Source organism: Ambystoma mexicanum, chromosome 10 (assembly GCF_040938575.1).
Source record: "Ambystoma mexicanum isolate Mex_15411 chromosome 10, UKY_AmexF1_1, whole genome shotgun sequence".
NCBI lineage: Eukaryota > Metazoa > Chordata > Amphibia > Caudata > Ambystomatidae > Ambystoma > Ambystoma mexicanum.
In genome coordinates this window covers 825,946,191-826,018,279 of record NC_090932.1, presented here as the reverse complement: position 1 = coordinate 826,018,279, position 72,089 = coordinate 825,946,191, and positions in this window count along the sequence as shown.

Sequence of the window (72,089 nt, the reverse complement as noted above, 5' to 3'; positions counted from 1 at the left end):
ACTGCACTGTCTGTGGACGTCCGCAAATCCAAGATGGCGGGCGTTCCCGAAAATCTGACGCGCTTCATGCTTTTCACCGTCCAATCAGCGAACACGTTGTATGTCCGCGGACATGACGCAAGCCGGTTGGCAAATCATGACACTGTCCGCGGAGCGAACAAGGAAGTGTGTCCGTGGACCTAACATATATATCACTCATTTTTATGTGACCTACTTTTTGGTCATTAAATGTTCAATATGCGAACAAATGTCACTCTAATGCGATGTCTCCTTGAATATTTTAATTAAATAAAACATGTTTGCTGTTCGGTGAGTCAAATCAAATTTATTTGTAGTGTTGTTTTCACACTTATCATAAACTAAGTTCTTTAGAGTCAAATTGCGTTGATTTTCTCATAGTGTTAATTTCACACTAGTCATAAACAATTTTAAAGGTCAAATTGTGTTTATTTTTCCCAACACGTGTTTCCCCATTGCCAGTTGCAATGGTTCTTCAGGAGAAAAAAAGAGAAAGAAGATTGGTCTGTAGAATTAAAAAGGGAAAAAAGAAAGAAAAAGAAGAAAACTGATATAATATTAACATTTCCCTTTGTTTTGATGTTAACAAGAAAAAAGTAATGCTTAATATTGGTGTTTAAACAGATTATTATGCAATTTACTGACTCACCCTATAGGTGTGATTGTTTTTTTTGTTTAATTTCCTTGTTACAGTATCAATATCCAAATAAATTGAAAGTTAAGTATAATGTCTTCTGTTAGTATAAGCTTGAATAGATAACCAAATTAGTTTTCCTGTAGGGAAGAGAAAAGCCAAGAAAAAGAAAATGTATCTCTTTTTTGTGGTACTTGTAAAAAAGCCCCCCACTTTGGTTATAGAGAAAAATTAGTAAATGTAACTAAGGTTAAAGCTGCTAAGTTGTTGCCCAATTTAGTAAATATAACTAAAGTTAAAGCTGCAAAGTTGTTGCCCAATTTAGTCTTACCTTGATCAAATGCGCTTTCTATTCAATAAATCGAAGGAGGTTGACCATGGTAAACCGCTCCTGTGCTCGGCTGCTTTTGCAATGAAATAATGCCGAAATACGCTATTTATAGCGTGCTAGTCAGCGCGATGACATCATCACGTCGGCACGTTCCCTACTTTCCCGGCGGCCATCTTGGTGCATATATGGGATCCCTCAAATACGGCCTGAATCTTGTGTTGTCAAATGTTTACCTCAATGTTATGGTGGTTCTGTTAGGCAGATCTCTCAATTTTTTTCTATTCTATTTTGATTGTAAATAGCCCTAACTGGCTGGTATAAGTTAAGATAAATGAATCTTTGATTTTAATGATGGACTGATAGGGTACTAAATTTAATCAAGACTATAGATTGCGATATATAATGCTCTTATATTTGTAGTGTTGGTCCAACAAAAAAAGCCTTTTTTTAAAACAAAAATTGGCAGAAATGAGTATGTAAAGTTTTAAACAGAAAGGGCAGAAAAGAAAGCAAGGAGTTACCTTGTGAATATTAAATATTGCATATTGACTTGCATAATTCTCTGCATATTAATAATCATGCAAACAATATTTATAACCAATTATACATTTCTGAATCACAATTCAATCCAGAGGCACATGCGTCCATAATACAAATCCATTTGCTCTCATGTTTTCATAGTAGTTCCTCTTTGTTGCTTCCCCTCGGGGGGAAGGAATTTTTTCCAAACCAAAAATGTTAAGTGAAGATACTTCAAAGTGAGGATGCTCATTGATAATATGTACAGATAAGGGAGATCTAAGGTCCTTGTTTTTAATGGCTCTGATGTGTTAAAAGATTTGCACCTTCAATTTTCTTAATGTGCTCCCAATGTACAATTTTTTGCAAATGATTCGATTTGATTACAAATGTCGAATTGCAATTGATGGGAAACACTCATGCTGACAACTTTGCACTTCCTGAAACAGGAAAACATCCACTTTAACTTAAGAATTGATGTCGCCAAGGTTGAGCTTAGTTTGGCTACAAACCAAATTTTCTTCTTCCTTTTGGTAATTTTTTAAAAAAAAACTACTGGATGGTTTTTCACCAAATTTGCAAAAGCATGCTTTCGGGACTAAGCCACCGGGCCGTCCAGCGGCCCGGTGGCTTGGTCCATATGGTGCATATCCATATGCATGAACACAAACTACAGGTATGCATATTTTCTGTATAGTACATGTACAATTCTTATAGATTCATATAAATTGATTAACTGACTTTTTGATTGTATAATCTATAAAATAATGTTACTGTCATTTTTTCCATCTCCTAAAATCAACTGTCACTTCCAAACCTATCTGCTATTTAATTTATTATTACACACACATTTTCAAAGCATTTTGAACTAACATATTTAAAGTACAATATGAAGAGTTAACATGCTCAAACAAAATTGCATGCACACAGTATGTTCAAATATCAAACAACAATACTTTTACAAAAACAAAAACATTTATTTACTTATATTTATATACTGCGCAAGTAGCCCATGGCATTGAGGTGATGTTACTTACAAGAGCTTAGTTACAGAAATAGTGGTATTCAGTGGTACATTATGAATTCCACAAGGGCATACAAATGATATTTTGGTTGGTACATTTAGTCATTACAATACAGTTTATGCATTAAGAACATATGATATGTATTCAACTGGTGCGACGCATCTTATGTGAATAAAATAGTTTTCATGATTTTGAGGAAGGTAGTGAGGGTCAATGTCAATTAAAAAAATCAACGTCTAAATTAAAAACAGTGCTAGATACAAACAAAATTACTAATTTGTTTCCTTTACAATTGCAGTGAAGACCATTCTCCTGAAAAGAAGCAGCCAAATTTGAAGTACAAAGAACAACTAAGAAGAAACCTGCTCATTTCAGAAAAAAAGTAAGTTGAATACCAGCATATTATTTGTACTATTATTCAAACACACTGCAAGGTTAATTCATGCTATTTCTGTGCCTAAAAATAGAGATTGTGCACCATTCTGTCTACAAATCCCAATTTCTTAAACAGACATTTACAGGCAGAATGGCACACAATTTCATATTTTTCGACACACAAATGACCAAACTCAGCCCCTACAATTTTGACATTATAGAACAAACAACTGTTTTAATTGTATACCATTAGATTTACTATTTCTACTTCTCCACACCACAGCTTACTTTCTACTGTCATCTGAACCCCAGTTTAGTAGCAGATAAATTCAGGAATACCCATCCCAACTAGTTGTAGTTGCCCAATGCACAATCACACACCATTACATACATCTTACTCAGACACTCATGCACACAGCACACATACATTAAGAACCCCCAACCCATACATTCTTTATTTTTTTCAACAGACCCTAAAGAATGCCTACCAAAAATCAAGTCCGTAGAAAGCAACGCAGAAGCAGAGCAAATGATAATAGTAGTGTCCAAAACAAGCAACTATCTCTAGCAGAATTTGTAAAAAAAGTTAAAACAAAACAGCTAATACAGTCATTTAGCGAAACAAAACAAGCTTCAACTACAGAAACTTTACCTCCTCTATCAAAATGTAAAACGAAACACAAAACAATTAACAAAAAATCAGCTACCACTACAGATAAAACTGCTCCTATAAATCTAGATATAGTGCAAAGTAAGCACACCAAAAAAAGTATTTTAGCAAAAATGTTCCGTCACAGAGTGCTTCAAAATCTTATAAAAACATGAGAGAAATCAGGCTCAACCCTTAAAACCTATCGTAGGTTAGAAGCGTTGATCGACAGTGCAATCCTTCTCAAAAGAAAGTTATTTATTTTAGTGTTAAACAAAATGAAACCACTAACAAAACTAATGACTAAATTGCAAAAAAAGACTTCTCAATAAACAAAATGTCAACAGAAATAACTTCTTAAGTATATCTGGAGGTGAATGGAGTCATACTACGAGCACAGAACCATACTTTAATGAAGAAGCATACAAACAAAAGCAAACAAATACAATTGCCATACATAGCAGTGGACGAGTTTATGAAAAAGTTAATAATACCAAAATGGAACAAGAAATACTGCTTACAAAAATATCCCCAGAAAACTTAGAATGACCTCTTCATTCAACTGAATCAGAACGTCTAGTATACAAATACAATGTATAACATTCCCAAAATATCTTTCAAGTCTTTACGCCAATTCCTCAATCAATATGTGAAAGGCAAAGACAAAATCAAAATTAAACTACTGCAAAATATGGATACTTGTCCAGTGTGCAAGTACACAGGACTACAAGGACATTAATTGGCCTGCATTTCAGGACCTACTTGCAAAACCAACTTCCATTATATCAAAATGATATCAACACATCATTCAAGTATATGAAATCTAGTCTATAAACTGTACTATGCTAAAAGTCCTGCTTTAGCACTAGCCAATTTAAATAACATTCTTCTACATGGTACAGCAAAAGACCTACTTGAAGAAATCGACTATATCCAGAAAAAATATTTTGGAAGTGAAAGCCACTTACAGAATGAAATAGCTTTAAAGCAAATTAGCAACAATTCTATGCATGGCAACCTTCTACTACACACATACAAAAAAGAAATACTGAAATTTAAAAGTACATTTGCTGAAATACCAAACCATGTGTGTGTATGTTGCCATAGAACTTTTTATAAAAGTAATACAAAAAATGTAGACCTAACATACAAAATAGAAGACAAAGAAGATTCTAAATGGTTTGAATTATCTCTCTACCTTATAGCAGAAAACAAATAGGAAATAACTGACCCCTTAATACTTTGCAGTTACTGCACTACAAAACTTGACAGCATCCAAACTCCTTCACGTGCTATCACAAATAATTTGGAATTATTTCCACTACCAAAACCCCTGCAACAACTCAATTTAAATGAGAGCATCATAATTCAAACAGTGCACCCATTTCAAGCAATAATACGCCTTAAAAAAAAAACAGCAAAATTACCTCCCTCTGAATTAGTGAAAGGTATTTGGGGAAAAGTAGTGTATTTAACATTAGATCTAAAAGAAAATGTGCACACTCTAGGAGTGCAACATCCAAAGGAGCAATCTTTAATTATCTTAGTAAATGGTGTACCTACAAAAGACAAAACAATTTGGCAACAACTGGTAGATTTACATAAAGTTAGACAAGCCTTGCAATATCTAAAAGACAATAATGAATACTACAAAGAAATTAATATTGAAGAAAACTTGAAGGATACCACTGAAATAATTCAAGAGACACAAGAAGCTGGTCAATTTGAGCTCCTAGATCCTGATACAATATCCAATACTTTAGACCATTATACAATTCACCCATTGCACTCTAATGACACCATAGAAAATGCACTAGAAAAGTACCAAATGCGTCAAACAAAAGGATCACCAATCAGCATATGGGAAAAAGGTATAGAAGCACATGCTTTTCCTCTACTCTTTCCTAATGGCAAAGGAGGAAGGTACGATGATGGACCTAGTCAAATAACAGCATCAGAATACCGCTCATTTCAGATGTATTCTGAAGATCCCAGATTTAGACAAAATGGGGAATACATATTCCACCTACTCTTTGAAAGTGAACTAGCAACTTTAAGTTATGGAGTTGCACACACATTAAAATCAGGATCCCACTTTCAAAATATGTCAGCTACACAATTATTACAAAAAGTGCAACAAAAAGATGAGGTTTTACAATCAAATATTACAAATCTATTAGCAAATATGCGTGGTTCTAAAGAGTACTGGTTTCGACGTCATGGAGATGTATGTTGTATGATAAGAAACCTTGGCCCACCCACTTGGCTTGTTACATTAAGTTGTACAGAATATGCATGGGAAGATTTACATGATTTCCTATGCATATCAAACAAAAACAAAACAAACATAGATATACTAACACCTGGAGAACTTTGTTCTCTAGATCCTGTTAATGTTTCAAGATATTTTCACCATCGCTTCATTGCTATGCTACACTTTATTTGTAATAAAACTGTTCCTCCCTTCGGAGAAGTGCAACACTTCTTTTGGAGAAAAGAATACCAAGCCAGAGGAGCAGCACAAATCCACATGCTTTTTATGGATTAAAGATGCTCCTAAATTTGGTCAAGACAGTGATGCCACTGTTTTACAGTCTAATGAAAAATATGGCACTTGTGAAATTACATTGGAAGCAACAAATAGTGATCTTCATGCACACATTTTACAATTTCAAAGACAAAAATGTGGCAAATATTGTCGTCGCAAATACAAAAACAAAGGGAAATACTACACCAAATGCTGCTTTGGTTTCCCCAGACCAGTAACAAAAACAGGTCAAGTGAACAACTTCATGTCTTCAGTTAGACATAGTGTTAAAGGTAAATCAACTTACATAAAAAGAACAGAAGAAGAACAATATATCAATGATTACAATGCTATCATTGCCCACTTATGGAATGCAAACATAGATGTGCAGTACATTGCAGACAATTCCACTGCAGTTGCACAATATGTTACAGCATACTTAACAAAAGCAGAAAAAACAGAGCTCCAAAACCTCTGGAATGACCTGTCATCAGGCAAAACACTGTCTCAGAAATTATACAGCTTAGGCATAAAAATGCTCTCCCAACGAGAATTTAGCTCCTATGAAGCAGCAGATCGTTTTTGGTACTGCTTTGTATGGTAAATCTGAAAATATAATATGGCTATGTCTTGGTCCTGCTAAATCTAGAAAAAGAGTTCTAAAATCATATGAAGATATAGAAACAATAGCCAAACATGATCCCAACAGCCAAGACATTTTAAAAAAACAATTTACTGGACACATACTACCCAAACAGAAGTACCACTTTGGAAACCATGTGTCTATACCACATAAGCCAAAACTTCACATACAAAAATAATATTAAACCCGATGAAAAAAAAGGTAAATTCAGAGTGACAAATTGTGAAGGCAGCTTAGTAAAACTCACCAAACCAAATTTAATTAATCATATCAAATTGTCATAAAGAACTATATTACATGTCCCTGCTATAACTCTTTAAACCATGGAGAAAAGAAGAAGAAATACAAGATAACTATCACTCATATGAAGACGCTTTCAAAGCAAATGAAAGAAGTATAACTGATGTAAACTTTACACAGTACAAAACAATGTTGCACAATGAACAGCAACATGAAGAAGAACTCCAGGCCCATCTAGATAAGGACACTCCTGAAAGTAGTCAACCTTCTGTAACAGGAAGCCAAGATCCACTGGGAGAACCACTAGTAATAAATGAGCCAGAATTAGATATGACAGAAGTAGAAAATACCATGTGTCAGTACGAAGACAAAGAAGACTTAACTATACTACAATCAAAACTAAACAATGAGCAATGTAGCATTTTTAAAGAAGTAACAAAAGAAAATGAACATGGTGTACAACATGAAAACAAAGAATGCAGCTGTCATAATTACAAACCTATACTACTGTACGTCAGTGGTGAAGCTGGTTCTGGCAAAACATTCTTAATCAAAATCATCAGTAAGTTCCTTCAACAATTGGCAAACAAAAAACAGTCAGCTGTTGTCACTGCCCCCACAGGTATAGCTGCCTACAACATAGGCGGTGTCACTTTTCACTGATTACTACTTCTGCCAGTAGAACACCAAAACAAATTAGACTATTACAAACTTTCTACAGAAGCTACAATGAAACTGCGCAGAGTATTAAAACAAATGAAAATGCTACTAATAGATGAAGTGAGCATGGTCTCCAACCTAATGTTGGCTCTGATTCACCTCAGATTACAAGAAGTACTCAAAACAAACTACGAAGAGCTCTTTGCAGGAAAACACATTATTGTTTTCGGAGATCTTCTTCAATTGACACCAGTGAAAGGTGAGCATATTTTTAAAACCTTAGGACACAAACTCTGCCGTAAAACTGTTGGCAGCATAGGAAATGTCAACCTTTGGCAACATTTCCAATACAGAGAATTAACAGAAAACATGTGGCAATTTGCAGATTTCACTTATGCCAACATCTTAAAAAGTATTAGAGTTGGTATACTATCTCAAGAAGCACAATCAATATTGAAAACCCGGCACATTCATGCACTTTATGGCAATAATGCATGTGCTACAGATGTTATGGAACAATTAGCCCACAAAAATGTCAATTGTATGGCCTTAATGCCAACTTTTGCAAGCTGTTTCAAATTCAATGAAACAATGTTAAAAAAAAGAAATGCAACCAATATTGGAAATTAGCGCCACAGACAAACTAGACGTAGATGGTATGGAACTACCCATGTGTGAACAAGCCACAACAAGACTAAATAGTTTAGAAAATTCAATCTCCAACAAATCTGGATTGGAAAAAATATTAAAATTATCCTTAAATTGCAGAGTAATACTTAAACGTAACTTTAACGTGGACCAAGGACTAGTTAATTGAGCACTGGGTACAGTTGTTGGCTTTCAAACATACCCACGTGACAACAACATTCAGTTTGTCAATATTCTCTTTGACAAAGTTTGAGAAGTAAAAAGGATAGGACGCTCAACAGCTCGATTCCTTCTCTTCAAAGACATGTATGTACGTAGAGAACAATTTTCTCTAACTCTTGCATACACAGTCACCATTCATAAATCACAAGGTCTTACCCTAGACAAAGCATTAATAGACATAGGTAACATGTCTATTAAAGAAGGTATGAGCTACGTAGCACTATCACGCTTACGTACACTTGACGGTCTATTTCTAATCAACTTTGATGCAAGTAAAGTAAACACTGATATTCCTTGCATTTTAGAATACAATAGACTTCGTTCACCATACAGCCCCCATCTAAAAACATATCCTGTTCCACAAAAAGTAAAACGTTGTAAAAGAAAACTAAATCTCAAACAGAAATACAACAGGATAACACTGCAAATCCTCCAAAGAGAGTAAATGAAACTAATACTTCATCAAGTACCACAAGCAAAAAAGAACCAATTAGGGAAAGTAAACCAGGTACTTTGTCAAAGAAGGAAGACAAACTCAAAAAAAAATCAGTCAGATACAGAATTACCAGGTCCATTTAAACTCTCAACTATAATTGGTGTAAGTTGCTATGCAAATGTAGCAATGAATATTCTTTTTCAATTACCACCCATTGTTGACAACATATACTTACACAGTACAGACCAATTGTGTTTGCAAATGTTAGTACTTCATAGAAATGCAACAGACAATCCTAATAACACTTATAGGCCCTCATTACAAGTCAGGCGTTAAGGGGTTAACGGCCCCGTAAAGAGCGTCGGCGCCGTTAAACCCTTAACGCCTGATTCACACTTTGACGCCTGCTTTTTGCAGGCGTTAAAGTCCAAGGCGCTAAGCGACCTTGGTGCTATTTACGGCACCGTAATTTACGGTGCCGTAATTAGCGCCTTCCCCATCCCCATTATGCCCTATGGGGCAAAAATGGGAATGGGGAAGGGCAAATGGTGAATGGGGAATTACCGCCCCACTCACCTTGGAATGGGGCGGTAATTCCGCCATCCACCATGGCGGAATCCGGCATGGACCATGGTGCTAATAGCACCATGGTCCACCGCCTGACTTGTAATGAGGGCCATAGTGTTTATGGAATAAGACAACAATTGGACTACTGTGCTGGAGTGGTGAAATTCACTATAAACTCACAGGAAGATCCAAAGGAATTTCTAATGTACTTACTACAAATACTGGAAAACAAAAACATACCTATAAATGAAATCTTCCAGATTTCATACATGTGGAAATATACATGCACTCTCTGCAACAATGTGACACATGAACAAATCCACAATGAACGCTTCATATATATATATATATCAATACATAATTGTGAATCCATTCCATTTCAGCAACTTGTACAAAATGCAAACCATGGTAGATTATGTTCTACCTGCAATTCGGATAATCGCTCCACCTTACTAATACAAACACATGGTAAATACGTAATACTAATGCTTTTACGTTACAATGCAGATGGTACCAAAAACAACTGCAAGCTGACTGGATTCACACATGGTCAAGTATCAATTGGTAAGAAAACCTTCACAACACTAGGTATAATCTACCACGCAGGAGCCACAACCAATTCAGGTCACTACACTGCATATATAAAAAAGAATTGTGGATGGTCGAATGTAATGATAGTACCATTACTCTAAAGCAGAGATTACCTGCAAATCTTACAAACACTTATTTAATCTTCTTAAAACCAAAATTTATTAACTAAACTGTACTTAAACCTTAACTAAACTTCTATTAAAAAAACTATAAAATGTTAGAATATGCCAACAGGTATCTAACTGCCCCAAGATTCTACAACAACTAAACAGATAAATGAATACTACTAAATTATATCAAATAATTGATAGTTAGAATACGCCAAATGGTATCTAACTGCCCCAAGATTTTACAATAACCAAACAGATAAATCAATACCACTTCATTATAACAAAAAATATAAACAGTTACAATATGCCAAAAGGTATCTAACTGCCCCAAGATTATACAACAATTTAACAGATACATGAATACCACCAAATTATATAAAAAAATAGACAGTTAGAATACGCCAACTGGTATCTAACTGCCCCAAAATTTTACAATATCCAAACAGATAAATCAATACCACTTAATTATAACAAAAAATAGACAGTTGCAATATGTCAACAGGTATCTAACTGCTCCAAAAATCTGCAACAAGCTAATACTTAGAGCATTAGCCAGAAACAACAAGTTAACACTGAAAACAAACAAACAGACTGTAGCATAACAAAAAAAGTTTTTTTTTTAATGCAACATGGATTTTCTTTTCTCCCACAGACCCAATGATTTTAGCAACAAACACAGAAACTGAGCAAATTGCACAGTACACTGGTTTGTAATCTACTAAATATGCGGGTAAAAAAAAATGTTGATTATTCAATGTTATAAGTCATTACAAAATACCAATACTAACATGATCTTTTCTTTTATCACAGAAATGAACAAGAAATATATGTACTCCAGTTCCTAAACCAAACAGTAAGTATATTATAATAAGTACAACCATTGCAGCAAATCACACCCATATTGACTTATAACTTTGTTGCTTATAGATTTGGTCCATGCACCCAAGACTATAGGCCCTGCCCACAACCACCACAGCAGATCACACCCATGGTTGTGGCCAGGGCATAGTGTCTTTGGAACATGGCCATATGGCCATGCTCCCAAGACTTTGTGGCCAGGGCATAGAGTCTTGGAAGCATGGCCATATGGCATATGGCCATATGGCTATGCTGGCCATACACCCAAGACTCTATGCCTTGGCCACAAACACTGCAGCATATCACACCCATAGAGTCAAACATTTTGACTATGCCATATGGGCAGTTTTAATGTCCGCGGACATGATGAGTGTTCTTAGGACATATTCAACTTGCCAGCGAACAACACGGACAGCGTCCTCAGGACACTCCCATTTTGTTTATTTACGAACATTTCAGGACACCGCAAGTGTTCTTAGGACAGTTTGAGCTTGATTGCGAACAATATGGACAGATGCAGCATCCTCAGAACACTCCCATTTTGTTTATTGACGAACATACCAGGACACTTCATGTGTTCCTAGAACAATTTCAACTTGATTGTGAACAGTATGAACAGTCATACCGTCCTCAGGACACCCCCATTTTGTTTATTGACGAACATCCCAGGATATATGATGTATTCTTAGAAAAGTTTCAACTTGCCTGCGAACGAAACTAACAGACATACCGTCCTCAGGACACTCCCATTTTGTTTATGAACGAACATCCCGGTACACTTCATGTGTTCTTAGAACAGTTTCAACTTCCTTGCGAACAGTACGGACAGACATACCGTCCTCAATACACACCCATTTCGTTTATTTTCGAACATATCAGTACACCGCGTGTGTTCTTAGAACAGTTTCAACTTGCCTACGAACCATACGTACGGACGTACTGTCCTTAGAACAACCCCATTTCATTTACTTAGAACATTTCAGGACATCCGTGTTGTCCGCGGACAAATCGCACACAACAAGGAGATCTACCACCTAAATAAATACAACATTTAACAAATCTCTTACTCCGCCACCCTCCCCAAACAGTCTTACACACCAACACACCCTACTAAATAACATTTCTCCACCAAGTTTCACTGCGCTGTCCGCAGATGTCCACGAATTCAAGGTGTCGGGCGTTCCCAAAAATCTGACACGCTTCACGCTCTTCGCCATCCAATCAGCAAACACATTGCATGTCCGCGGACATGACGCTAGCCGGTTGGCCAATCATGACACTGTCCGCGGAGCGAACAAGGAAGTGTGTCCGCGGACCGAACATAGATATCACTAATTTTTATGTGACCTATTTTTTGCTCATTTTAAAAAAACTACTGGACAGATTTTCACCAAATTTGCAAAAGCATGCTTTCGAGACCAAGCCGCTACTCCTGGTCCAAATTTGGTGAAAATCCATCCAGCGGTTTGGGCTGTAGACGTGAGTAAACTTTTTTCCCCATTCAGTCTATGGGAAAAAAAAGAAATTTTGGGACCCCCCCTATAACTTTGCCCCCCTGGACCAAACCTCACCAAACTTTGCAAAAAAACATTCAGAGTGGGCCATATACTTTTTTTGCAAAGTTTGGTGAGGATTCGTCCAGGGAGAGCAAAGTTATTAGCCGCCCACCAAAAGTGCTCTTCCTATGGGATTAGCAACTTAACCATAAGTACACGGCCACTACCGTGGCCGTGTAATATATACTTATTTTTGATTCAATAACTATTAGGCAATCAAAAATGTTTGCACTTTCCCTCTGGCACACAGTCAACACTTCTCTAGTCAGTCTCACATTCTGGCAACACAGGTATATACTCCAGTGGGCCTCATTGTGTAGAACACACCTTAAAATATCATAAAATACTGATAGAGTACAAGACACGTTTGTATCAAGTGAAAGAATGTGTGATGCGGGATAAATGATCATTCGCTAGCCAAGCATGTATATAAGGGAAAGATGCAGGAGTTGAGTTGACAACAAAGTAATCCTTTGTGAAAAAAACTTAGGGGAGACAATAAATCCCTGTGCAAGTGTCTTTGTTAATGGGCAGAAATGCAACTTTAAGTAAATCATGAAAAGGAGAAAGTGGTGATGAGGCTTAAACCCAGCACTCTTGAATCCTTACTTATTTGAAGGTGAATATTATAAATGTAGTGCAAGCTATGTTATGGCTATGATGTAAATAATACTGCTTAAGTGCCTGTCAATGCTGCAACTGTGGGAATTGTTTGGTAGGGCAGGCGTATGTACATGCATCGACCAACTGTTTACATTGTGCACTGCTGTATCAACAATGCATCACAGATATTTGTGGGACCAAAAGAGTTTCAAGATGTGTTGATGAAATGGCTGTTTTGGATGATAAAGAACAGTGCTCCAAACAATGGGACACATTTAGAACTGGGATGTCCTCACATTGCCAATGAGTGGCTATTGGCTCCAGTCTCGCATTGGCTGGCACTATGGGCTAACAAGAAACCCACTCTTTTACATAAGATCATAAGAGCCCTGATGAGTAGTTCAGCTGTAAAGAAAATCCCCTGGCTTATGTACATCCAGAAATGCATTAGACAGTTAAATTGTGCTAATCTTGTCTGCCCCTCAATCTTCTTGACCCCCTGTGCAGTCAAGGTATACAAACAAATGTTTAATTCCATCTTGATGGCAATTAGGGAGACCGCTGCCTTGGGTATTCTTGCAAACAGAAGGCATATTGTGTTAACATCTGCAGACGCTATTCAGCCGTATCTGCTCCACAGTGATAATCCTGCAGATCGAGCCCGGTTTGATTGCTTATGGCTAGGGGCTCGAACAAAAAGCTGGACTCATAATGTGCAACCTACAGCTTGCCCCTGCTGTCAGTGGCCAGTGTAGGACCTTCTACACTTTGTGTTGTTTTGCCCACATTTCACAGACCTAAGACAAAAACACTCCTGCCACTACTTAGGTCCGCTGGCTTGTTTCAGGCGAGGCCTACTTTATGCTATCTGCTTTCAGCCGCTACGATGCCAGTGGCCTGGGGCATGGTGGACTACTTGAGAAGGGCTTGGTATAGGAGAACTAAATTCACTGTCCAAAATATGATCGAACCCTGAACATTTTATTGAATCGTTTGGACGCTTCCTGTGGATTTTATCTTGATTTAAACACATGCACATTTTAATCTTTTTTATACATATGTAATGTTTGTAAGTTTATACCGTGGACTTTAAAAAATAAATACATGTTGAATTGGATTTTGTATTACTATGCAGTTCTATTTTGTGTATGGTTTATGGATACTTTGCTTCCGAATAAACTTAATATGAATGATATGTCCAAATGTCACTCTCAAGTAAAGTACTATCGGTTTTAACTCCTTTGTTTAAAGAAAAAAAATAATAAAATACCAATACTATTTGCTACATTTTTTGTTTGAAAGGAAAAGACAAGAGACAAGCAACTTTAAGTCAGGTCTGTGTGCTTGGCTGTTTTATGGTTTGACAATAAAGTGACTGAAGGTACGGATTGTTAAGAGTTTTTATTAACAACATAAGCAACTTAACAGCTGCAATTGCATTTTTTGTCATTCCTTTTTTGCCAGCCTTGCAGACAGATATTTTTTAAACCCCTAAATATGACAAGAATGTGCTGTTTGCTTTAGTACTGGTGTTTATGAATCCATCCACACATGGCAGGGAATATGTACACCACCCCCCATCAAGTACATTGTATTCCAATCGTATTTTCCTTATTCAACAGGCAATCAACACCTTTATGACCCAACAAACCCTCCAGTCGACTTGTTTCTAAAACTATTATGAACGTTATAATTGTAGCAAATCAAACTGTGACAGATAGTTTTGCCTACACTATCTTAATCTGAACTATGAAATACAGAAGTGTATTCAAATCAACCAAATCTAACAGGTTCTGTACCTTTAATAAAAAGTCTACGTACATACACATGTAGGGTGGTAACGATTAAGTAACATGCAGAAGAAAGAGATATAGCAAGCACTTTACTGAGCTGTTGGGGGTATAACACATTCATCACAATGTCTACGTTTAAAGCCACCGCAGATTTAAATTAATGTAAAAAAGTATTTATTGAAAAGATACATTTTTGTACGCATTTCTGTTTTTTTAGAAAATCAAATATTGCTACTTTTTTAGACCAGGTTTTTGTGTGCACGATTAGAACCATTACTCTGCCAAATATCGCGGTTCTCCTTAGTCTGTGTTTTGCTTTGTGGTTGGATTCACGTGAGCAGCATATTTTAGATAATAAAGCACCAGGTGCTATTCTCAACATTCCATTCCACTGAGCCATTAATGTTTTTAGAAGATTAAAGTAAATTGGCCAATTTATTTTCAAAGAAGACCTGCACATTTTGAAATCAGAGGAATGCTGATACTCTCATTCAACTGAAGGAGAACGTTCTGGGTATAACTGCAGTAAGCAGAACACAGCAACAATTAATGATGATCACAAGTTTGAAATGCTTCCATGAGAAGCTATTTTAATTTGAAGACACTGAAATGTCCTGCAGCAGAGACTGTAATTATAGATGTATTAGCTTTTTATGACAAGGGCATTGAAATACACTTACAACTGGCTGAATCATTGCACCTGTTTTTAAATGATGCCACAGTACCTACATTTGTCAAACAATTTTGAGGAGTTCTGAACATATCTTTACCGAATTACCTTATGCGACATATCCTTCGAATTGTGCTTGCATCCTTTATTTAAAAAAAAAGTACATGAGAGCCGGGAGAACAGCTCATGGACAAAGTGTTGTCTTGGAAACAAAGCAATGCAGAGCAGCACAGGTGTGACTCCTGCCCCGTTAGAGACTGGTATTAACTGCAGTCATAAACAAATAATTAATTGCACTTACTTTTAATAATGAGAACACAATACATAACGTTTGAAAACAAGTGTTATTGTTTTAGAACAGGACAGTAACGGGTGAATTATCACGTTAGTCACATTTGTACATGAGCAATTGTTCGACTGCCAATCAGTTCACCTGGTGAGATTCAATGGCTTCTATGAACATTCAAAGTTGTTTTATTTTGAAACTAGAATCGATTTAAAAATCGAAACAGTGATGACCTTTTCAGTTTGAATACATGTTAGTAAATGTGTGTATTCATTTGTAAAACATATCATTTGAAAACAAGCATTTTTAAAAGTCGTCGGAGTACCTAAAACATTATATGTTGAATAATGCTTTAAACAAATTGAAGATAGAAGCAAAATAAGCATTTGGAAATCTATTCATTATGGCTTCTTTAGAGTGCACTGTATTGTTCTGTTTTCTGTATTTTGTGTGAGGTGTTCTCTTCTGGATGAGTTTTGCACTTGGTTAGCTGTGCCTTTTGCTTTGTGAAGACAGGCAGTTAACTACGGAGAAGTGATATTTTTGTATAAGCCATGCACATTGCATCAGTAGTCCAGATGAAGTACATTAAACCGACTCAGACTTCATCTCGCATCCAAATGCATATTTTATAAGCCATACATTTCTTTATATACGTTAGAAATGTTCCTTGCAATATGCATTTCAGTTGAGGTGTGTTGGTGAATAATGCAAGGTTGGGTGAATGGGACGATATGCTTTGTGTAAAGGCATGCAGAGACACAGCTACTTAGGATATGGGCATTGAGCCGCAATTGGTGGTAAATAAATGATGTATGCCAGAGAGTTTGTTTAAGTGAGTTTGCATGTTGATGAATGAAAGAGTGGGGTCTGTGTTGGTAAATGAATGGGCGGGCACAAGGATAGATGGATATGTTACTAAGTTATTGAATGTTTGTGTTAGTGGCTGTCTAGGTGAATTGGAGGGGGCTGATTGCTGGATACATGGATGGGTGAGTAGATGAACAGATTACATTTTAGTGGTCTGGCATAATGACCCTTAAATTATGTACGGGATTAAGTCCTGCTTAACACTTCGTTTTAGCAACTCCTAACGTGAGCTGCCCAAATAATGTATCCTGTGAAATAAGGATATGCAACATATACTTTGTATGTTTATGGTTCATGGCTACTGGGAGTAGAGCCATGGATGTGAAGTAAATTTATTATATAGGCCTTGTGGAAATATTTGTGGTGAAATTAAGCATGTCACTAAGTAGACAGCATCTAAAAGACAGAGAGTGATATCAGTAATTCATAGTCCCATAATGGAACTTGCCATGCAAGTTCAAAATGGAAGTAGTAATGTAACGCCCAATAGGATGTACCCCATATGTGGATGCTATAAGGATTTGCTGCGACAAGTTCTAACAAGTCTGTTCTGCACTGAAATATTGTGTTAAGCAAAACAAATGTGTATGGTGTGTGCGTGTGTGCGTGTGTGATGCCACGCAATGCATGACAGCACAATCTACTAGACATCATTGTGTTTATGCATATGGTCACATAAATAGTGTTCTGTCAGAGGGTGTAAGTCTGCCTATTATGTCACTCTGTGTCTACTAATTAGTATAAGTCCAAGAGCCATTCCATTTTGTTATCCAAGTCTAAAATGTGGTTAGAAGAAAGATTTTGGTACCACAGCCCAGCAATATCATAAGACAATTTTTTCATGAACATTTGTTACATACAACCTTTTTGCCTTACTGCTTACAAGTGCCACATTGCACTTGAACCTGTGCACCGTTTCTTTAATTTAGCCCCTGGTGTTCAGCAGACTCTCTTGATTTTCAGCAAAAGCAAGCAGTGCACATTGAGTGGTGTATTGCATGTCAATTGGGTAGGGGGTAGGCTCACATGAGGCTCGAGATATGTGGAAGGGAAATTTGATAGAAACTCATAAAACTGTAAAATGTTATAACGTATTAAATGATGATGACTTATTAAATATATAGTGATTCATCGTGTTACTATAGTGGTAGCTATCATCAATTGGAGCTTCAAAATGAAATCAGAATGTGCTCATTACACTCAATCATTTTACTTTGAAAGCAGTCATGTCATATTTACAATGAATGTTGTAAAGCAAATCAAATGACCGTTTTTTGTAGACCTTAAGTATGCACCAACCCCAAGATGGCGAGGGCATCAACACCTCCATAGGATATCGTGAAGTCGCAACCTGTTTGTTTACAAATCCCAATCTCTTCAGTAGGGGCGGGGCATTGGCATTGGAGAGAGATGGCATAATTACAACAAGATGGAAATAAAACAGCCCATATTGCGCGTAACAGTTAAGCAGTTTCGGGGGGGGGGGTATTATTAGAGAAGGTAACATGCATGGTAGCAGGGTTCGAAATTACTGGGAGCTGGGGGCGATTTAGCTCCTGCTTCTACCTTTGGAGAGTTTGGCTTGCCTAAAACCAACGGTTCCATGTAATAATGTCGCCACCAAAATCTCACCATGCAAAAATATCACCGAAAAATGGCAGTTTTTTGTGGCAACATTATTGCATGGAACATGCGGGGGACACCCCCGCAACCCCCAAACTTTTTTTTTTTTCCCCTGTGCCCATATATATGGTCACCCATATAATATTGCCGCAACCTTTTCCCGGCGATATTATTTACGACGACCATATATATGGGGATAATATTACCTGATACCAAACCAACAGCTACCAGGAGCTACTTTTGGCACTCGAGGCCAAGTGGTGCCTTAACATGCGTATATGACATTAACATTTGGCATTTTTGAATGTGAATAAATGTTAATGTTAATGTTAAAGGACATTTGTACCGCGCAATATCACCACCGGAATGGTCCCCTGGTGCTCTGGCGGCTCTGAAAGAGGAGGGGAGGTTGAGTTAGTGGGGGGAAGCAGGAAAAGTGCAAGAGTGCAGTGATGTGCTGTTGGCGGCCTCAGCCCGGTTGGTCCATTGGCTGGGCCTGGGGTGTTTGCGGCTGGTAGTCGTTGTGTACTGTTGCGCGAGTCTATGTGTGTTTTTGTTTTGTTGTTGCAATGTAGTGAAGTTTTTGCGGTTTGTTGTGCTGTAGGTTTTGGTTGTGTTTGGTTTGGAGTTTGAGGGGTGTATGCAGAAGGGGAAATTGTTAGTAGGGTTGGTTAGTTTGTGTCTCTATCCTGAATTGAGGCGCTCGGCTTGCGTAGCCTCCCCTGATCCCCTGTCCTAAAGATGAATTAGGACACATTTAAATATAATGGATCATACATATTGGGCAAAGAGTTAAAGTGTGCATCTCAACTGGAAGTTAGATTTGCAGTGTGCTGTGGCCTCGCTCCTGGTTCCCTAGCTGCAGCATCTGCCTACTGGGTGATGCCTGACACCCAGGAGCTGGTTTTAGCTCCTGGTCATCTAATCTTAATCTCAAACCCTGATGGTAGCTTGCTTGAAAACGACTCAATCACTAGCCTACATACAATTTCACACAGACAATAATCAAGCCACACTCTATGAAATGTGATGCGAGGAGGGTAAAGAGCAAAAGGATGCTTCACTCCTCACAAGTCCATTCTTCTGAACTTCCTTAATGAGTCACTCCCACATAGTAATGGTCACATCATAAAGCTTTTATATCAATGGATGAACATTTATATATTTTTTATCCCATTGCATCAATCTTAAAAAATGTATTTTCTCTCAAAACTATTAAAACAAACCCAATAATCTGATGTAAAAATAACAGCAAGGTCAGAATTATAGTCAAGAAATAAAGCAACATTTCTGAAAATATTCACATATTTTAAGATGAATGTTAATTACAAACAGTGGCATTTCAATCAGTTTAATGATGTTGGCATTACGATGAATGGAATATTTACGAGACTAGTGACATTTTCCTAAGGCATGTTCACCACTAGTATTTCATCTATATAGAGTGTTCTACATAAGAAAATGCAGCATATATTTCTCTAAAAGTTTAAAAGAATGCTACAATACCCTTTCAAAATGTCAAACATTTGATATATATCAGGAACATCTTTAGGTGTAACTCCATCAGTGAGTTCTGAAAGTAATCGAGTGAGTGGTGGATTGGATGAGTGTGTAATATGGAATGCGTCCCAAAATGAATTGAGAAGAGCTGCTAAAAGGACGGGTAAAACATCATTTTTTTAGTTGCTCACCAACTACCAGTCAGACAGCACAGCGAGTAAAGTGCTTGCTTTGACATTCATGCAGAGCCTTCCGATGCAGGTTCGAATCCTGGCAGCGCTAAACTCAGCCTTTCATCCTTTTGCAGTTGATAAATGAGCACCACACACCGTGAGTAATAATAATCAGCGCTCAGATGCTTATGGGATTGTAGCGCTATATAAATGCAAATCATTATTATTAAATAGTATAACTCAGTTTTATCTGTGTAGTATTATGTCTATTAGTATTATTAGTATTATTAGTATTATTAGTAATATTATAATATAGAGTTTCCTGCCAGAATGCCCAACATTCTAAGCGCTTGACTGGGGATGCATTATCCTGTTCCCAAATTGAGCATGTTTCCCGTGAGCTATCGTCTGCTAACTATATGATAGCTTTAATAACCTTCTTCAGTGGCTCTCTGGAAAAGCTAAAAGGCCTGATTCACAAGGCATTCCTCAATGGTATTTTCCCATTGAAAAATGCTTTGTTAACCAGGCCCAATATGATTTGCAGGACAGCAAGTGCAGATGACAAACGGCACGTGTCATGGTGCAATAGTTTTCTAATGTGTCCCGTTGATTTTAAAAAATAGGGCAGACTTTGCCCTAGTGCTAATACCATGCAAACATTGCACACGCACCGGTGCAAAGTTCCTGTAAACTGGCTGTAATGGGCTATCCCTCCCCGAGGGATGGACAGCCTGCATCTCACACGCGCAGCGCCGGAAAGAAAGACGGAGATGGGAGCTCTCTTTCTAACATCCTTCTTTATTCACCAACATGCCTATTCTAACTTACCGCGCCCTCCCGAGTCACTTCCCTCCCTGCCTCCCGCCTTCCTGATGCCCCGTAACTCGTGTGTCAACATAACATCTCCCCCCATTTAAACAGTGACCCAAACATGGGTTACATTCAAACATGAATACTGTCCACTAGCCCATCTCTTCGATGAGGCTGCAAGGCTTGTTCCTGGCTCGCTGTGGTCTGGTGTAGGCACGTTCTGCAAAGCCTCTGACTTCTCGACGCTGTCCTATCGGCCAGACACGTCTGGGTCCTCCTGGTCTCCTTGATAGGACTCATCCGAGAAATATTCAGGCTCATCAGGTATTGCGATGAGTCCACTTAGCCCCCTCGATCCCGTGAAGGGAAACTTTTTGAAGTGGGAGGAATTGCCGGTGGTCACTCCTCTGTCCCCTTGAGCCGTGATCATTGAACCTATCTTTCCTGAGAATATGCCTGCTGTGTGGCAGAAAGGCTCATGTGTGCATATGCGACAATGTGTTTTTTTGTGTTGTATCAGCTGGGTTGATTTATGCTAGAATTGCGCCTAGCCCCTCTGGGCTTGCGTCCACGATCAGCTCCGTTTTACGGTCTGAGTCATAGTATGACATGTTTTCTTCTCGAGCCACCCTTTCACGACTCATCACGAGGGCCCTTTGACAGTTCTCCAACCACTGGAATACCACATTCTGCTTGGTCAATGCCCTCAGGGGCTCACTGACCATGGCAAAGTATTTGATATATCTTGTACAGTAACTTTCGAGGCCCATAAAGGACCTCAGCACAGATATATTGGTTGGGGGTTTTGTTTCGTTGAGTGCAGTGACCTTGTCGGTGTCAGGCTTTGCCTCCCCAAGGGATGGCCCACCTGCTCCTCACATGCGCGGCACCGGAAAGAAACACAGAGACGGGAGCTCTCTTCCTAACGTCCTTCTTTATTCACCGACATGCATATTTTAACTTACCCCGCCCTCCCGCGTCACTTCCCTGCCTATCTCCCACCTTGCTGATGCCCCGGAACTCGAGTGTCAACATGACACTGGCCTTTGGTTGCTTTTCATGCTCCATACATGTACGGCACAATATACCAAAAGAAAAGCTCAACATACATCCAATGGTCGGGCTATCTATCTCCAGTTCTTTGTAATTCCATCTGCACCTTACAAAAGTATGTTGAGTCACAGTATGCGTGTAAGAGTACCTCTTAAAATGGGCCTGCTTGCACATGTGTGCAGTGATTGCTCGGCATATGGTTGAAAAGTGCAATGAAATGAGCTGCTGCAATCCCCTAAAAGTCGGCACACCAAACAAACATCAATTGTGCACCCCATGGGCCTCATTACGACCCAGGCGCTAATGGGTTAACGGTGCCGTAAAAGGCTGCGGCGCCGTTAACCTATTAGCGCCTAATTACGAGGTCCCTTTGCGGGACCCGACCTTAACGGCTGGTTTTACCAGCCGTTAAAGTAGGGACCCGCAAAGGGACTTTGGTGCTAAGTACGGTGCCACAATTTGCGGCACCGTACTTAGCGCCTTCACCATTCCCATTGAGCCCTATCGGGCAAAAATGGGAATGGGGAAGGGCCATGGCGGCATGGGGAATTACCGCCCCGCCAACCTCGGAATGGGGTGGTAATTCCCCATTCCGCCATGGCGGACACCGGCATGGACCATGGTGCTAGTAGCACCATGGTCCTCCGCCTGGGTCGTAATGTGGGACATAAAATTTCCATCCTAGGCCCCAGTCTTTGGATCAGCATCTTAGTCCATATTAGACAAGAACAATCCTCAAAGGGTTTGGCAATAACTTAAAGAATCGCCTTTTGATAGAAGCATTTTAAATCCGAAAGTCTTAAAGAAGTGTAACCCAGCATGATGCTGTTGGTCATCCTGAGAGACAGGGCTTACCTCTTCTGCACCCAGCCCCTTCATGTTGTGTTTGTTTTTTACTTCAAACTCTTAGCACATACTCTCTAGTAACTGTCTAATGAACATTTGCATGTTTACCTGTTACCATGGAAGGGCACCAGTCTGTGTGCCCTGGCCGGTTTGTTGCTCGGTTCAAGTCAATTACCACATTAAATGTCACAGCATGAACTAAGTGGCATTTCATAATGAAATGCCTGGAATGCACAGTGATTAAATATTGGCTGAAAATGCCATTTTAGTTGGATATCATTTGTGACCATGAGGTTCAACATGGGCCTCTTAGTTTAACAAGTGAGATGTAGACCTGCTTAATCTGTCCAGAGTCAACTGAACCTCTGCAGTTGGCATATAATGTATGTCAGTGTTATCCCATTAGAATGGGAGCATACCCATACACATTAACAACTTCCTATTCATGGTTAATAATAACGAAGCACAATCAATACGGTACTTGGGGGCGCTCTGCCTGTGTGCCGCATAGGATGATGTCATCTTCACTGAGTATTTTGGATGAGGACTGTAGGGCCCGAGCAGGGCTGGCTTTAGGCACGGCTGCTTGGTAGACCTGCCGGGCTCCGTGCCATAGCCCCCCATCACTCCAGCTCGGGGGAGTCTTTCAAGGGCTCCACGAGCTGGAATGGTGAGCGAAGGGCTGGCAGGCGCTCTACTGAATCTAAATGCGACCTGCTCTCTATGAGAGCAGGGTGCATTTTAGCACAATAGAGGGCGCTGCTGTCAAACCAGCCACATGCCGATTAACTTCCCGCTCCAGCACAGAGTGGGGAATTAATCAGTAAATTAAATACATCATCGCTACTAGTTTTGCTGCAGCGCCAAAGAGGGGAGTCGAAGCGCCACATTTTGTTGACTCGCCCCTGGTGCTGCTAGTGCTAAGGCCGGGCCTGGGCCCAAGTGGCAGTCCTGCTCCACATTTCCTGGCCAGTGGTATGTTGTCTTTATTAGCTCAGGTACACAAATGGCAGCCTTTTGCCATGAGAATCGGATGTATTCAAATTGTTCTGCACTTTTCCCAAGTGCTGTGTATGTGCTGGGGTTGTGTTTTTGTTTTTGTATAGGGAGAGCCAGGCACCGACATTATGTGCTGAGACTTCCACACACCATGACCAGCAACATATATATGTAAGCATGCAGTATTAAAGATATGCTTTCAGTGTTCAGCTATTTTTAAAGAATTGAGAACTACATTTTACATGCTCATGACATGTACGATCTGTACGACATACTATACTTGTAATTGATCAGCATGTGAAATTGCACCCAAGAATATATGTATGTATTTGATGACATGAACTCAGACACCTTTCGATTAATTTCCCCACCATTCCTATCACCAATGATATCACCCTGTCCTTTCCAGGGCACCAGATCTTTCACCTGCATTCTTAACCGTTTAAATGGTTTACAAAACCTTAACCCTCCTTCAACCTCAATCATCATTGCACCACCTCTCTCATCCCAAACAAACTCTTCTCAACCGCCTCCACATATTATGCTGCCCAACTAGTCATAATCCAGGTAGCCCACTGGGTTCCACCTCAATGTTCCATTCATCCAACTCAAACGCCACCCTCTGAGTAACTCCCCCTATAATCACTGTACCTCACACACCTCTCCTTTTCCCTTACACAGGCATTCCTTCAAACATGCAACAATGCCCAAAAGTATTGCTCCCCTCAGACTGACATTCACCTGCCTCACCAATGGCCCTCCTCTGCCTTACTCTCCTCCTGCCCTCCATTCAAAACCACCATCTCCCCGCTATGTGCACTACCCTTAACAACTCCCCATTCGCGCCTTTAGTGCCTCTTCTCATTTCATTCACTTATCCTGCCTCATGACCCGCTCATCAATCACAACTGCTTTGCAACCGTCACCACCACAACCCTTATCCCTGCCAGACCTAGACTGTTCTCTGTCCTTCTGCCAGCCCTCCACACCCCTCAAACCTTAGCCCTTCTTCAAATCCATCAAAGCCCACAAACCTACACACCTCATCACTTGCGAGGCTCTGAACAATTTTCGAATCCTCTCCAAATTCTCTGATCCACCAAATCTCTCACACCTCCATGGCCACCCTAAAACCAGAATTAGACAACACTGTACAACACAGGCTAACATATCTCCCATGAGGTCCCCCTTCCAGCAGGAGACCCACTGACAATCAACTTGCTCCCTTCTCCCCAGCATAACCTAACCCTGTAAAATCCCTTCCCGGTCTACTAAACCGATGACCCCACTTACACACAATTCAGCCCGCTACCTTGACTGAGATGCATACAAGACCATACAGTGACTGCATTACGGCTTCCTCAACCAGGGGATGCAGACATCACTTGATTCCTACCCCCAATCCTTATCACTCCCTACTCAGAGAGACAGTCACCTGACAAGCTGGGAGTTGACTCTTGCACCTTTCTTTTTCACTCCTTCAGCTCCATGCACATTTATCACTAGGCCCTTCCACACTACCTGCCTGCAACCCTCTCTTCATCTGACTCATTCTAGTGTAGGAACTCCCCCCAATCACCCCCTTCCCCTCTATATCATCCCTGTTTGGACCTCATCCTGCATCACACACACACTAGACTACAGAGTACCGTGTTTCCAACAACAAACAATGAAACGGTCACTTTGAATACTTATTCATAAAGACCAGATCTATCTCCAAGAATCAGCTCCATGTGTACAACCTAATCTCTGCTAAGAACCCAGATTGGATGTTCATCACCAAAAATTGGTTCTCTCAAAACATCTTGTCTGTAGCACAAAAAGCGTTCCATTCAGGATATAAATACAAAGTTAAGAATTGTGCAAGCAGAGCAGGTGGCAATGCCATTCTCCACAAGGATTCCATAGGGCTAAATTCATGCTCTATCAAGCACCTTCCATTGTTTCTCCTCATCTACAGACCACCAGATTACAATGGATCCCTTCCAGGCTCTGACAGTGATCCCATTGCATCGATTTCCAACTCAAACCCTCACTTAACAACCTGAGGAGACTATAACATTTGGTTCAATATGTCCCTCAAACCAATGCCCCACTCACTACTTACAAACCTAGGACCCCTGCAACTCACACAAATAGTATTAGCCCCACACACACTGCTGGATACACTTTGGATGCAATCTTTGGTTTCTCTAATTACATTCCCTCCCTCTATCCTCATCCTCTTATTGTGGGCTGAGCCCTTTGCCATCTTCTTTCACATCACTGCAGGCATAACTCATATTTTCCCTATCCTAATTTAAGTACCTAAAACACTGTTGCACAACTAGAAGAATACCTAGGAGCTCCGTGACCTCTCAAATTTACCTTTAAGTTCCATAGTCTTCTTTACCCCTTTCTCCAAATCAAATCTCCATCACTTCCTTTGATGACTGGCATTCCATAGCCTTCCACATCCTGTCCCTCTTCAGAGCCATTGCTAAGAATAGGAAAGATCGATTAGTCAACTGTTGTTTATGCGATTATAGAAAATAGAAACCAACAATTGATCTATAGAGCGTATATGGCTAGTAAATCGCTCATAGGCAAAGAGATGTGCCTATTCGACCAAGCTTAAGCGTGATAGGGCTGACATCTGCAAAGCAAACATCTCACTACATGGACAGGATCTCAGAAGCTCTGCATCCAGTAATTTTCAAGCTCATCACCAAATTCATTTCCCCTGCGTGTTCCACTAATAAGGCCAGTAAGATAGATCAGATGGTTGAGTATTTGCTGCTGCAATCTGTGTTTCATCTGTAGGTCACAGGTTCAAATACCATCAAGGTCGACTCTGAGGTCAATAAAGTGAGTACCAATTTCAATTGTGTAATAATGTATGTAAACCTGCTTTATGTTGAGCACTTTGGATAAAAGCAGTATCTAAATAACAAGTAATCATTATTATATAAATAACAAGTTATTATATAACCCCTCCCCACACACAATCCTTATACAACACGTTATCTGACCATGTGCTCAACCAACCATAAAGAGGAATATGTTATATTTTTAAATAAAGCCTCTTTGCAGTCCCCTGCCTCTCATCACATCCAATGTTACAATTTCCCTTTCAACCCCCCTTTTTTCACCTCCTTGACCCAGCTCTCTTCCTCTGAATTCTTGAAGCTCTTGCCTACCAGATGACCTGCATACTCCGCAGGTGAACTGTGCACTCACACAATGCTAAAATAGATCCTGTCCTCTATCTGTTCTGGGAATCTTGTTTTCTCCATCATTAACTCTTCATTTGACTCTGGAGTTTTCTATAGATACATTAAAAACTCCTTCACAAATAAGTTCCTTTAAAAGGAATCCCTTGACCCGCTTGATGAGAACAATTATAGAATAACACATCTATGATGTATCCCTGCAGGCTAATTTCACTGAAGCCCGGTTTCATTAGGCTAGTTTTAGCGCCGCACAGAAACATCATTTCCTCCTAGCGCCCCATTTCCTACTCTCTGCTTATGCTGGGGAAACTCACACAACCCCTGTTGTCTCCCCTGCCCTCCTCTCGCCACACTCTGTCATGTGTTCTATGAGAATCACCCCACCACACACAGACTCTAAACCCACCCTTCCACGTCCCATTTAAAACACATTCATACACACTCACATGCAGAAACATACATATACCCTTACCCCTCCCAAAGCTCCTCCTTACCTCACCATCAGCACTGCTTTTTGTGCCACTTTCCTCAAAGAAATAAAACTTCCTGTATGAGCAGTAAGGACATGTGTTGCTCCGCAGTAGTCAACCGCTCAGTGAAAACAGCCTTTTGGTGACATCTTTTCAAGGAAAGTGGTAAACACATTTCTAACAAATGCTACCTATCCAAACTAACCTGGATGGCATATTCTCGACTATGCCATTTTTCTTAATCTAGTCATCAACCCTCAAATCACCCTCAAAATCCCTAGCAAACTTCTTCCCTCTTACCTGATATTGCCTCCTGTCTCTGCTCGGCCGACCACTGGAAAACCTCTAATCATCTCCTCCTCAACACAGACAAAACAAATATATTGCTTAGTAAAAAGGCATACGTGTTCCTTCAACCTACCCCTGAGCTTCCTATGCTATGACTCTTCCCCCCCTCTAATAAAGTAAAAATCCTTGGTTGCCTCATTGACATCCCCACATCAACTCTTTTGTGAAAAGCTGCTTAGGTCACATCTGCGTCCTATGATACATTTTCCCCTCCTTTTTCCCACAGAGTGTTGGCTTTTATTGCAATCATCTTCTCTCGTCTAGACTATGCCAATCCCTTTGCTCCCTCAACTCAAATAAACAAACTTCATTGAATCCAAAACACTGCATTACACTGCTTTTACACTTAGGGCCGAGAGAGCACATATCTCCCGTATTTCATATACTCTACTGGCACCCGATTTCTCTGTGATTCACCTTGCATATCACAAACTAGGACTTTCACCATAAAGGACCAGAATTTATTCAGTTGAAGTTGACTCACTACAGGCATAATATAAACCTAAGATCCTCGTCTACATTCTATGTCTAAATCCCTGTAACCAAATCTACTCAACTAGGTGTTTCCTACTTCTCAGTACAAGCTGGAACAATCTGGAATTCCTCCAACATTTTCTGCATTGACAATCACCTCAACTTCAGGAAAGAAAACAATATCTGCCTGTTGCTATCCCAGGCTGAGGTATAAGCTTACCTGATTATAACCCTTTTCCTACCCCGCCCCTTGAATAACTTGTATATTCACTGATGCTCTCTTCTTCCTTACTGCCCCTCCTGTTTCCTAAGTGGAACCATCCTTCACCTCTCTTCTTTTTATCATTCTCACCTATCATCACATACTTCTCATCCTCATGTCTCACTCTGGCCTAATCTGTGCCATTCACAGGGACTTGGTTGCTAATCTACGATGATCAGCACATTAGGTCTGCTACCCCCCACAGACTTACAATGGGATCATCCTTCCAGTTTCTGATTCAACCTCTTCCTAAGTCATTTAGCTCAATGAAAGCCACATTATGAAACACCTTATGCACATACTGTTCAGACATACCCTAATGCCATCTCAGTTCCTCTTTGGCTGATTCTAGACCAGCAACGAATTGGGCCTATTCTCTCGAATCAGCTCACACACAAGAAAAATCATCTCAAATTATTCACAATTGGCAAAATTTCCATGGACTTATCCTTTGACGCACCTTGCTTGGCTCTAGGAAGAAACCAGTAGCCTATCCCTGTCTCACCTTCTCCTACAACCTTGCTTATTTTATTTTTCATTTTATTCTTTAAAGTGCGGACCTAGCTCGAGAGCAGCATGGTACTGTACAGAGTGTGACTAGCCAGAATTTAGGCTGGCATCTTTTAACAGTAGCAAAGTACTTTGTGGTCTGTGCGTCAGTATGTGTGTCCATTGGATTTAGTCCTTGGTCAGGTGTTGTTGAAAGAGCCATGTTTAGAGAGATTTGTGAAACAGGAGAATTGCGGGGGCATTCAGAGCCGACACTGGGATCGAGTTACAGAGGGTGGGTGCATGACAAGAAAAGGATTGTTTGCAGGTCCTCTCTTTGCGGCCTAGTTGTGATTGAAGCCAGTTTGGGAAATTTGATGCATGAGGAACATGTGTCACCAGATATGAGATATGTGTAGCCTAACTGCCATGACTCTGGTGTGCTACTCGTGACTGCTTTGTGGATGATACATGCAATATAGAACAGTATCCTGGCTTGGAGTGGAAGCCAATGTAGTTTGTGTAGGATGGAGGGTAATTCAGTTGAATTTCTGTGCTAATGCAATAAGACGTGTTGCAGCATGGTGGACTGCTTTTAGGGAAGCCAAGTGCGCAGCTTGGAGCCCTGTCGGGAGAGCATTTCCACCATTGATGTGCAAGACCACAAAGGCCTGCACTACTGTCTGGAAGTCCTGTGGCAGGGTGACATGTTTGATTTTTTCGAAGGGTAGAGAGTCTGAGCCAGGCTATTTGGGCCTTCTTGGCTATGTGTTTCTGGAAGGACAAATTGTTGTCAATGGTGAAACATAAGTATTTTGCTGAGTCTGGGAGTTGTGGATCAAATCCTTCTAGGCGCATATCATTGAGCCATTGTTGGACAAGTTGTTTTTTAGAGGGTGGATCGATGAGGACGAATTCGGTCTTGGATGGGTTTAGTTTGAGGTAGGACTGGATGATTGCTAGGTATTCGAGGAGACAAATGATGTCCTGGGTGCTATTTAATCACATGTACAACTGAGTATCATCTGCAAATTGGTGGATGGCTATACTGGGATCTTTGAGGAGAGTGTCCAGAGGCTCCATGTAGAGATTACAAGGATTGGTGAGAGGATGGAGCCTTGGGGGACCACACAGGAGACCTGGAGTCAGTTAGAATGCAACAAGTTAATTTGGACAGCCTGGTGTCTGTCTGAGAGGTAGACGGTAAACCAGTTCAGGACAGTACCAGAGAATCCCATCCTGTCAGCAAGGAGGGAGAGAAGTATGCGGTGGTCAGCGGTGTTGAATGCATCTGAGAGGTCGAGGAGGACAAGGGGGCATGAGTTGCCCTTATTCATGATTTGGAAAGCATCATGCACCAACCAGATGGTGGCTGTCTCGATGTTACACTTTGGGTGGAACCCTGACTGATAGTCATTTAGGAGGTGGAGTTTTTCGATTCTGGTGAGTAGTTGTGTAGCAACTAATTTTTCAAAGATTTTGTTACAGTGGTTTGTAATGGGCCTGTAGTTGGCTAGGTCATCTGGATCTAGAGTTGTTTTTTTCAAAAAAGGTTGTATGAGACCAGTCTTTAGGGTGTCCAGTCATTGATCATGCTGAGAATCGCATTGAGCACCAGGCATGTCAATTGTTTAATGATGGAGGCCCGGAATTATATCGTCTTAGAAAGGGGTTGGTTTGAGGGAGGCAATCATTTTTAGGAGATCCAGGGGAATGAGAGGAGAGACTTTGGTCCAGAGGGGCAGTTAGCATGCCGCAGTGCAGAGGAGGCTAATGCTGTGAGAGGTTGATTTGATGGTCCCTTGGATTGTGTCTATTTTTTCAATAAAAAATGTGATCAGTTTGTCACATTGTTCCTCAGTTGCTGGTACCTCAGGATCGGGTGAGGGTTTTGTTCAATGCTTTATTGTGGTTGAGTAGTAAGCAGATTTGGCCTCAGTAATCAGAGGCCTACAATTTGCGTGCAGAGATTTCAGGTTCATTGATCCTCTGCTCTCTTGTTTCCTTGAAGGTTTCACTCTTCAACAAGTAGAAGGATACCAATGTACTGGATTGCCAGTAAGAAGACTGTATTTGCTATCCTTTGCTCTCCTCTGCAAAAGACTATCTGAAAATAAATTAGATATTTACCCCATTAGGGCAGCAACCCTAAATTCCTTTGTTTTTCATGTGTCGTCCTGTAACTTACGTATCCATTATATTATTCACAATGTTTTCAATGTCATTCCTCTGCATTTTTCCAACATACTCTGTGCATGCACGCTGCATGAGGAGCACCACTGAGCCTTAAGCCCCATTCAGTGTGTCTGGGATTGACACACCCATTTCAGCATCCTCTCTATAGTAATGCACCTTAGAATTGATGCCACATAATATCAAGACAGCTGTGTCTCAGATACTAAAGACTTGGTGCATTATCCATGCATCAACACTTGACACTGTCCCTAGTGCTCTGTATACATTGAACTCATGCTATATTGCCTGCATTTTGATGCACCTCAAGGAATACTGCTGAGTCCCTTGAATAAAGTGGTCCAGCTGTGCATAGTCTTTCCAGCCTTCCACCTTTCCATCTTCTTTAGCTTCTCAAGCTGAGACATATCTAGCCGCTTCTATCATTTATTTTGAATAAAATGAATAAAACTGAAAACAACAATAAAATACATATAAAGAAAATCTAGAGAATAGCAATGATTTTCATTCTGCTTCTAATGGAGCCTCACATACACAACATGCTAGGCCTTCCCTGTTTCCGCTATGCTAACCAGAAACTCCAGAAGCATAAGTCCCTCAAGAATACTACAGTTACTAAAATCACTCACTGAGCAACAAATACCAATCAGTGGACCAGCCACCATGGTCGACAACTACAACCAAACTTGGACGCTGGCCACTGACACACTAGCCCCTATGGCTAAATGTAAGGCCAATCCCATTACCCACCTCGACACATGGTTCACCCCGGACCTAAAAGAACTCTGCATACTGAAAAGTACGTCAGAATCCTCCTGTAGAAAGAACCCTAATCAGCAAATCAAAGCCCAATGTATTGCCACAGCAAAAGCCTACAAACAAGCGATTCTCCAAGCCAAACGCTCCACCTACAACCCCAGAATTGCCAAAGCCAATTCTAGCACTGGAGAGCTCTTTTCCAAGCTGTGGGAATTAGAATCACCAGCCCTCAGCACCAACTGCACCAAAGACACTACGAGGCCTTGGTGAGCAATATCTCCACGCTACAGAGAAATATCCTGCAAAATAAAAACAAACTGTTCACCCCAAATAACTACCCTGACCTGAAGCCCTGACAATCAGCACAACACCCCTCTATTTGAGTTCAAACCTTTCCCTGAAAATGATGTTATCACAATCATAAAAGGTCTCAAGTCTTCTAGATGCCAAGGTGACATCTGCCCCACCCCAGTCATCAAAGACTGTGCTGAAGCACTAGCACAATCCTATCCTCTCTCATCAGTGCCTCTTTTTCTTTGGGCACTGTACCAACCAAACTAAAAGATGCTTAGGTCCTACTGCTCCTGAGAAAATCCATATTAGAATCATACATCCCCACAAACTACCGCCCCATCACACCTGTTCAAATCCTCTTAAGATTTCTGGACAGAGCAGCCTATTTACAGATCCAACAGCACCTGGAATCCAATAACCTCCTGGGGTATGCAACAATCAGGAGTTTGACCTGGCCACGGCACTGAACAAGTCCTATTCGATTTAAAGAATCAACTCTAAAAGGCTCTGACAAATTAGACTTCTTCATACTGCTTGATCTCTCAGCTGCATTCGATTTGGTGGATCACCAGCACCTCTACTCATCAGCCCACTTCTCCCCCGAGGCTATTACCTGGGTTTTCTCCTTATTATCAAACAGAACAATTATAGTATGCTCCACATCTGCCTCAGCTCCTCCTACCCCTGTCACTTGCAGTGTCCCTAAAGGGTCATGTGTGTCACCCACATTATACAATATCTTCACCAAACCTCTCTTCGACCTACTCGATGCTCAGGGAATATCTAACACAAATTACTCTGATGATATGCAGCTATTCCTACCCATCAACGGTGAGTACCCAACTGATTCCTAGAGGAGATTGCTGCATCACTCGTCCCAAAATTTTAACGTTGTACATATCTTGCCTAACCCATGCTCCTTTGCTTATACTCTCTGAGGAGTTTCCTATTGACTGTATCGATTACCATGTGTTAATGATTGTAACTAGTGCCTTGAAGCCCTAGGGTTTAGTGTGCTCTATAAATGTTTAAATATATAGTCTTTGGCTTGCAGTAGATACAAATATGCATCATGACAGTCTCTAAAATTACACATTTAAGCAAAGAAATTAAAAAAGGCTCACTAGGTAAAGAATACAATGAACCGGCACATAATAAATGAATGTTAGAATCGATAGAAATGTAATCATATCCACAAATGATAGACTGCTCCTTATTCCAATTCCTAGTATATAGATATAGAGGTAGTTGACGGAAGCACATTATTTTGCTTTGCACGGCTAAATGAAACAAATTGATTCATACGATGTAGATAACATATGTGGCAAGTAAGGTCTAATGGTAGACTTAATCTCTGCCAAAGGGATACAGTGAGCATGTACATTTTTCACAACCTGCTTATATGTTGAAACAGATTCATCATTAATCAGAATGGGAATTGACTTCAACAAAGAGTCTCTGGGGAATTCTTCACACAACCTATCCAGGCAATAATTAACCCCTTACCAAGTTGCAATACATTGTTTATAAGGTGTTTGTTCAACTGAGTTCTCGCACCACCACAAATCTTAAACCATAGCTGAGCAGGGATACATTTTCTCCTATTTAAACAATCTACCTTGCACCATCTCTGTACTATCACTGCTGAAAGTAAGGCTATGATTTGTTTTGCGATCTTCACTGAATTTCCAGAACGGCCTCCTACCCACTGCGCTTTAATGCCATTACATATGGCAGGAGGCGCCATACAAATACAAGATAACACAACATAGCATATCATATACTTTTTCAGTCAAAAACAGGCTAGAAAACACCAGACTAATGTGGATTTAGTATCCAGATACCCACAGGCAGCTAGCAATCCCGAGGAAGAGGAGGGCTTGGAAGAAAGGGTCGATGTATATAATAGGGTCAGGGGCTTGACCCAGTCAAGGGGGGGCATTGAACCCTCCTGACAAGGGGTAGGCCGCTACCAGGGAAAATGCCAGAGCCCAATCCTACTCCAGAGGTGGGGTGGGGTGAGAGAGTTGGCAGGGCCCCACTCCCTAAACTCCCTGACTATGCCTTGTATGATGACCTTGGTGCCACTGTCAACCACCCAATGACTTGTCTTGTTTTTTAAACAAAGTCCACTTTGTTTTGTTTTACAAGAAAATGAAGTTGTGAGGTACTTAAGAACCACAATTGACTGAGGGGGGAACCGCTGCTCAAGATGCAGCTGCAGAGACTCTGGCAACCCTGACGACCCTGTAAAAGCAAAGAAAATGTGACTAATCAAAGCCATGTACCAACAAAAGGTCAAACTAACGCCTCACTTACCGAAGCGAAGAGACTGCCTCAAATGCTGCACATGGAAAAGGGCAAAGGCTAACAGGAGATTTTAAAACGGTGATGAGCAATGACTCAACTCTATGTAAAGGAATAGAAATAGATTGGCCCCTATAGTTAGGTGCTGCACAAAACTAATCGGGGGGGGGGGGAGAATCAAGAGGCCACAGGTATAAAATGTCCATAGTAGGAAGTCAGATTAAAAGGTGCCAGGAGTTGTGGGGACTGATCGAGAGAACCCGTTGAAGGATGCTAGGCAGAGTAGAGTACTGATTAGTTTATTGTGGTGGTGAATGTGAGTGCAGGTAAGGTGTTGACTTTGAAAGAGCTTGATATGAAACAGTGAGAGTGAGTCTGTGAATATGAGAGTGTGTGTTTAGTAGAAGGGTGTGTGTGTTGGAGCGAGACAAGAGTGAGTGGGTGAAGGAAGGTGAGAGTATAAACAGTAGGGGACTTTGCCGATAGGTGGCTGTAAATGGTGGGAGATAGTGTGGAGATATTAGGGGAGCTTGGAGACAGGATGGAGTAGTTGATGTGGAAGAGAGACATAGAGTGAGTGGCAGTGCATGATAAGATCAGAGTGGCATGCAAAGAAAGGGGACAGACAGCCCAAAGTTACAGAGATGGATAGTGACAAAGAGGAAGTAGGAGGAGAATAGGAGGTAGAACTAGACATATTAATATTCGGGAGAGGAAAGAGAGGGAGTAGTAATAAAATGACAGACAGAATGTCTGTGAACACAAAAACTCCAGTTTCAAGCCACACAGGTGGACTGGGGGAAGGATAATATACCCTCTAGAATGACCCAGAGGATGTAACTGTTGGGGAGGTTTATCATTATTGTGCTTCTTCCCCTCTCCTAGTGAGACCCTCAGCACTTTTCGCTGGACTTCTGAACCTTTTTCTTTATATCCTGATATCCTGAATGATTGGAGCCTTTTTCCACTCATTCATTCTTATGGGCTCTGTCTTTTGGAACTCTATTCTGTGTATTATCCTCATACTGTGGAAATTGTCTGCTCCATAGCTCTTAAATGCACGTGTAATTTGCAACTGCAGCACACGGCTCGTTATGGGCAGAATTGCTGGGGACCCTTTGGGTCCTCCTTTAAGACTCATTTTCCAATGTCGTTAAGTAACTACAGTTCTTAGGGATAGAGAGGTACTTATTATCTCTTCCAAACTGTATAGTCTGAGAGACTGGCACACACCACCTTCATTGGAGTGCCAAAGGGATACTTAGTATCCCCCTTTGTAGGCAGAATCATATGCAGTACCCTTTGGGAACACCACACACAATTAGGACTAGAAGTGACAGTACAAATTCACCTTTGGTACAAGCCTGTACTACACAGTTAAGTGGTAGTGATGGCTGGGCAGCCAGACTTATCTCAAGAGTAAAGTGACCAGTATCAATAGATATACAAAGGACAGCAAATACTATGATTCAAACAAACACTGATTCAAGGTTTCTGAGTAAAAGAATACACATTTATTTACACATCAGTTATTAAACATTTCACTATTATCGAGCAGTAGACAAATCACGTTACTAATACACTACATCGCACGCAATAGATTCTGGACATGTTAGGCTCAAAATGAAGTGTGAGCAAAATGGCACTCCAGCAATTTAAAATGGAGGGAAAGACAAAGTTAGACAGAAATTGAGCAGCACCAACAAGTGAGCAAGCAGGGCAATCTAGAAAAAGGAACTACAGTGAGGAAATCAAAATCAAGGGTCCTGGCCCAAAGTCAATGGATTAAAGTCTTTGCAGAGGATCACACAGTTCAGAGTAGTTCGCGGTTAAGTCTTTGCCAAGAGTTCAGAACGAAGTTTTGTCAGATGAAAAGTTACTTTAAAGAGTGGAGAAGGACAAGCCCTCAGATTGGTGAAAGATTCCATGCACTTTCACCGCAGCTGGACGAAACAAACAACCTGGTTAGCACAGTACCTTTAAAGCAGAAGAATGCTGTAGCTGAGGCAGGTGTTAGGCTTGGCTTCAGATCTCCCCACTGCCACCATTGTTAGGCAGAATTATATGCAGTACCCTTTGGGAACACCACACATAATTAGGACTACAAGTGACAGTACAACTTCACCTTTGGTACAAGCCTGTACTACACAGTAAAGTGGTAGCGATGGCTGAGCAGCCAGACTTATCTCTAAAGTAAAGTGAGGAGTATCGTTACACAAAGGACAGCAATAACTATGATTCAAACAAACACTGACTCAAGGTTTCTGAGTAAAAGAATACACATTTATTTACACATACGTTATCAATTTCACTATTATCAAGCAGTAGAAAAATCACGTTACTAATAGACTACACCGCACCCAATAGATTCTGGACAATTTAGGCTAAAAATGAAGTGTAAGCAAAATGGCACTACAGCAATTTAAAAAGGGGGGGGAGACAACATTAGACAGAAATTGAGCAGCACCAACAAGTGAGTAAGCAGGGCAATCTAGAAAAAGGAACTACAGTGAGGAAATCAAACTCAAGGGGCCTGGCCAAAGTCAATGGACCAAAGTCTTTGCAGAGGATCAAACAGTTCAGAGTAGTTTGTGGTTAAGTCTTTGCCAAGAGTTCAGAACGAAGTTGGTCGGTCGAAAAGTTACTTTAAAGAATGGAGAAAGACAAGCCCTCGGATTGGCGAAAGATTTCACACACTTTCACTGCTGCTGGACGAAACAAACAAACGGGTTAGCACAGTACCTTTAAAGCAGAAGAATGCTGTAGCTGAGGCAGTCGTTCCTGGCAGGTCCTGCAGGCTCACGGTTCCTGAAGCGACTGTCGGACTGACAAGAAGGAGGAAGACTGGAGGGTCCTGCACTGCCCAGGGAAGAAACCAGCAGCAGAGCAAAGCAACAAATAAAAGGTGCGCACCTTAAAACGCAAGCAGGGTCCGTTTCTCCTGGCTATCTGGTTCACTGTAGCTCTGTACAGCAAATTCGACCAGAGAAGGGAGGCCTGGCGAGCAGTTTGGTGACCTGGTTTTTCCCACCAGCTCAAGGGGAGAAGATTCCTTGCAGATCTTCCCTGTTGTCGAAGTTTGAAGATTCGTACCCACAGCAGGGCTTCACCGGGCGGTTAGAGGTCCTCTTCTGTCAGCTTCTCATCGGCTCTCTCGATCCAGTGGCGACTCTGCCTTTCCAGACCCAGAGACCTGCTTTTTATGCAATTTTCCGCCATTCACACAGCCTGGCTGTCAGTCACACAGCAGGGTGGCTGTCCCGCCAGAACAGTCACCACAGCCAATCATATCAGATTGCAACATGGGTCTCCGCGGAGACCCTGTGCAGGGAGTCCTAAACCCCTCCCTCACGTTCTGTCCCCCTCAGACATACAGGAGCCTAAGCAGGGCTTCTGTGCAGAAGCCCGCAAAAGGACGGTGAACAAAGGAACCAAACCTGGTTTGACGCGCATAGTAAAACACGTAAAAGACTTTTACAAAATGAAATGGCGACTAAACCCCTCCGGAACCGAATAAAAACGTATATGGTCCAGCGGGTTTAAGTTCGAGGCTACCAAGATAGCCTAAAACAATACCATGGCTATTTAAGATAACAGCGGTAGGAAAAATAGGGTAGTTAGCACTGCCACCAGCCAAGTCTTAATGAAAAGGGAACGAAACAATGTTCCATGAGAAACAGACAAAAAGGGATAAGTATTAACCCTTTCCAGAACTCTATGTAAGGTAGTTTGTACTGGGTCTGTGAGTTTAAAAAGACTAATAAAAATCAATGGCAACTTTATATGTTCTGAGAGACAGTAGTCAGTCTCAGAAAATGGAGTTGGAGTTGGGAAGTCTGAAAAAGAGAACCCTGTGTCACTGCACTGAATGTGCTGTGTAACACACAGTAAAAAGTTGATGCCTATCGAGTAGGTGAGGCTCCACAGTCTATGAATACAAGAAAATGTTAAACACACACAGCAAACCACATGTAAGAGTGGGAAAAAAAGGCTCACACTCTTACCAGTTGAAAAAAATAAATCCTAGAAATCCAGCAAAGTTGCTGAGGGACTCAGTATGTAAGGGAAATTAGCCATTCTGGAGAATTCTCCCTAACACCCCTTCTCTCTGCTTCTGTGACTTTTTTGTCACAAAGACAATCGCCTAGTTGTGGCTGGTGGCAGTGGGCATGTTCTACCAACTATTGTGTATTTTTTTATACTGCTGGCTATCTACATAGCCTCGGTAGTGCACAATAGGCACAGCCAGGTACCAACCTGGGGCCTCCCTTCTTTTTTCACCATTACTAGAGTGTTTGTTCTGTGTTAGCCTGTCTTCTACCATTCTGGGAGGGGGAGGTCTGCTTGTGTGTTTTGCCTTTGTCGGGAACCAGTAGCTGTATGTCTGCCTAGGCTCTAGAGTGTCTGGGCAGGCAGGAAGTGGGGGAGGAGTCTTCAATGCCCTGGACCTTTGCCTGCCAGAGTGCTTGAATAGGACCAGCTCCCACAGAGCTTGCAGAGAGAGAGATTTCAGAGGATGTGTGCTGGAACTGTATAAAAGGTGAGGCTTCTGGAGTATAAAGCAATTTGACCACTGGAAACATAAGTAACTGAAGTAAAAGACAACCAGAGACGCCTTCAGACCCGTTTCAACACTGTGAAGTGACCACTACTGTCCTGACCCCGTTTACTATGTGACAGAAGAGCTCTGAAAAGGACGACTAGTTGGAACAACCAGTCCCAAGACAAACTTTGAAACAAGCCATCTCCTGAGATGCTAGGACTTTCTAGAGCTGCAGAACCCCAATACCAGGACCATTGGGCTAGATTGCTAAAGTCTTACTGCCAGTAAGACTTTAGGAAACAAATCCTAACAGTAACATAGAACAAAGCCTCTGCCTTTAGCACCCTAGTTATTTAAAGCTTAGGAGAGACAGTAAGGGTTACTGATCTTTAGTCTTGGCTACCACCTCAGGCATTAGGTGAGTTGGGATACTATTGAGTTTGTGTGCAGTGTGTTGTCGTTGAAGGCTGTGGCTGGAATCCTACTCTGCTACAATCTTGGGCAAGCGGACAAGTTTGGAGTCTTTCTACTATTTTCACACTGCTGCTCCCGTGGACTTAGAGGCAGGACATAAATAGCCTCAGTCTTGCGGAGCGCACAGTGTGTGTGCAGTGTGTTGTCATTGAAGGCTGTGGCTGGAATCCTACTCAGCTACAATCTTGGGCAAGCGGACAAGTTTGGAGTCTTTCTACTATTTTCACACTGCTGCTCCCGTGGACTTAGAGGCAGGACATAAATAGCCTCAGTCTTGCGGAGCGCACAGTGTGTGTGCAGTGTGTTGTCATTGAAGGCTGTGGCTGGAATCCTACTCAGCTACAATCTTGGGCAAGCGGAAACGTTTTGAAGTCTTTCTACTATTTTCACACTGCTGCTGCCATGGACTGAGAGGCAGGACACAAATATCCTCAGTCTCACGGAGCGCGCAGTGTGCGCAGTGTGTTGTCATGTTATTGTGTTATTGTGGTCTTGTGAGCTTGTGAGCCCGCTATGTGGTGAAAAACCATTTCTTTCATTCCACAGAGATCTGCAAAATGTGAATAAGGCATTTCCACAGCATTTCACAGCATTTTTCTTTTTATTCACAACAGTTAACGATTTATCAGTGTTGTTTAAGTACAAAGTGGCCTACGCATCATAGGTATCCAAGTACCTTTTAATGTACGTGAAAGTGAAATATCCTTGTGTCTGCCCAATGCAAAAGACTTGTTTATTTTACCAGAGACTACGGGGTCACCAATCTGCTCTTTTGGGCACCCTTTGATCTGGGAGTGCAATACTCTTGAGTTCTTCTCTTACTTTCCTGTGTTTGCCCAGTGTCAAGGCTTGTCAATGCTTGCCTTTTTCTCCAGAGACTGCAGGGTATCCAATCTACTCTTTTGGGCACCCTTTGATCTCGGAGTGCAATACTCTTGCATTCTTCTATTACGTTTCTGTGTTTGCCCAGTGTCAAGGCTTGCCTGTTTCTCCAGAGACTGCGGGGCATCCAATCCTTGAAGTACCCTTTGATCTGGGACACGGAGAGGGTTTGGGGAAAACATCTATTGATACATCTTGACCGGGGATTAAAACAGTTGGCAAGTGAGAAAGGCTGTCAGGCATAAAAAGAGGAACGCAAAAAGAATGCACACAGGACCAAGAAATCAAATGGGCTTGAACACCCATCAAGGAAACTCTTCAACCTTGCCTAAATTGGAGTTGGCCGGAACCCTCAAGAATCTGACCATTAATCAACTAACTCACCTGGAAATCTCCACTTCGCTCTGTAGACTCTCACCAATAACTGCAATAAGTGGGAACTTGGCGGGGGAGCCATGGTGGATGGCCAACTGGTACCACAACTAATGTTAAATTTGGACGATCAGTCCACCCCAATGCCATTTTACCTTTAAGATTCTGGTAGTAAATATATTACTTACATAATGGAATCTTGCCGGTGGAGATATTTGTGGAGAAGGTATGTTTTGTGATTGACGACTAGATCTTGAAGCATGAGAATGGCTGAATTCTTGTGGTGGGAGATTTGAATTCAGAATGTGCTTTAAAAAACCTGCCATGGGAAATCTGTAATATAGATATGGATGAAAAGGGAATTCCACTTAAGAGAAAGAATGGCAAAATATGGTATGTTGGCCTGGGGAACTTGGGTCACTTGCCATTAGTGGGCCCTAACAATGACGAGGGAGCTGTTAAAACATGGCACACATAGCATAGAGGAACAAGCTCCTCGTTATTGGATTACATCTATCCTGACAGCTACTTAAGGTATTGCTGCACTAAATTTACGGTCACCATAAATACTTGGAATGATCATTCTATCTTGACCACATGTTTCGATTTACTTATTACAACTAGACACTTTAGAGTGCAAACGCGAATGACAGCGAGTTTCTCTGGAAATGCGGTCAGATGGTCAGATAGAAATATCTAGACCCTTAACTGTAATCTCTGGGTGTTCATGAATACACCTTAGATTGGAAAATGAATAACTTTAATTCCCCTGGGATCCAGAGTTTGGTTGAGACAGCAATGGCGGATATCATTATAAGGAGCAAGGGAAGAGGGCCCACTATAAGACATAAACACTGTTATAATAAGGAATGAGAAGAGATATACAGAAAATTGGAAAGGGTGGGCAGGATGAGCTTGTACGAAATAGGATGATCAGGTTAGTAAAACAGAAGTTTAAAAAAAAAACTTCTGTAAAGGAATTAAATACAAGCTACTGCAACAAGATGCTGACGCTACTCTGGGAACATTAATTAAGGCTGAAGTTAGTGACTTTTGGTCACTTGTGAATGGACAAGACTCTAACCATGTTATATCTCAACCGAATCTGATCTCAGAACTTGAATGGATTGAGTTCTTTGGAGAAAGGTTTGGAGATCCAATAATTCAACTAGGGGACAATTGTAAAGACTATTTGAATAAACCACACTATGAGAACTGGGAACCTCCCCTTGAGATTGGGACATTTAAGGATTTAATAATGAAGTGTAAAGGGTCACGTGCTTCAGGACCTACTGGCCTTACCAATAAAACTTTTATGGCTGATCCAAATCTTTGGGCAAATCTCCTGCTCCTAGAATTCAAGGACATCCTTCGGACAGGTCTCACCCCTCCATCTTGGAGTACTGCCCTTGTGATCCCAATATTCAAGTGCGGGAGTAGGTTGGATCCGAAAAATTATCGGCCGATCTCTTTCATAGATTCAGATTGTAAAATATTTTCTGCTCGATTGCTCATGCACTTGCAGGAATGGGAAAAACAATTCCATCCACTTAGTAAATTTCAAACTGGGTTCCAAAAGGGCCATTCAACAAACATCAATGGACTTACCCTCATATGCATTCAAGATGACTCATGGAGCGAGATAAAGTGTGGTACTTTTATGGCCTCAGTTGATCTCTCAGCAGCATTTGATTGTGTGAACCGTGGCAGATTATGGGAAAAAAAATAGCCACTTAGGGTCTTCCGTTGGGTCTTCTGAGACTCATTGAGGGAGTGTATGAGATTGTAGGATTCAGAAAGGAGATATGTCAACACGAGTGCGATCTTACTGGGAAGTTAGACAGGGGTGCGTTCTGGCACCATGGCTTTTCAATCAATATATGTCAGATGTGGATGCAAGTTTCATGAAAGAAGGACTGCTTGCGCCAAAAATAGGCAAAAATAAAATCATATGGCTATCGTATGCAGATGACTTTTTATTATTTGATCGCACGAAGGTGGGTCTGCAGCGTCTGATGGACATCTTCTCTAAATATGCAATAGAAAATGGATTAATTATAAATCCTAATAAAACGAAAATCTTGGCATTTTCAAAAACACTGTGCAAGAATGTGCATCCAATGTGGCAAATTGAAGGAACCTTAGTGGGCAAACCTACCATTGTTACATAGCTGGGATTCCATTTTGGGTCTCATAAGGAAAGTAACACCCAGAGCGAAATCCTTTTAAATAAGGCTAATTGCCTGGAATCCCAGATTGTAAAGGTGGATCATAAATATGGTAGTATTTCTTTAAAACCTGCACAAATGTTCTTGAGGGTAAGATTGTGCCTAAACTGACATATGGGTTAGAACTCGTCTCACCAGGTATGACTGAGGCAAATTTGAAGAAGACTGAGGGAAAGATTTGGAGATGTATCCTCAGAATAACAAATGAAGTGCCTTTAGCAGCTATTAGGTTTGAGTTAGGATATGTTTCTCTCTGGGCCCGAGTACAGTGGAGGCTATTATCATTATATTGAACATTATGGCCCCACCCTTAAAACCTTATATGAGCTAATTGGAAATGATATAAGCTGCTCGGTGTATTTACTAGAACTTAAGAATACATGTGAAACTATCCTACAAAAATTAGGCTCCTATTTGGAAGTGTTGATAAGTAATCCAATGCTAGTCAAAAAACTCCTGTTGGAGTAGGATTGGACCCTAACCACTGAATCCTCTCACTCATATACATCAATGAGCCATTTGATACATGAACCTAAGTGTCAAGTCTCCCTCTCCAAAATCTTCTTTCAATTTCCAAATCGATACTATCGTGTGTTATTATTGAGGTTGAGATGGAGCATCTTGCTAACTAAGAATACCCTGTTAAGAAGGAAATTAATTTTCCATAGGAAACTTATTGTAGGTTTTGTCAGTACACTCTAGAGTCTGCGAAACATATAGGGGCCGATTCATGGAACAAACGTGCGCCGAAAATCTTCGCGCAAGCAGGCGCAAACAGGCGCAAGTGGAAAAAATGGAAGTCCCTGGGCGTGTACACCTCGGGATGTGCGCCAAACCCGTGCATGGCGCACAAGTCACTGCAACATCCCGAAAGGCGTGCGCGACGCGCACAGTGAAAGCGCACAACCTCGGCGCATACCCAGAAAGTGGGCGGGACACGGGGCGTAACGCGCGGAATGGGGAACAACGCGCGAAAATAAGGGCGTAACTGGGGATGTACTGCAGGGAAGCAGACGGAACGCCCACACGCACTCGAACCACACGTATTCATGGAATCGAATAGGGCAAAGCCACGCACAGCCAAAGACACGCACAAGCTGAAACACGTCCGCCACACGAAGGCAGGCGGTAGAGTCCCAGCGCATCACAAAAGTGGCAACATACAGCAATTGAGCTTGTGCGAGCGGGGTACGTGTATTTCGGGGGCGCGCGGGAAGTTACACACGCGATTGAGCGGGGTACGTGTATTTTGGGGGTGCGCGGGAAGTTACACACGCGATTGAGCAGGGTACATGTATTTCGGGGGCGCGCGGGAAGTTACACACGTGATTGAGCGGGGTACGTGTATTTCGGGGGTGCGCGGGAAGTGCCACACGCAATTTCAGCAGGGTACGTGTATTTCAGGGGTGCGTGGGAATTTTCACACGCGATTGGGAGTACGCGTATCTCAGGGGTGCGCGGGAAGTGCCACACGCGATTTCAGCAGGGTACGTGTATTTCAGGGTTGCGTGGGAAATTCCACACTCGATTTCCTCATGGTACGTGTATTTTGGGGTGCGGGGGAAGTTTCACATGCGACATCAGCAGGGCACGTGTATTTCAGGGGTGCGCGGGAAGTTCCACAAGCGATCTCATCAGGGTACGTGTATTCCGTGGTGCGGGGGAAGTTTCACACGCGACATCAGCAGGGTACGTGTATTCCAGGGGTGCGCGGGAAGTTCCACATGCGATTCCATCAGGGTACGTGTATTACAGGGGTGCGCGGGGAGCACCACACGTGAATTGCACATGTGGGTCCTCCCAGGTGTTCCCTCTACACCCTCCACGGCCCCTGCAGGTGGCTCACACCAAAGGGGCCTACCCTGCACATGTCCTGCAGGCACACCATCCACCATGGCCATGACCCCCAGCCAACCCACATGTCAACTTGCACTACTGCCCACCAACTCATGTCCCCCTGCACCCCCAGTCACCAGGGGCACCCTCAACCAGGCCCCCACCCATGTCTCCCAGCACCCCCAACCCCCAGCAGTGCAGGGGCACCCACCACCAGGCCCCCACCCATGTCTCCCAGCACCCTCACCCCCCAGCCACCAGGGGCACCCACCACCAGGCCCCCACCCATGTCTCCCAGCACCCACACCCCCCAGCAGTGCAGGGGCAGCCTCCACCAGGCCCCCATCCATGTCCAACTCATGTCTCCCACCACCCCCACCCCCCAGCACTGTGGGGCACCTGCCAGCAGGCCCCCACCCATGTCCAACTCATGTTCCCCACCACCCCCACCCCCCAGCACTGTGGGCCACCTGCCAGCAGGCCCCCACCCATGTCCAACTCATGTTCCCCACCACCCCACCCCCCAGCACTGTGGGGCACCTGCCAGCAGGCCCCCACCCATGTCCAACTCATGTTCCCCACCACCCCCACCCCCCAGCACTGTGGGGCACCTGCCAGCAGGCCCCCACCCATGTCCAACTCATGTTCCCCACCACCCCCCAGCAGTGCAGGGGCACCCACCACCAGGCCCCCACCCATGTCTCCCAGCACCCCCACCCCCCAGCCACCAGGGGCAGCCTCCACCAGGCCCCCACCCATGTCTCCCACCACCCCCACCCACCACCAGGCCCCCACCCATGTCTCCCAGCACCCCCAACCCCCAGCAGTGCAGGGGCACCCACCACCAGGGCCCCACCCATGTCTCCCAGCACCCCCACCCCCCCAGTCACCAGGGGCAGCCTCCACCAGGCTCCAACCCATGTCTCCCAGCACCCCCACCCCCCAGCCACCAGGGGCAGCCTCCACCAGGCCCCCACCCATGTCTCCCACCACCCCCACACCCCCAGCACTGTGGGACACCCACCGCCAGGCCTCCACCCATGTCTCCCAGCACCCCCATCCCCCAGCAGTGCAGGGGCAGCCTCCACCAGGCCCCCACCCATGTCCAACTCATGTCTCCCACCACCACCACCCCCCAGCACTGTCGGGCACCTGCCAGCAGGCCCCCACCCATGTCCAACTCATGTTCCCCACCACCCCAACCCCCAGCACTGTGGGGCACCTGCCAGCAGGCCCCCACACATGTGCAACTCATGTTCCCCAGCCAACATGTCATCACAATCTAGATCCCTGGTCCCTATGGTCAGCCTCCAAATGCAAAACACCCACCCGAGTATTGCATCCACCCACTCATAATTTGCAATTACATCACAGAACACCAATTGCAAGTTCCGAAACAAACACATTTCCCTCACATACACCCAATGGGTGTCAGTGAATCTCAAAACACATATCATGAAATGCACCAATGATACCACACATTGAAGTTCACCAAAAAAAATATGTATTAAAGGAAACATAAATAGAATAAAAAATGAAGAAACAGAAATGTGAATGCACAAAAATTAAAAGAAGCATGTCCGTGAAAAAAAAGCTAAACCAAAAATAAAATTCCAAAGTAATGTTGTCCAAAGTCAATGTCCACAAAACAAAATCCAATGGGAAATAAAAAAGAAAGCCATTGCTCCATGGTAAAAAAATTAAAAAAAAATGCAATCCAACAGTGAACTATGTACATGGGAACAAGCCAGGGTCCATTATCCCAACAAAAGAAAGGAAACCTATCTAACTACACTAACTAATAAAATAAACTATATACAAAAATGTGGCCAATGTCCGAAAGGTCCAAATAAAATCAAAACAAAAATGAAACCTAACACTACCTACATAACTATGTACAAGGGCAGTGGGCTAGTTTCACGGCTCACTTGTGGATGTCCCGGGCCAGGGCATCATCGAACTCCTCCTCAATGTCCCGGAGGCGGTCTTCCTCCATGGCCCCGAGGGTCCGCAGGGCCGTCGACGTCTCCACCTCCAAACCCCTGCGGATTGCCTCGAGGCACTCGGCCCGCCTCAGGGCCCTCCGCATGGAGTTCTCCGCCCTGACCATTGCGAGCCGTGCCTCTTCCGCCCGCTGCCGCTACGCATCTATGGCGTGGCCCAACCGCTGCCACACGGAAGACACTCTCTGTCCTGGGTCCTCCTGCCCTCCGGCCGATGCCTGCCCCTCCGATGTTGAAGGCCCCGAGCCTTCATGGCTCAGACCACGTTGCTGCTGCTGCTGTGCCTCTGCCCATGCACTGCCTCCTGCTGCCTGCACATCCTCCGCTGGCTGGGGTGCAGTCGTAGATGTGGCCACCCCTGCTGGACGTCCGACTCCCGACTGTGGCAGGGATGCCTCCTCCACCAGCCTGGCCGCATCGTCAGAGGCAGCTCCACAGGGAACCCAGGTGACTGATGGGTGGGAAGATGGCACAGAGGATGACTGGCGTGTAGGGGGTCCAGTTGAGGAGGGGGTCGTAGCAAGCCCCATCAGACGGAGGAATCCGGCCTGGGTGACCTGTCCCAGCATGCTGACGTGGTCAACGAGCCATTCGAGATGGTTGCCAGTCAATTCGTCAAAAAAGATTGGTCGAAAACCATTTCGTCGAAATTTTTTTTTTTCTATTTTAACCCTTTTTTTCTCTAAAAACCCATTTTTTAACAAAACGAAAACCCAAAAAATAAATATATAAATAAAAAACAATTTTCGACGAAATGGTTTTCGACCAAATTGCGTCGACCAAATTGCAGTCGACCAGTTTTTTTTCGACGAGTTGACTGGACACCATTCGAGATGACGTGCAGTCTCTTCATGAAAAGACTGCAGGTCACCTTGCATGGGCCGTTGACGCAACGCCACACCAGCCAGGACAGGCTCAACCCGGACCTGGATAGCCACGTCCGCAGGCAGAGGAAGGCCAGTTGATGTGAGCTCATCCCCTGCCTGAAAACGGGTCTGGACGTAGACATCCCTGCTGGTGCAAGATGATGCAGGGACAGGATCAGGGACAGGATTGCACACAGGCACCTCCGCGGCGGCCTGTGCTGCCTCCTGTCCCTGGTCCTGCACTGCACCACTAGCACCAGTGGGATCCCCACCTCCAGACCCCGTCTCTGGTGCTTGCACGGCCTCCTCCTCCACCAAACCCCCCACCAACCTGGATGACTCTGTGCCATCTTCCCCTGTTGGGCCCTGTGGGGTCCCAGCTGCCCCTTCTGCTGCCGAGGAGTCCAACTCCAACCTCCGCCTCTTGGACCTCCCCCCGGCAGCTGCGGCCTGGGACGCGGCACCGGCCTCCTCACTCCCTGACGAGATCACAACATGGGAGGGGAGCCGGGCCTTGCGTCTCCGGCTGGCGGTGGGATCCCCGCCACTGTGCTCCACAGCGTCTTCTCCGCCCTCTTCATCAGTTGACGCTGCAGACAGGGAGAAACAAAACACAGGCATCAGGGCACTGTACAATGGACACATACACACATGACAGTTGTACATGAGTGGCATTGGCAAACCTCAGACATGTCATCACAATCCCCAACACACATGTCATTACAACTCGCACACATGAGCCATACCACAGCCATATCGCAACTGCCACCACCATCCATACAAATACAACAGTATGAGCAGCCAAAGGTGAGCCAGACATCACATGCAACACAGGAAGTGCACCACACATGTACACACACCACCACACTTGCATGCATGTGTACACCTCTGCCAAGTGTCGCAGTGTTCAGACGGGCATCCATGTCACATCTGCCAATCAGGCTTCCACATACCGCTGTCACATGCATCCATGTTGCACATCACTGTTGCACCCTTGTCAAATACACACACATGTACACAGTGCTGATACATGCAGCCAAAAACAACATACATGCGTGACATCACGGACATGTCTACTTACATACACATTCATCCAAACATGTGTGCCCACACAACTGCATTTGGCATGCAAGCCTACACACACAAGCACCATCCATGTCTCACACATTCCAGCCCTCGCATGTGTCAGCCCCACGGCCCTGTACACCCCCACCCATACTCGACCCCATACAAACAGATGTGCAACCTGCACACTACTGAATAATCACCACACGCACTGCTCACAATCAGGATGCATGTACACTCACCGCTCGACTCCAGACGGGTCTGCCTCTCAAGAACCTTGACGTGGAGCGCTGGGGATATGCGTTCCAGGACCCTCATCTGTTCTTCCGACAAGTGGCATCGACGCTCCTTGGCATCCACTGCCTTCATGAGGCGCCGGGCCTTGTTCAGGGTCCTGGACCTGAAGTCCTCCCAGCGCTTCTTGACATGTTGTAAGTCGCGGACTGCCACCCCCTCCGCGTTCATGGCAGTCACGATGTCAGTCCAGATCCGAGTCCGTCCTTCCTTGTCGGCGCGGGAACTTCCGAAGAGGGCATCATACTGCCCCAGGACTTGCTCCACCAGGACACCAACTTCGGTGGCACTGAAGCTGGTGCCCCTCTGCCTCTCTGGCCGGGGGTTGTCAGTGGTCCCAGATGGTGTTTGCCCCGACATGACAACCCCAGAGGCAGGAGTGGGTGGGCAACTGGGTCCTGGGGCTGGGCTGTGGAGCGATGGAATCCCAGTCGGGAGTCGTCAGTTCCAGCAGGGGTGGTCACAGCAACAGCACCCCTGGCTGATGTGCAGGCAGCAAATGGCAGGGCACGTGGGCAGCAGGCAGTCAGGCAGCAGCAGATGGCATGTGGGAGCGTGCTCGGGGCTCTGGGGGCAGTAGTTCGGCCTTCTGGGCAGGAGCGTGGTCTTCCGTGTGCTTACGCGTGGCCAGCTTGATACGGAGTGATTTGGCACGTGAAAAATCTGCACGTCAGCGTGTAATTCGAGGAAAGGCCCTTAGCGCGTAAACGCGTCTGCACGCATACACATTTTCATTGGACAGAAGGCCCCTCAAGCGCAAGCGCCCCTGTGACGTGACGCGTACAGACGTGCATGGGCATTTCAGCGTGCGTGGAAAACTGCACGTCCACGTGTAATAAGAGGAAAGGGCCCATGCGCGTAAGCGCGCGTGGAAAACTGCACGTCCGCGTGCAATACGAGGAAAGGGCCCATGCGCGTAAGCGCGCGTGAAAAAGTGCACGTCTGCGTGTAATACGAGGAAAGGGCCCATGCGCGTATGCGCGCGTGAAAAACTGCACGTCCGCGTGTAATACGAGGAAAGGGCCCATGTGCGTAAGTGACGTGACGCGCGCGTGCGTTTCGCTCAGCACGGGTTAAAGGTGAGCGGGCCCAGCAGTTCGCTGTACGTGCCTTTCGTGGAGACCGACGTGTGTTGCTGCTTCCTGTTGTTTCGCGCGCCATCACAACTTCACAGCTATCAAGGACGTATCTCTTCTTTTGGTGGGGGTATTGGCTACGCCTGTTTTTCTGCATCGCGCTAGTCAGACGGTGAGTCGCACACGCTCTTTTTCCCACTGCGGGTGCCCCTGTGTATCGCACCCATTTTCAATGTCATAGTAGCCTGCGTGTCCCACGCGTACGCGTTATTCGTGTTACTGGGTGCCACCGCGAACTGCGGGAGGTTGAATCCACGCACGTAGGCTGCAGGGTTGCGTGCACGGTTTTACTGCAGTTTTGGGGTGCCTGAGCGTTGCGTGACCCGTCACCACATCACCGGGGTCACATACAGCCTTGCAGGTGCAGGAAGCTGTTAACATCTTGCTTCCCACCCCCTTCACCCCAATTGCCCAGCTCAATTGTGGTGTACACCTCCCATTGGCACCACTCCATCTGTGCCAGCACTACTACATCTGTGCCATGGTTGGGAGGCCACCAAAGGTGAGGGGCGCCTCAGCTGGGCGTACTCCTCGTGGCGGGGCTGGAATGTGTGAGACATGAATGGTGCTTGTGTGTGTAGGCTTGCATGCCAAATGCAGTTGTGTGGGCACACATGTTTGGATGAATGTGTATGTAAGTAGACATGTCCGTGATGTCACGCATGTATGTTGTTTTTGGCTGCATGTATCAGCACTGTGTACATGTGCATGTGTGTGTATTTGACAAGGGTGCAACAGTGATGCAACATGGATGCATGTGACAGCAGTATGTGGAAGCCTGATTGGCAGATGTGACATGGATGCCCGTCTGAACACTGCGACACTTGGCAGAGGTGTACACATGCATGCAAGTGTGGTGGTGTGTGTACATGTGTGGTGCACTTCCTGTGTTGCATGTGATGTCTGGCTCACCTTTGGCTGCTCATGCTGTTGTATGTGTATGGATGGTGGTGGCAGTTGTGATATGGCTGTGGTATGGCTCATATTTGCGAGTTGTAATGACATGTGTGTTGGGGATTGTGATGACATGTCTGAGGTTTGCCAATGCCACTCATGTACAACTCTATTCTCAAAACGGTACTGAATCACAGGTAGGGATAAAACAGACCTCTTGCTCTGTGCGCATACACTTGTATAAACAAAAAGACAGTCCGATATTTACTTAGGTGTCACTAAACACTCTTCCCACAACAAAAAGTGGTATCAATTATCACAAAATTTTATTAAGATTCTAAATTTCATAAAACAATCATAAAAATGATCATCGTACATACAACATATACATTATGCTTAAAACCACACAAGTAGAAATACCATAAGTACGGCAAGTTTTCAGATGTTCTATAAGGATCTCACATTGTGTGTACAACTCACACTCTGATTCCTATGTCACACTACTAATGGCCTATTTCCTATTGGTATAATACAAACAACCCTTGTGTGGTTTTAAGCATAATGTATATGTTGTATGTACGATGATCATTTTTATGATTGTTTTATGAAATTTAGACTCATGTACAACTGTCATGTGTGTATGTGTCCATTGTACAGTGCCCTGATGCCTGTGTTTTGTTTCTCCCTGTCTGCAGCGTCAACTGATGAAGAGGGCGGAGAAGGTGCTGTGGAGCACAGGGCAGGGATCCCACCGCCAGCCGGAGACGCAAGGCCCGGCTCCCCTCCCATGTTATGATCTCGTCGGGGAGTGAGGAGTCCAGTGCCACGTCCCAGGCAGCAGCTGCCAGGGGGAGGTCCAAGAGGCGGAGGTTGGAGTTGGACTCCTCGGCAGCAGAAGGGGCAGCTGGGACCCCACAGGGCCCAACAGGGGAAGATGGCACGGAGTCATCCAGGTTGGTGGGGGGTTTGGTGGAGAAGGAGGCCGTGCAAGCACCAGAGACGGGGTCTGGAGGTGGGGATCCCACTGGTGCTAGTGGTGCAGTGCAGGACCAGGGACAGGAGGCAGCACAGGCCGCCGCGGAGGTGCCTGTGTGCAATCCTGTCCCCGATCCTGTCCCTGCAGACGTGGCTATCCAGGTTCTGGTTGAGCCTGTCCTGGCTGATGTGGCGTTGCGTCAACTGGCCATGCGAGGTGACCTGCAGTCTTTTCATGAAGAGACTGCACGCATCTCGAATGACTCGTTGACCACGTCAGCCTGCTGGGACAGGTCACCCAGGCCAGATTCCTCCGTCTGATGGGGCTTGCTACGACCCCCTCCTCAACTGGACCCCCTACGCGCCAGTCGTCCTCTGTCCCATCTTCCCACCCATCAGTCACCTGGGTGCCATGTGGAGCTGCCTCTGACGGTGCGGCCAGGCTGGTGGAGGAGGCATCCTTGCCACAGTCGGGAGTCGGACATCCAGCAGGGGTGGCCACATCTACGACTGCATGCCAGCCAGCGGAGGATGTGCAGGCAGCAGGAGGCAGTGCACGGGCACAGCAGCAGCTGCAACGTGGTGGGAGCCATGAAGGCTCGGGGCCTTCAACATCGGAGGGGCAGGCATCGGCCGGAGGGCAGGAGGACCCAGGACAGAGAGTGTCTTCCGTGTGGCAGCGGTTGGGCCACGCCATAGATGCGGAGCGGCAGCGGGCGGAAGAGGCACGGCTCACAATGGTCAAGGCGGAGAACTCCATACGGAGGGCCCTGAGGCGGGCCGAGTGCCTCAAGGCAATCCTCAGGGGTTTGGAGGTGGAGACGTCGACGGCCCTGCGGACCCTCGGGGCCATGGAGGAGGACAACCTCCGGGACATTGAAGAGGAGTTCGATGATGCCCTGGCCCGGGACATCCACAAGTGAGCCGTGAAACTAGCCCGCTGCCCTTGTACATAGTTATGTAGGTAGTGTTAGGTTTCATTTTTGTTTTGATTTCATTTGGACCTTTCGGACATTGGCCAAATTTTTGTATATAGTTTATTTTATCAGTTAGTGTAGTTAGATAGGTTTCCTTTCTTTTGTTGGTATAATAGACCCTGGCTTGTTCCCATGTACATAGTTCACTGGTGGATTGTATTTTTTTTTCACTTTTTAACCATGGAGCAATGGCTTTCTTTTTTATTTCCCATTGGATTTTGTTTTGTGGACATTGACTTTGGACAACATTACTTTGGAATTTTATTTTTGGTTTAGCTTTTTTTCACGGACATGCTTCTTTTAATTTTTGTACATTCACATTTCTGTTTCTTCATTTTTTATTCTATTTATGTTTCCTTTAATACATATTTTTTTTGGTGAACTTCAATGTGTGGTATCTCATTGGTTTCATGCATTTCATGATATGTGTTTTGAGATTCACTGACACCCATTGGGTGTATGTGAGGGAAATGTGTTTGTTTCGGAACTTGCAATTGGTGTTCTGTGATGTAATTGCAAATTATGAGTGGGTGGATGCAATACTCGGGTGGGTGTTTTGCATTTGGAGGCTGACCATAGGGACCAGGGATTTAGATTGTGATGACATGTTGGCTGGGGAACATGAGTTGCACATGGGTGGGGGCCTGCTGGCAGGTGCCACACAGTGCAGGGGGTTGGGGGTGGTGGGGAACATGAGTTGGACATGGGTGGGGGCCTGCTGGCAGGTGCCGCACAGTGCTGGGGGGTGGGGGTGGTGGGGAACATGAGTTGGACATGGGTGGGGGCCTGCTGGCAGGTGCCCCACAGTGCTGGGGGGTGGGGGTGGTGGGGAACATGAGTTGGACATGGGTGGGGGCCTGCTGGCAGGTGCCCCACAGTGCTGGGGGGTGGGGGTGGTGGGGAACATGAGTTGGACATGGGTGGGGGCCTGGTGGAGGCTGCCCCTGCACTTCTGGGGGGGTGGGGGTGGTGGGAGACATGGGTGGGGGCCTGGTGGTGGGTGCCCCTGCACTGCTGGGGGGTGGGGGTGGTGGGAGACATGGGTGGGGGCCTGGTGGAGGCTGCCCCTGCACTGCTGGGGGGTGGGGGTGCAGGGACACATGGGTGGGGGCCTGGTGGAGGCTGCCCCTGGTGGCTGGGGGGTGGGGGTGCTGGGAGACATGGGTGGGGGCCTGGTGGAGGCTGCCACTGGTGACTGGGGGGGTGGGGGTGCTGGGAGACATGGGTGGGGGTCTGGTGGAGGCTGCCCCTGCACTGCTGGGGGGTGGGGGTGCTGGGAGACATGGGTGGGGGCCTGGTGGAGGCTGCCCCTGGTGGCTGGGGGGTGGGGGTGGCGGGAGACATGGGTGGGGGCCTGGTGGTGGGTGCCCCTGGTGGCTGGGGGTGGGGGTGCTGGGAGACATGGGTGGGGGCCTGGTGGAGGCTGCCCCTGCACTGCTGGGGGGTGGGGGTGCTGGGAGACATGGGTGGGGGCCTGGTGGAGGCTGCCCCTGGTGGCTGTGGGGTGGGGGTGCTGGGAGACATGGGTGGGGGCCCGGTGGCGGCTGCCCCTGGTGACTGGGGGGGGTGGGGGTGCTGGGAGACATGGGTGGGGGCCTGGTGGAGGCTGCCCCTGCACTTCTGGGGGGTGGGGGTGCTGGGAGACATGGATGGGGGCCTGGTGGAGGCTGCCCCTGGTGGCTGGGGCGGTGGGGGTGGTGGGAGACATGGGTGGGGGCCTGGTGGAGGCTGCCCCTGCACTGCTGGGGGGTGGGGGTGCTGGGAGACATGGGTGGGGGCCAGGTGGAGGCTGCCCCTGGTGGCTGGGGGGTGGGGGTGCTGGGAGACATGGGTGGGGGCCTGGTGGAGGCTGCCCCTGCACTGCTGGGGGGGGGTGGGGGTGGTGGGAGACATGGGTGGGGGCCTGGTGGTGGGTGCCCCTGCACTGCTGGGGGGTGGGGGTGGTGGGAGACATGGGTGGGGGCCTGGTGGAGGCTGCCCCTGCACTGCTGGGGGGTGGGGGTGCTGGGAGACATGGGTGGGGGCCTGGTGGAGGCTGCCCCTGGTGGCTGGGGGGTGGGGGTGGTGGGAGACATGGGTGGGGGCCTGGTGGTGGGTGCCCCACAGTGCTGGGGGGTGGGGGTGGTGGGGAACATGAGTTGGACATGGGTGGGGGCCTGCTGGCAGGTGCCCCACAGTGTTGGGGGGTGGGGGTGCTGGGGAACATGAGTTGGACATGGGTGGGGGCCTGGTGGTGGGTGCCCCTGCACTGCTTGGGGGTGGGGGTGCTGGGAGACATGGGTGGGAGCCTGGTGGAGGCTGCCCCTAGTGGCTGGGGGGTGGGGGTGGTGGGAGACATGGGTGGGGGCCTGGTGGAGGATGCCCCTGCACTGCTGGGGGGGTGGGGGTGCTGGGAGACGTGGGTGGGGGCCTGGTGGAGGCTGCCCCTGGTGGCTAGGGGGTGGGGGTGCTGGGAGACATGGGTGGGGGCCTGGTGGAGGCTGCCCCTGCACTGCTGGGGGGGTGGGGGTGGTGGGAGACATGGGTGGGGGCCTGGTGGTGGGTGCCCCTGCACTGCTGGGGGGTGGGGGTGGTGGGAGACATGGGTGGGGCCCTGGTGGAGGCTGCCCCTGCACTGCTGGGGGGTGGGGGCGCTGGGAGACATGGGTGGGGTCCTGATGGAGGCTGCCCCTGGTGGCTGGGGGTTGGACGTGCTGGGGGACAAGGGTGGGGGCCTGGTGGAGGCTGCCCCTGGTGGCTGGGGGGTGCGGGTGGTGGGAGACATGGGTGGGGGCCTGGTGGAGGCTGCCCCTGCACTGCTGGGGGGTGGGGGTGCTGGGAGACATGGGTGGGGGCCTGGTGGAGGCTGCCCCTGGTGGCTGGGGGGTGGGGGTGGTGGTAAATATGGGTGGGGGCCTGATGGTGGGTGCCCCTGCACTGCTGGGGGTGGGGGTGGTGGGAGACATGGGTGGGGGCCTGGTGGAGGCTGCCCCTGCACTGCTGGGGGGTGGGGGTGCTGGGAGACATGGGTGGGGGCCTGGTGGAGGCTGCCCCTGCACTGTTCTGGGGGTGGGGGTGGTGGGAGACATGGGTGGGGGCCTGGTGGTGGGTGCCCCTGCACTGCTGGGGTGTGGGGGTGGTGGGAGACAATGGTGGGGGCCTGGTGGAGGCTGCCCCTGGTGGCTGGGGGGTGGGGGTGGTGGGAGACATGGGTGGGGGCCTGGTGGAGGCTGCCCCTGCACTTCTGGGGGATGGGGGTGCTGGGAGACATGGGTGGGGGCCTGATGGAGGCTGCCCCTGGTGGCTGGGGGTGGTGGGAGACATGGGTGGGGGCCTGGTGGAGGCTGCCCCTGCACTGTTGGGGGGTGGGGGTGCTGGGAGACATAGGTGGGGGCCTGGTGGTGAGTGCCCCTGCACTGCTGGGGGGTGGGGGTGCTGGGAGACATGGGTGGGGGCCTGGTGGAGGGTGCCCCACAGTGCTGGGGGGTGGGGGTGGTGGGAGACATGGGTGGGACCTGGTGGAGGCTGCCCCTGCACTGCTGATGGGTGGGGGTGCTGGGAGACATGGGTGGGGGCCTGGTGGAGGCTGCCCCTGCACTGCTGGGGGGTGGGGGTGCTGGGAGACATGGGTGGGGGCCTGGTGGAGGCTGCCCCTGGTGGCTGGGGGGTGGGGGTGCTGGGAGACATGGGTGGGGGCCTGGTGGAGGCTGCCCCTGCACTGCTGGGGGGTGGGGGTGGTGGGAGACATGGGTGGGGGCCTGGTGGAGGCTGCTCCTGCGCTGCTGGGGGGTGGGGTGCTGGGAGACATGGGTGGGGGCCTGGTGGTGGGTGCCCCTGCACTGCTGGGGGGTGGGGGTTGTGGGAGACATGGTTGGGGGCCTGGTGGAGGCTGCCCCTGGTGGCTGGGGGGTGGGGGTGGTGGGAGACATGGGTGGGGGCCTGGTTGAGGCTGCCCCTGGTGGCTGGGGGGTGGGGGTGCTGGGAGACATGGGTGGCGGCCTGGTGGAGGCTGCCCCTGCACTGCTGGTGGCTGGGGGTGGTGGGAGACATGGGTGGGGGCCTGGTGGAGGCTGCTCCTGCACTGCTGGGGGGTGGGGGTGCTGGGAGACATGGGTGGGGGCCTGGTGGTGGGTGCCCTTGCACTGCTGGGTGGTGGGGGTTGTGGGAGACATGGGTGGGGGCCTGGTGGAGGCTGCCCCTGCACTGCTGGGGGGTGGGGGTGCTGGGAGACATGGTTGGGGGCCTGGTGGAGGCTGCCCCTGGTGGCTGGGGGGTGGGGGTGGTGGGAGACATGGGTGGGGGCCTGGTTGAGGCTGCCCCAGGTGGCTGGGGGGTGGGAGTGCTGGGAGACATGGGTGGGGGCCTGGTGGAGTCTGTCCCTGGTGACTGGGGGGGTGGGGGTGGTGGGAGACATGGGTGGAGGCCTGGTGGTGGGTGCCCCTGCACTGCTGGGGGGTGGGGGTGCTGGGAGACATGGGTGGGGGTGTGGTGGTGGGTGCCCCACAGTGCTGGGGGGGTGGGGGTGGTGGGAGACATGGGTGGGGGCCTGGTGGAGGCTGTCAATGGTGGCTGGTGGGTGTGGGTGCTGGGAGACATGGGTGGGGGCCTGGTGGAGGCTGCCCCTGGTGGCTGGGGGGTGGGGGTGCTGGGAGACATGGGTGGGGGCCTGGTGGAGGCTGCCCCTGGTGACTGGGGGGGTGGGGGTGGTGGGAGACATGGGTGGGGGTCTGGTGGTGGGTGCCCCTGGTGGCTGGGGGGTGGGGGTTCTGGGAGACATGGGTGGGGGCCTGGTGGTGGGTGCCCCTGCACTGCTGGGGGGTGGGGGTGGTGGGGAACATGAGTTGGACATGGGTCGGGGCCTGCTGGCAGGTGCCCCACAGTGCTGGGGGGTGAGGGTGGTGGGGAACATGAGTTGAACATGGGTGGGGGCCTGCTGGCAGGTGCCCCACAGTGCTGGGGGGTGGGGGTGGTGGGGAACATGAGTTGGACATGGGTGGGGGCCTGCTGGGAGGTGCCCCACAGTGCTGGGGGGTGGGGGTGGTGGGGAGCATGAGTTGGACATGGGTGGGGGCCTGGTGGTGGGTGCCCCTGCACTGCTGGGGGGTGGTGGGAGACATGGGTGGGGGCCTGGTGGAGGCTGCCCCTGCACTGCTGGGGGGTGGGGGTGCTGGGAGACATGGGTGGGGGCCTGGTGGAGGCTGCCCCTGCATTGCTGGGGGGGTGGGGGTGGTGGGAGACATGGGTGGGGGCCTGGTGGAGGCTGCCCCTGGTGGCTGGGGGGGTGGGGGTGGTGGGAGACATGGGTACATGGGTGGGGGCCTGGTGGTGGGTGCCCCTGCACTGCTGGGGGGTGGGGGTGCTGGGAGACATGGGTGGGGGTGTGGTGGTGGGTGCCCCACAGTGCTGGGGGGGTGGGGGTGGTGGGAGACATGGGTGGGGGCCTGGTGGAGGCTGTCAATGGTGGCTGGGGGGTGTGGGTGCTGGGAGACATGGGTGGGGGCCTGGTGGAGGCTGCCCCTGGTGGCTGGGGGGTGGGGGTGCTGGGAGACATGGGTGGGGGCCTGGTGGAGGCTGCCCCTGGTGACTGGGGGGGTGGGGGTGGTGGGAGACATGGGTGGGGGCCTGGTGGTGGGTGCCCCTGGTGGCTGGGGGGTGGGGGTTCTGGGAGACATGGGTGGGGGCCTGGTGGTGGGTGCCCCTGCACTGCTGGGGGGTGGGGATGGTGAGGAACATGAGTTGGACATGGGTCGGGGCCTGCTGGCAGGTGCCCCACAGTGCTGGGGGGTGAGGGTGGTGGGGAACATGAGTTGGACATGGGTGGGGGCCTGCTGGCAGGTGCCCCACAGTGCTGGGGGGTGGGGGTGGTGGGGAACATGAGTTGGACATGGGTGGGGGCCTGCTGGGAGGTGCCCCACAGTGCTGGGGGGTGGGGGTGGTGGGGAACATGAGTTGGACATGGGTGGGGGCCTGGTGGTGGGTGCCCCTGCACTGCTGCGGGGTGGGGGTGGTGGGGGACATGGGTGGGGGCCTGGTGGAGGCTGCCCCTGCACTGCTGGGGGGTGGGGGTGCTGGGAGACATGGGTGGAGGCCTGGTGGAGGCTGCCCCTGCACTGCTGGGGGGGTGGGGGTGGTGGGAGACATGGGTGGGGGCCTGGTGGAGGCTGCTCCTGGTGGCTGGGGGGGTGGGGGTGGTGGGAGACATGGGTGGGGGCCTGGTGGAGGCAGCCCCTGCACTGCTGGGGGGTGGGGGTGGTGGGAGACATGGGTGGGGGCATGGTGGTGGGTGCCCCACAGTGCTGGGTGGTGGGGGTGGTGGGGAACATGAGTTGGACATGGGTGGGGGCCTGCTGGCAGGTGCCCCACAGTGCTGGGGGGTGGGGGTGCTGGGGAACATGAGTTGGACATGGGTGGGGGCCTGGTGGTGGGTGCCCCTGCACTGCTGGGGGGTGGGGGTGCTGGGAGACATGGGTGGGGGCCTGGTGGAGGGTGCCCCACAGTGCTGGGGGTGGGAGTGCTGGGAGACATGGGTGGGGGCCTGCTGGCAGGTGCCCCACAGTGCTGGGGGGTGGGGTTGGTGGGAGACATGGGTGGGGGCCTGGTGGAGGCTGCACCTGGTGACTGGAGGGTGGGGGCGGTGGGAGACATGGGTGGGGGCCTGGTGGGGGCTGCCCCTGGTGGCTGGGGGGTGGGGGTGCTGGGAGACATGGGTGGGGGCCTGGTGGAGGCTGCCCCTGCACTGCTGGAGGGATGGGGGTGGTGGGAGACATAGGGTGGGGGCCTGGTGGTGGGTGCCCCTGGACTGCTGGGGGGTGGGAGTGGTGGGAGACATGGGTGGGGGCCTGGTGGTGGGTGCCCCTGCACTGCTGGGGGGTGGGGGTGGTGGGAGACATGGGTGGGGGCCTGGTGGAGGCTGCCCCTGCACTGCTGGGGGGTGGGGGTGGTGGGAGACATGGGTGGGGGCCTGGTGGAGGCTGCCCCTGCACTGCTGGGGCGTGGGGGTGCTGGGAGACATGGGTGGGGGCCTGGTGGTGGGTGCCCCAAAGTGCTGGGGGGTGGGGGTCGTGGGAGACATGGGTGGGGGCCTGGTGGAGGCTGCCCCTGCACTGCTGGGGGGTGGGGGTGGTGGGAGACATGGGTGGGGCCTGGTGGAGGCTGCCTCTGCACTGCTGGGGGTGGGGTGGTGGGAGACATGGGTGGGGACCTGGTGGAGGCTGCCCCTGCATTGCTGGGGGGTGGGGGTGCTGGGAGACATGGGTGGGGGCCTGGTGGTGGGTGCCCCACAGTGCTGGGGGGTGGGGGTGGTGGGAGACATGGGTGGGGGCCTGGTGGAGACTGCCCCTGGTGGCTGGGGGGTGGGGGTGCTGGGAGACATGGGTGGGGGCCTGGTGGAGGGTGCCCCTGGTGGCTGGGGGTGCAGGGGGACATGCGTTGGTGGGCAGTAGTGCAAGTTGACATGTGGGTTGGCTGGGGGTCATGGCCATGGTGGATGGTGTGCCTGCAGGACATGTGCAGGGTAGGCCCCTGTGGTATGAGCCACCTGCAGGGGCTGTGGAGGGTGTAGAGGGAACACCTGGGAGGACCCACACGTGCAATTCACGTGTGGTGCTCCCCGCGCACCCCTGTAATACACGTACCCTGATGAAATCGCGTGTGGAACTTCCCGCGCACCCCTGGAATACACGTACCCTGATGGAATCGCGTGTGGATCTTCCCGCGCACCCCTGGAATACACGTACCCTGCTGATGTCGCGTGTGAAACTTCCCCCGCACCACGAAATACATGTACCCTGATGAGATCGCGTGTGGAACTTCCCGCGCACCCCTGAGATACGCGTACCCCCAATCGCGTGTGGAAATTCCCGCGCACCTCTGAAATACACGTACCCTGCTGAAATCGCGTGTGGCACTTCCCGCGCACCCCTGAGATACGCGTACCCCCAATCGCATGTGGGAATTCCCGCGCACCCCTTAAATACACGTACCCTGCTGAAATCGCGTGTGGCACTTCCCGCGCACCCTTGAGATACGCGTACCCTGCTCGCACGGGCCCAATTGCGTGTGGTAATTCCCACGCACCCCTGAAATACACGTACCCTGCTGAAATTGTGTGTGGCACTTCCCGCGCACCCTAGTGATACACGTAGCCCGCTTGCCGTGCTGGTACAGGGTTAGCGCAGCCCTTTGCGCTGGATTGGGTATATTGATGGCTTTTCCCTGCGCGAGAGGCGTTCTTGGGGGCGTAACTGGCGCTGCTGCAGGGTCACTACGCCACTGTGCGCCACGGCTGGTTTTGGTGGCTGGAATCCATGAATACGCTGTGCGCGGAAATGGATTTTAGCGCACACGGCTGGCGCAGGGATTTGCACGCGCACACTGTGCGCCAGCCGCGTGCGCCACTTGTGCACTGAATTCTATGATTTACCCCCATAGTCTTAGAGTGTGTTTTATTGAAACAACTAAGGAATGTTTATTTAAGAACTTTAAATGACTATCATCTGCTTTGCTCTTCTGATATACTGTGGAAACCGTGTCTCAATATACAAAGTGTCTGGGAAGAACTGGCACATGTAGGTTTTCTTAAAGCTATCAAGATTGAATAGAAATCATAAGCGAAACATTTACTCAGGATTCTTATTGACACTGAATCAATTAGACATTGTCTTATTTGTTCAATTCATTGAGAATTAATTATCGATGATGATGTCAAATGATATGAGGCTAATTAATTATTGACTGTATGCTGTGAGACTTATTTCATCCGCTTGTTTTTTTTTAATACATTTTCTATGCCATCTAATATATATAGTAGGAGTAATATTTTCTTATTTTCTTTTATCGTGTCTGATACGATGTGAATTCTCTATGTTGTGATTTTTTTTTATTGTGTACTTTTGTAAAGGTTCGATCAAACCTAATACAATAAAAAAATAAAAAAATAAAAAAATTAGTTCATCTGTAACAATATGCAAAAGTGTCTTGATATACAATTGTTCCGATTAATACAACATACAATTCTGGCCATGTGACACATTATTTGATTATACAACATCTATGTCTGGCCATGCTAAATCGTTTTTATGATACATTTGATCTGGTTAAGACAGTACATAAATGTGGATGTGCAAAACGTGCTAGTCTAGTTTAAGGATACTTTGCATTAAGAATCAAAATCAAAATACTGATAAAAGGCCAAATGCCAAATTCAAATACAAGTATATTTCAGGCTACTCTTTCTGCTGGTGCCAGCTTATAACTTGGTTCTGACTAAGCTTTTATTGATACCGTTTTGTTCCTGGGATTTGGGGAGCAACTGTAAAACAGTAGCTATAATGGGTCTAATTGCAGCGACACTAGTGCACACAGATGAGGTTGACTCTGCTTTCTTATGCCTTCCTAGCACTCACTTGCTATTTGATGTGACGATTAATTAGATTTTCTCATCATAGATCTCGACAGCTAATAAAATACATTGCCAAGATCTGCCACCACATGGCCTGGGACACATGCATTGATTGGGGTATTGGCCACACTACTGTACACAGATGAGGTTGGCTCTGCTTTCTTATACCTTCCTAGCACTCATTTGCTATTTGATGTGACGATTAATTAGATTTTCTCATCATAGATCTCGACAGCTAATAAAATACATTGCCAAGATCTGCCACCACATGGCCTGGGACACATGCATTGATTGGGGTATTGGCCACACTACTGTACACAGATGAGGTTGGCTCTGCTTTCTTATACCTTCCTAGCACTCATTTGCTATTTGATGTGACGATTAATCAGATTTTCTCATCATAGATCTCGACAGCTAATACATGCATTGATTGGGGTATTGGCCATTGGTGTTAATGTGGGAATCTTCAAGTTTTTCTATTCTAGAACATCTTCCACACCTTCCCAGTTCGTGAAGGGTTAATGTTCCTCATTGCATTAATTTAATCCACTCCCCACGTGCACAACTAACTGTACGAATGTCCGTGTGACAAAATTTGACATCTCTTACTCATCTCACACACCTCACATCTTCTTCACTCAATCACACATCCCCGAATTACTCTGTCCTCTCACTTAACTTTCTAGTGAGTCTGTGTGGGAGTAAAAGTGAGTGTCTCGGGGCCTGATTTACAAAAGTGTTTTACAATGGTGTAGTTTAGTTTAGTTTATTACTTGTATAGTGCACCTAACCTAAGGGTAACTGGGCGCTTGTACTTGGAAACATGGTAGGTTATATAATAATATACATACGCTAGAGATATTCACAATATTTACATAGTAGCACATTACAGGATTATAGTGTCACAATGTAAAAGATAATGTATTTACAGGTAGATTAATTCAGGCGGGTTCTGAATACTTTTGGCACCTAATAGGTAATGCAGATACAGTGCATCTATGGTGTGCAGAATGAGGTGCAATCCTGTTGTGGGTGTGTGTGTGGGTGTGTTTAGCAGCATGCATATTATTAAGTGTGTGCGTGTATGTGTGGGTGTGCTTGTGTGTGTCTATCTAAGAGAGAGTGTTGTGTGCATGTGTGTTTTTGTGTACATATGAGTGTGCAATTTAGTAAGTGTGCATGTGGCTGCATGAGTATGTATGTTTTTTCAGAGGTGTATGTCTTGGTGCTTTGAGAAGGGGAGCTGCTAAGTACACAAAAGAAATAGCAACCTTCACCATAAGACGCTCTCCTGGCGACACGGGGATATTATGGGGCTAGATTTTAGCCCCCAAAGCTATACCTGCCATCATTTAGCCAGGGTTCATTAAGCCCAGTTGAACAGTTGATTTTTGCAAGCTGCAACCATATATGCAAAGATTGGGATAGACATTTGTTCACAGTCTCTGTGTTTTTTTTTTTACAATCCTATATAAAACCTTAATTATTTTTAAACAAAATATTATCTGTGGCAAACTTTGAATCCTGTCATACATTATGCTTGTTTTCTCCTGAAGATATTCTTAAATCCGTTTTGATAAACAAAAGTCAGAAATAAGAAGAATGAATCATTGTGCACTTTGCTAAATTGAACACTGTCTAAAAATAGCATGATGAGTTTCGTGCCTAAACTATTGCAGAAACGATATTTTGAAATGCATATCATTGTGCATGGTGTAATGAATGTGCTGCCCCCTATTGAGTGGAACAGTGTATTGCGGCTGTACAAGGGTGGCTGCAGAAAGGATGCCGCCATTATATACCGCCTTCAGAACAAGAAAGCATTTCAGAAGGTTGGTCTGTCACCCAGTGTCAGTGGGTTAAGAGCATTTCTGCCCTTCGGAATCATTATGGGAATTTTATGTCCGACTTATCCTCGGTAATCAGTCTTAAAACTGCTCCATTAAAAATGCTAAGTGAATCCTCTGCGAAACCTGTCAGGTGGCATACACAGGAGCATGGCAGCACTTACGTTTCTAACAAGGTGTTAATTCATTCTAATCCAAGCATGTTTACTACATTCACCCGTGATGCATTTTAATTGGAGGTGATTCCCCCCCCCCCCGCATACATTAAAAAATAAGTGTTGAAACCTACAATCATACCTCCAGGCATGTGAATGAAAGCTGTACAGTGTCAATTTTAAATTATGGAAAAGTAAAGAAAAATACTTTTGAAGCTACCATTTGACCTTGATGAGCGTGCCCTCATGATTTTTCTTTAGCTCATGTAGTGTTGGTTTAGTCCCTTGAAGACTGTTCTCGAGCTTAGTGCTTGGCTTTCACATGTTGCCAGCCTGCGTTTCACAATTTCAAATACTGCGGCAGGGCTGACTCACGCTTTAATTCTTCTGAGGTTCATACACTCAGCGCCATTAATTGATGTGCTAATAATACCTGTTAATGCAGAGTTTAGAAGGTAAGGAATCCGGCCTGAGGCATCATATGCAATCATAACATATAATATTTAGTCACAATGTATGTTTTGCAGAGCAGATTGCCATTTGAGGAGAAATATGCCTATGCCAGTGTATGCCTCCAGACTCATTTTGTGCAGTCATTAGTGGCACATGCCACAACAATAACTGCCAATAACATTAGTTCAAGAGAAGACAATGCTGGCCAAATATCAATCCAATGCCTGTACAAAAGTCAAAAGTGCTAGCTTTGCCAAGACTTGTCCTATCATGGATTCTGGTTAGGTTTGAAAACAGTGTACACGTGTGTATATACTTGTACTACAATGCCTCCGCCCTCTAGTGGCTGTCTGCATACAGCAAGCTGTCTTATTCATGGGATCTTGATTAATAACAATTAAACACTGTTGTGGTTCAGCACTCGATTGCAAACATCGTGACCTTTGCTGCAACACCTGAATGATGCAGTGCAATACAGAAATATAAATGTTTGCACATAATGCGAGCATTTTCATTTCGGAAATAATCAACATCAAATGTCTAGTATAATAAAAACATAATGATTGCATAATAAATATGACCATAAAATACACCACTTACAGAGGGCCAAGCACGTAGCACTGAAAAACTGAAAACTAGACACGCCCATATTCGGTTACAGAATTTGAAGGGAAAAATGTCAAGATTAACATACAATGCAATTCCTTCATCCCATTGGCTCCCACCTATATTAATGATAATGATGTGTTATTTATATAGCGCCTTTATCCAAAGCACTTTACAGAGCACATATTTACATACAATATCACCCAACCGAAATTGGTACTCACTTATCGATCTCGGAAGAATGAAAGGCTGAGTTGGCCTTGCCGGGATACAAACCTGCTACCTGCAGATCACCCTCAGATCACAGCAGCGAACGCTCAACATGCTGAGCTATTTTACCGGCGCTGTAGTCAGTACCTAAACACAACATACATTATCACATTTTATTAGATAGTAAAATCTCTTAGTGACATAGTGAGTGTATCCCCCTGCATATGCCCTGATTGCATAAGCAGCAGAAAAAGTGAAAGTAACCCCATTTGGCAACAAACTTGAAACATTAAGCTTTTATCCCATGGAATCTGTCATCTTGGTAGCCCCTACATTCTCAGGCCCTGTAGCCCCACAAGGTTAAACATACTATTTGTTCTTCTTTTATTAAGTGCAAACAGATGCATTTAACTTCCTTTCGCACTAACAACCACAATTATAACAATTCAAATACACAATCTCATAACATATTACATAAGAGATCACATAAGAATTTAAAACATAATCCTAAAAATACATCCACATCATTCCACAAATATCTAAAAATCACCAATATCTTGTTGATTATAGCAGCATACTAGCAGATAAATTTAAGATGTATTTTTTGAATTAATAAACAATATTCAATTAAAAGAAATAAAGTTGGTACCCTTTAGTGCGCTCCTTGGGAAGAATTACTCAATCACTTGGTTATGTTAATTCCAATTTGTTTATTCGGTATAGGTTCTGGATACTCCATACACTTAAAGTTTCAATAAACAAACTTTGTCTCCCAAATTGTCTCCCAACACGTGTTTCCCCATGAATTTAGCCACGGTTCCTCAGGGGAGATTCTAAAGTGAAAAAAGAACCCAAGTTCATACATTCTATGTATATAAACAGAGACTTAAGTGCATTAAACCTCTAGTTTCATAACCACTTCTATCTGAGAAGAGGACATACACTCACCCTTGTCATGTTTCTCATAATTCTGATTCAGTATTGATTGGTATTCAATTTTCTCTCTCATCGGCTCTCTATTTGTCTTCCTTTTGTTCTTTTTCCCTTTTTTCTTTTTTTCTTTTTTTCCTATAAGAAAAATGCACAAAGCTCATATGCTTTGGTTCACATTCTAATACTGGCTATTAATGTGTTATATTTCTGAACAGCAAAGCAGTCTTTGCTGTCCTATACAGTGTGCTGTGTCCTTCCTAGCCTATATAGAATGGCATTTTAGTATTGGTCCATTATTACTAGTATAAATTCTGCATTTGCATTGGTATTCAGTTTGATTGAATTTATGCACCCTCTATGAAGTAGCCCTTTACATTTCTAGAGAAAATTATTTTAAATTGCTATAGAGTTTACCTTGTGTGTAGATTCTTGTGGATTCAAAGATGTTCCTTTCTCTCGGTACGATTGCCTCTGTGCATCCGTGGTTCCTGGATGCATCTTACCTCAATTCTGCTTCTGTTTATATATCGCGGAGCACGTCGCGTGATGACGTCATCGCGTAATGTGCCGCGATGACGTCATACGCGTCAAAAAACGTGCGGCGGCCATCTTGGATTTGTTTTTTGTGAAGAAAAAAAAAAAAAAAATGTTTGTGTTTCTATGTTGTAGCCTTCATTTTTGTACAAATAATTTTCAGGTTGCATTGCTATTTTGCAAAAGAATGGATTTATTTTCAAAGAGCCCCTAAGCTAACACTAATGTCTTCTTTAATTTAATTGTGTCTCTAAATGTTGTTGTATCTATGCGTATGTGATGGCATCAACACGTTAGATCCAGCTTTCCATTTACTATATTTCAGTATATGTGGTATAGACTATATAGGCTCTATGTATAAATGAACAACAAGTTGCTTATACATACTTTCAGTGGTAGACAGAGAGATACTTATGATGATGCACATATACAATCAATAGTGTTTTTATAACCAGTTTGCCATCTCTGGATCTGTTTTAGACCAGTTTGGCATGTATCCATTATACAAATCCATTTTGACTCCATTCTCCTTAATATAAGTTCTCTGTCTCCTCCTCTTTCAGGTTGCTCGATTTTTTCCAGTCCAATGATTTTGATGTCCTTGATGTCTGATTGTTGGTGTTCTTTTGCAAAGTGTATGGCCATTGGGTACCTTGCATCCCCGTTCTTGATTGCTCTAAGATGTTCCAATATCCGTATTCTAATTTCTCTTATCGTGCTCCCGATGTATTTCTTGTTGCAAATGCATTGTATAGCATAGATTACATATTGACTTCTGCAGTTTATAAATTGTTTGATGTCAATCATTTTTCCAGTGGGTAATTTAATTTGTTTGATTCCATTTATCATGTGTGAACAAATTGAACATTTGCTGCATTTGTAGGATCCTGTTGGTGCCGGCACTTTCAAAAAACTACTCAAGGAGTCCTTTACTGGGTTCCTTAGATGACTCGGACTTAATTTCTTTTTCAGAGTTGGAGCTTTTCTAAATACCATTATTGATGGTTTTTCTTCAATAATGGTGCTGAGTGTATCATCTGTGAATAGAATGTTCCAATGTTTATTCAAAGTTTTCTTTATGTTGTATATTTCACTACTGAATCTTGTGATGAAATGGGTTTTCATTTCTTTATTCTTTACTTTTCGTTTTTCAATTAATAGGCTGGTTCTTGTTACTTTTTCTGCTTTCTGAATTGCATGGTTAAGAGAGTCTTATTTATATCCTCTCTGTATAAAGTTTTCTTTTAGATCTGTTAGATGTTTTTGGTACCTGGTATCCAAGCTGCAATTGCGTTTTATTCTAAGTATTTCTCCATATGGGATGTTCTTTATGGTGTGTTTTGGATGGTTGCTTTGTGCATGTAGCTTGTTGTTGACTGCTGTGGGTTTGATATACAAGACTGTTAGTATCTTGTCACCATCTGTGTACAGTTGTAGATCTAAAAATTCTATTTCTTTTGAGCTGATTTTTTCTGTGAATTTGATATTATGATTATTGTCATTAAGATAGGCAATATATTTCAGGAGGCTTGTTTTGTTTCCATGCCATATCACAAGGATATCGTCTATGTAACGACCCCAGTAGACAATTTTATTTTCTATGAATGCCTCATGTTGCCAGGCATGGATTAGTTCAAAATGGCCCATAAATAAATTCGCATATTATGGGGCAAATTTCGCCCCCATGGCAGTTCCTTGTTCCTGCTTATATAGGACTTGATTGAACAAAAAAATGTTGTTTGACAGAACGAAGTTTAGCATCTCTAGAATCATATTATTCTGATTAAGAAATGAAATAGACCTTGTTTTCAAGAAGAATTCCGTTGTTTCCATTCCTTTTGTGTGTTGGATGCTGGTGTAAAGTGACACCACATCCAACGTCACAAATAAATATTCTGCTTCCCACGGTATACACTCCATTTGTTGTATCACGTGTTTCGTGTCTCGTAAATAAGAAGCTAGCCCTGTTGTTAGGGGCTGTAGATATAAGTCTATATATTCTGAGATTCTTTCTGTTAAAGAACCTATCCCATTAATGATGGGTCTTCATGGTGGAAACGTCTTGTACTTTTTATGTATTTTTGGAAGGAAATATATTATTGGCATGACAGGTTTGTCTATTACCAAATACTTTGTTTCTTCTTCCGTCAGTAGGCCCATTTCTTCCCAATGTTTTGCCATTTGATTCCATTGAGCTTGTAGGTCTCTAATTGGGTTTTTTTGTAGTATTGAGTAACATTTAGTGTCCTTTAGTTGTCTGGTTCCTTCTGTTATGTAATCTTGTTTCTTCATAAGCACAATGTTCCCTCCTTCATCAGCTGACTTCACAACTATTTCCTCATTTTTGAAGAGTGTATCTATTGCCTTTTTCTCAGCTTTCGTTAAATTGTATTTGATGTTGGTTTGCTTGTTTTCAAGGTATTTTTTTCGTAAATCATTGCTTACAGCTTTTTGAAAAAGATCTATGGCATTATTTTCCATTAAATTGGGTATGAATTTCGATTTTGATCTTAAATGTGTTTCCTCAGTCTGGAACGGATCTATATTTTGTTCCGCCATGAAGGTATCCAATGAGAAATCCGTTTCTGTTAAATTCATTACTTTTACTGATCCTTCTGCTAGTTCCACAGTGAGGGGTGAAATGTCTTGGATATTGCGTTCTTTGAGTTTCATAGGTGATTCTGTGAAATATTTTCTAAGTTTTAGTTTCCGACAAAATTTAAAAAGGTCTACTTGTGTTTGGAAGTAATCCGTCCTATTGGCTGGACAGAAATTCAGTCCTCTATTAAGTGCCGTCTTGAGAGATTCATCAATATTTAGATTGGAAAGGTTTAGGACTAGATTTCCTGGTTCCCTCTGGTTTCTCTGTTCCTGGATCTCGTTAGCATTCCTCTTTGTCCTATACCTGTGTTTATTCGATCCTCCTCTCTTTCCCCTCTTGGTTTTGTGGAACCTATTGTAGTATTTCCGCCTACGTTTAGATTTAGAGATGGTTTCGGGAACATTGTTCGTTGGGTATATGGTCGATTTTTTGATTTGTGTCTCCGAAATTCTTCCAAAAAAGACGAGGGGCATAGCAAGTCTTTTGATGTACTTGGTTTGGAACTACTTTCTTTTTCTGATTCGCTGTTCGTTTCAGTTTCTGACGATTCTGTTGGTGTGGTAATATTATCTGTACTTGTTTTTGTTTTAAATTTAGTGTTTCCTTTAGTGTCATATTTCCTCTGATAGGTGTAAATTCTGCCAATTTTGTAGTCAATTTCATCCCTTATGAAGGTTTTCTGTTTTTTGTTCTTGATCTCTTCAGTAAATTTGTTAAGATATTCATCTAGTATTTGGTACTTTTTAAATGTCAGCTCTGGTAAATTCAATTTTTCTATTGTTTCTTTAAGTTCCTCGATTTCCTTTAATGTTTTTCATGGATCAGGGCAGAATGATTAATAATCCTTATCATCAAACCTTTTGAGATTTCTGTTAAATAGTCCTCCCAGTCCTTTAGTGCTTCTGTGTCCTCTTCTTCAAATGATGGGAAGATGCAAACTCTTAATCCACGAGGTATCCTCCCTACCTCCATGTACATCTTCATTGTTTTAATCTCCCACCATTTGGACAGTTCTTTCTTTGATGCTGCTTCCAATCTTTCGAAAAGATTTCTTAATGAAGTTGATGTTTGGGATGTCATTACTACTCCTGTTTGTCTATGCCTTAAGAAAAGCTCTTCAGCCTCTGCATCCCTTTTGTCGAATATGTCTGTCATTTTGAAGTTGTGCACAGGTTCTGCTCGAATGGAAGCCTTTAGATTTATATTTTTGAAAAAAACAGATGTTGCAGCCAATGTCTGCTTGAGTTCCGATCTAGAGCGAAGCCTTTGTGCCTCTCTGGTTCCTTTCTCAGATGGCCAAGGGTCTGCACCAGGGGTGCCTGTATTGTGGCTGCAGCAATATATGTACAATTCCGAGAAATAAAGTTGGTACCCTTTAGTGCGCTCCTTGGGAAGAATTACTCAATCACTTGGTTATGTTAATTCCAATTTGTTTATTCGGTATAGGTTCTGGATACTCCATACACGTAAAGTTTCAATAAACAAACTTTGAATCCCAAATTGTCTCCCAACACGTGTTTCCCCATGACTTTAGCCACGGTTCCTCAGGGGAGATTCTAAAGTGAAAAAAGAACCCAAGTTCATACATTCTATGTATATAAACAGAGACTTAAGTGCATTAAACCTCTAGTTTCATAACCACTTCTATCTGAGAAGAGGACATACACTCACCCTTGTCATGTTTCTCATAATTCTGATTCAGTATTGATTGGTATTCAATTTTCTCTCTCATCGGCTCTCTATTTGTCTTCCTTTTGTTCTTTTTCCCTTTTTTCTTTTTTTCTTTTTTTCTTTTTTTCCTATAAGAAAAATGCACAAAGCTCATATGCTTTGGTTCACATTCTAATACTGGCTATTAATGTGTTATATTTCTGAACAGCAAAGCAGTCTTTGCTGTCCTATACAGTGTGCTGTGTCCTTCCTAGCCTATATAGAATGGCATTTTAGTATTGGTCCATTATTACTAGTATAAATTCTGCATTTGCATTGGTATTCAGTTGCTTCTGTTTATATATCGCGGAGCACGTCGCGTGATGACGTCATTGCGTAATGTGCCGCGATGACGTCATACGCGTCAAAAAACGTGCGGCGGCCATCTTGGATTTGTTTTTTGTGAAAAAAAAAAATGTTGGTGTTTCTATGTTGTAGCCTTCATTTTTGTACAAATAATTTTCAGGTT